We start from the raw sequence: 72089 nt of genomic DNA, 5'->3' as shown, positions 1-72089 counted from the left end.
ACGGTACTGAAGCAACACAGTTGCAGTTGACAATGAACCCATAGCTGGTAACATTTAGGTTGATTATTTTGAGAAGCTATACCAGTATCCTGATGCCCATTCCTCAGCTCCACATAATAGTAATCAGTAATGGTCATTAAACATTTCAGTTAAGAACATTTCCAGTCACATAAAGAAGGTTAGGGCTACAACCATCCCTGGTCCTAACAATCTTTCATATATTACAATAAAATACAATATAGCAATGTGGGCTGGTCTACTGCAATGCATGTTTAGTACTATTTTGAGTGAGAAGAAAATTCCTAAATCCTGGAAATTATGTTGACAGATGTTGAATCTAAGATATTCACAGCAATTGTTTTAGATGAACTAAATATATGGATAAAAGCCAACAATATATTAGACATAAGACAAATAGGACTCAGACAGGCTATGGGCACAGATATGGGCGGGTGAGTTGTAGCGAACCTACAAAGTAAGGCCAGAGTGAAAGACAAGCAACCCTTATATTTAGCTTCAGTGGACCTTTCCATGGCGTTCAATATGGTCGATAGGAAACTCCTATGGAGGACGTTACACGACCTTGGCATTGAAAAAATCTTATTAGAATTGATAATAGCCTTATATTCGAACACAGTAATGAGGATGCGACTCAAAACTAGTGGTTTACTGTCTGACCAAATTATGACTCATAACGGTTTAAAACAAGGCTGTAGATTGGCAGCCAAACTGTATAATCTTTATGTATCCAAGGTTGGGATGTTTCTGGATCCCAGTGGTTTAGCTTCACCAAAAATAGGTAAGATAATAATAAAATTGATCGCCTATGCAGATGATTTTCTTTTATTTGATGGAACTAAGGTTGGTCTGCAAAGAACAATTGTAGCATTTGAAGACTTTATACGAGATAGAAAACTGCTGATAAATCTTAACAAAACAGTAATATTTTACACAGGTACAAAACATATAAAACAAGACCCCTTTTCGGTTGTTTGTGGTGGTGTAATGCTAAAAAACAAACCTGTGTTGAAATACTTGGGTTATACTTATACCACTACTCATACATTTGGTTTTATAAAAAACAATCTCAGTATAAAAGCTTCTGCTATTGCTAACCAGATGACATTGGTGGAGAAAAGATATGGCAGATTTACTTTAATCCCATTTATTTTATTTTATCGCACAAAGGCAATTCCACGTTTGACATATGGATTTGAGTTTTGCTCAGAGGAATTGGTACCTTACTTGAAAATAATTGAAGCACAAGTGTGGTGAAAGGTTTTAAGACATATACCGAAATGCTTAACAATGGAACTTTTACGATATGAGTTGGGCTTGCCCTCTTTAAAGATTATCATGCACTAGAAGAAGTTATCATTATTACGCAAATGTCTTGTATCTGATGCAAATACGCTGTATTACTATTTGGGGATAGATCTGGAAGGGGTCTTTATGTGTGATCTTAAAAGAGATTGTGCTAAAATACTATGTGATCTGGGTTTATCTATGGAGATTCTCATAAGGAATCCGGGTAAAGAGAAAGAACTGTTAAAAGCTTCAGATTGGTTGAATAATAATGTGGTGATTCTAAATTCTCGGCTGTATTCGCAGGGAATATCTTTTTGGAAATGGAAACCTGCTCCCGAGAAATACTTAGAAAAATATCCATCCAGAGCCTATAGAAATCTGACCATGAAATTCCGTTTGAATGTTTTAAATACTTGTGAAATCCAGAATATTAGGAACAGAAATGCAGAAATCAAGTTTTGTAGACATTGCAATGAAAACGGGTTTAATGATCGTTAATGCATTTACTGCTGGTATGTCCAGTACTTCTGAAACAAAGAATTGAATATTTTGCAATGTTCGTAAATGATATTTCTAATGTAAACAGATCCAACCTGTGGTATGAAATGCTTTATAGCAACTGCACGGTTTTAAAAATACGCATTAATGAATTTTTGAGAATTATCTGTGACTTAGCATGATACTGTCTATGTTTTGATTGAGTGCTTTAATGTATTCAGCATGTTATTTTAATATTGGTATGCACAGTTTTGGCTTGTTAACACTTTTAAGGAAGCTCTGACTACATACTTTTAATCCGGTATTATTAACTCTTGTTTTATCTGGTACTTGGATTTAAGTGTATCGATATGTATAAGTATGTTTGCAGCTGTTTTAGACAAGAAACGTTTTGTATTTTGTAACCATTTAACTGCATTTTGTTTGAAAAACTTTTGTAAATGTTTATATAAACCAAAAACAATAAAGATAACAATACTAATAATAATAATTCTCTTGCCCTCATCTAGAGAGAATATTTCTTAACATAAAGTCTTACCTGTTATGCTTGTCAGAGTGTGGTGGTTGGTTGAGAGTAAGAACAGCATGCACCCTCGTGGTCAGTGCATTAAAAGTGCCAAGGACGAGTGTGCTCGTCCTTTTTGCATAGACTTGCATAATAGCCTGGCACTTAAGGGGTTAATGCCCTGTGCCTTGGGAGATCTGTTCTCATTACAAGTTGGGCGGTGCAGGTAAAATGCAGCAGTATTATTATATACAACTGCATTACCGCACCACCCAACTATGATTTGGGCGGAAAGTTGGAGGATGCACCTCCAGCTATGAGCTGGAGATAAATCGGCTGATTTTCCACTAAATTTCAGCAGAATTACCACAAGAGCAGTTCCACCAAAATCCCCTTGGAGTCCGTTGGTCTCCAATGCAATGGGGACTAACACCGCCTACCAGCACTTGTAATCAGACAAGGGGCAGTAATGGTAATGCAGTTTGGTGGTATCTCAGCGCATTTACCGCTGAGATACCACCAAACTCATAATGAGGCCCACTAGAGCACCATTGCCTTTGGCATGGACCCCGCCCTGGAGACAATGAAGATTAGCTTATCTTGTAAGTGTTGTGCATTCATGAACCTGTATGGGCATGGAAGGCTGGGGACATTTTAAAGTGGAGGAAAGTAAATATTTTCCACGAGTTCGTACGAGTGACTGAGTGTAGTGAGGGAGCCCACAGCACCTAGGGGATTGTGTGAGTGGGGGTTGTGGGTCAGGTTTCCACCCATCTGCCCATTATGGATGAGCTGCCCTTGTGTTTAGGACTTTTCGTGAAGTGCGTGTGGCTTCTTTCTGTCTCTGCCTCTGGCTTAATGTGAATGCGCAGATGTTTCCAAGAACAACGTGCCTGTTTCTTTAAGGTTTTGTGGACATCTTTTTGACTGATCACTGAATGAATGTGAGAGGTATGATGGGCGACACTGGGGCAGTGCACGATTAATACCGGCTTGTTAGAGGAGGCCATCACAGGTGATCATGACCTGGGTGGGAGAAGCTCAAAAATGTCTTCTGAGTGCCAATTAAAGGTGGCATGGGTTTGATAGGTGAATGGGATGGCCCCCCAGGACCCGAAAGGAAGGACGATTTCCTGGTGCCTGTGTTGTGTCAGAGGCCGGAAATCACACCGTTTGACAGAGAGTTATAGTTACATCAGCACGACTTAGATGAGCGTGCAAGTATTCTTCTGAAACGACATGTTTATTTGATGTTTATCTCTGTAAGAGAGGGAAGGCAAAGCGCACAGAGTTAGTACCATCTTGGAAGAGACACAGGCCCCCCCTCCTCACGGAAGTCTCATGCTTGAGCAAGGTTGCCTGACATGTGAGTGAGGGGGCTCACTAGGCCCCTGTTGGCAAGGGTTCCAAAAAGCACAGTGCTGGAGTACTGAGCGGATGAAGATGGTGGTTGTGTGACATGCAGGGCCAAAAGTCTAACTCAGATGGGACATTAGTTGAGGTGCAAAACTAGCCCTAAATGAGGAGAACCTGACATGGGTCTAGCCAGCCAATTGTGCAGTGGCTTCAGGGACTCACGGTTCGTGCCTGGATCTAGGACTAAAACGACACCACTCTCTATTAGCAGTGTGATCCATTTTGGTGGCCCCCCCAGGTGGAAACATAATTTTTCTACTGGGGAAACAGGCCATGTTCTTAATTGTCTCACTACATGGTGTCGTGGGGAAAGAAACGAGAGTTAAAGGAAACACTATACCATAGGGGCAAAACTCCCACCGAGAAGGAGGTTGCAGCGACAGGGACGCCACTCTGAACACTGGGATTTTGGGAGAGCGTCCCACATAGTCCCTTTGTCTAAGATTCATGTTCCCCAATGAGGGAGGGTGTGTGTGGGGGCGGGGGGTTGGAGGCTTGTCCCCAGATTTGGGAGCATAGACTGGTGGGTGGGTGAGAACATGCTGCAACGAGCAGGTGTGCTTGCCTGCAATCTCAACATGTTGATATTATTCGTCATTGTTTTGTACTCATGACAGGAGAGTTCTTGAAGCTTCTCGCAGCTTTCTTTATTGAGTCACTGACCCCCCCCCACCGATACCCAGGAGCAAATGTAAACCCACCCATGTTCTTCCTGAGATAAATGCACCCAAGATCACAAGCATAGCACCGCAACTGGGGGCACTATGGGATTTAAGAGACAGTGAATTAATGTCTGTGCCACCCATAAACCAATGGCAGCAAATTGGATGCTACCAACGGTAGGAATGTGAGGTACAAAGGGTGAAAACGTAAAGCAAAACTGTCCAACCATGGTTACAGAGACAATGCCAGGGGGTGCAGGGAGGTTGCAGGGAGTAGTTGTTAAGACCCTTGGCGATCCCCTGTTATCTATGGTCTCTCCATACCGCTTTAGCATGGGTGATGCCCCAAACTCACCAATGCCAGCATCACACACATGATTTTCCAGAAGAAGAGCCCTTCTGCAAGTCAGGTAATTGTTGCCTCTATCCGCAGGCATGGCTACAAGACCACCTTTATTTTTGGTAAGCATACGGGCAACTGCAACATTTCGATATAACACAGCATCGTTTTTTGGCATCCTCAAAACGATCCCATGTCATGGCACACATCACTGGCTTGGCAGTAATTCCGTGGTATTTCTGTGGCATTACTGCCAAACTCGATCATTGTTACCACCACTCGGTCCACAGGTATTACCCCCGATTATGAATTGCGGTAAAGCATTATTAGTCCCCATTTCCAGAAGGCATAGTACTCTAGGCGGTAATTCCACCTGCAGCAAGTTCAATTATTTTTTGCGTTAAAGTGATGGATGTTCCTTCGGTTGGGGGTAAATTCACCCCTTCAATGCCAACTTTCAGTTTGAGAGGGCAGCAAAAAGGGCTGCAAATCTGTTACCGCCAAAAATATGGCACTAACCGATATACCACCGCACGGAGCAACTCCTAAGGAGGTTGCATGCATTCCAAATAAGCAGTGTGTGTGTGATCTGTAAGATAGTTCCGCGGATTAAGCACCTGCTGTAGAGATATGAGGGTTCATGAAGGCTGAAGAAGAAAAGTTCACTCATGCAGGGCATCTCGGCCTTTGCCCATCCGGAGGCGGATAAAACAGGGTGGCATTCATTGGGGTAAATACAGACTTTGCTAATTACGCACAAGAGATGATTCAGTTTGTGGCACGTCCTCTATAAATAATCAATGTTATCATTTCAGGAGACTACCGTCCTCGTTCCCTACATGTGTCCGATTCTAAATAAAGCTTTCACCAGAGCATGCAGCTGGAGATTCATCGGTTATATAACATTGAAGCTTTAAAGCAAAGTCTGTCGGTTTAATTACTCGAAATGGGTCACAAAAGGATTGACTGCCGGGGCACAATGGCTGTGTTTGTTTAAGATGGTCTGGTTATTTTTAAGCACTGTCCCCTAGGTGGCCCTTTTCTAATTTAATATTGTCTGCTTTTCTGTGCCACTTCAATCATTGTATTAATAAGTGCTTCGAGGTGGCTGCTTCAGAGCAAATGCCCTACAAGGTAGACCACTGGGGTTATCACGTGGGTCTTCAGTTTTTAAAATGTCAGGGCAAGCGGCAGGAGCAATGAGTTCTAATGAAAAGCCCCTGATTTGGATCAGTGGACGAAGCCAAAGGAGATTCTAACGCTGATGCACTCATCGTGCCTGACCTTTATAAGAAGTATGTTAAAAATGGGAGAAGAGATACTCTGTGCACTATGCAAACTAACTGTAAAGAGAGTATCATAAACCGGGCGGGAGGATAGCTAAGGGGCAATGTATTTGTCTTGGAAGCAAGACAACACAGAGCAACACATCCGTTATTGCGCGCGGTATACAAGATTAATTAATTGTCTAGCACTCTTTCTGTGTCTTTCTCACTCTCTGAGCGAGAGTTCCTTTGTCAGGTGGGTGTTTGCTACAGCCACCCCAGCTGTTATGTTATGTTGATTTATACCGTGCACCGCTGCCATTTGTATGGTCTCCAGGCGCTCACGTGGCTCTGTAAGAAAAAGTGTGTAGGATTGGTTAGTGAGGGACAGAGCGATACGATAGAGTTTGTGCTCATCTGTTGATGTGTGCAGAACCAGGAGAAACTAGCGGCTGCGCGTGTGAGCTTTCTAGGTGCGCTTTATAATCTGAATCGGGCTTGTTGTTTCCATAAGAGTAGCATCCAGTGTCTGAGTTGTGTATTGTCTGCAGGTATTGAGTTTGTATTATGCTCATAGAGGGGTGAGGGGTGTGTTACTTTTTGGTGGGTTGTTTCCCAAGCCCGCTGTGCATATGTGGTAAATCAGAGGTGTGAGGGTGTGGAAAAGGGGAGGTGGTGGTTTATTGTCAGTTCTTTGTTCTGTATTGTCCCCTGATTTCTTTTGTCCTCGTGTATGGATTGCGGATGTCTAAACTGTATCTGATCTGAACTGAATCAGTGCAAATCAGTGCAAATCTAGTGTGGCTAAATTCAAAATAGCGTTAACAAACTGTCATGGCCCTTTTGGACCTCCTGGTCCCTGACCCATAGAGCTCTGAATGCAGTAACCCTCCCAACATGGCCGTCGTATACGAAACGTAGCTTGCCAGCCTTTACATTCCACGCTTCACACACTATTAAACAGACACACCCCCGCGGCACTGCGCTTCTCAACGCTGCTGTTCGCCGTAGCTGGACGTGTGCTGCCGGAGTTCGCTCGGGCTATCCTCTTGAATTTCCTCTTTTCCAGTTCCTTGATTCTTCCACTTTCCTTACATCCTCTAAACTTACCCAACTTCCTGGATTTTCACTGCGCTCGAGTCACGGCTGCCGTGCCTCCGTGCGCAGACATTGTTCCTTCCTGGTTCCATCCCGGACAGTCTGAACGAAGCACGCTGGAATCCGAGTACCCGCGCACAGCTCTATACAAATCCAGGACTGTGCGGAAGAAGTACGAAAGAAGGTAGCAAGCCAACAAGAGAGACAGGTGAGAAGGGGAAAGACTTGCGACACAAACTCAATATGGTTCTAGTGTTTTTCCTAAATTCAAAAGCACTGTTAACTAAATCATCAGAATTTTAGAGTGACTAAATTGAAAGTGGGGAGACCAAGTTAGTATTGTTCTAGTGTGGTAGGTTCGAAAGCAGTGTCAACTAAATCTGTACAATTCTAGTGTGGCTAAGTTAAAAAACAGAAGGAATCAAGTTAGTACATTTATAGTGTGGCTAACTTCAAAAGTGGCAGGCACCTAGTTGGTACATTCTAAGGCAGTGTTAACTAAATGAGTACAAATCTAGTGTGGCTAAATTCAAAGCAGTGGATGGCAAATCAGTAAAGTTCTAGTGTGGCTAAATTCAGAAGCAGCGTGAATCAGGTCAGTGCTGTTCTAGTGTGACTACATTCAAAACTGGATGGATTACAGCTCTGGTATGTTTAAATGCAAAGTAGCAGACAGCAAAGCAATACATTTCTGGTGTGGCTAAATTCAAAAGCAGTATTAACTAAGTAAGTAAATTCTAGTGTGGTTAAATTCAAAAGGAGTGGGAACCTGTTAAGCTCACCTGGACCCCACAGGGGTGTCGATCGGACCCGGACAGCTGCAGTCTCCTTCAAAGTGATGCGTAGTGCAGAGATGACTATCTGGACTGGCCCGCCTAGTCTTGTCTGCTGGACCCAAAGAAGTATTTTCCTGCAAGTGGAGACAAGGATTAACCACCTGTGGGTTTTAGTGATGGCCTCCCAACTGTTCTCGCTCTCCCCCACTAATCACCTCCGATATCCCCTTAGTAACCTCACCTTATGTTCGTAAAAGATGAGCTCATAGGGGCATGTAGATACCAGTTACTTCACTGGTTTGAAGGCGTTGGGAGAGTTCCGGTAAGTATTGACTCTGAAGTCCCTGGCGGGATTGGTAAGTATCAAGTTCAAAGAGTTCATTGTGCCCGATGTTCACTCTTGTCCCCTTCCTTCCTTAAATTGCAACTGAGTTCGTGAGAAGAAGGTCTCGTAGCTGCTGCTGGCGTTCAGGTAAGAGTCTGTGTTACCCAACGATGTCCGGTAACTATTGCATGTGTTAACGTGTTGTTTTTCTCCCTCTTTACAGATGCGGCATATGAAAATGTGGAGAGTTATGGAATAATACCGCCGGTGGTAAATCCGGTAAGTCTATGGTGGTAAGAGGTTGTATTTGTTGATTCCCTTGGCTCACCTTGTTTTTTCTTGTGTCCCCTAGGTGCTGGATTACGGCGAAGAAATGATGGAGACAGTGCCGGATCGAAAGATGTTGTGAGAACTGGTGAGTATGGCGCCGTGCTGGAGCTGGCGAAGCGACGTGTGCAGGACTGATGTACTTTCCAGGTCCGGAGATGAAATGGTTCTGGAATTTGGTGAGGAATTTGAAATAAGTTTGTTTCTAACTTGTCCTTTTCTTCTTCTTTATTCTAGGAGCTCTGGATTCGAGGCGGGCGTGGCAGAAGACTGGATGCTGGCTGCAGGCACGCGGGCGTGGCAGAAGACTGGATGCTGGCTGCAGGCACGTTGAGCGTCACGCTTCTGGATGCAGAATAACGCGAAACATGTGCTGCTGTTCGGGTGTGGTTTAAATAGCCTCCAAAGTAGTTCCAGGTAAGAAGTTCCCTAGAGCCACGCCCGAGTAAAAAATAGTCCCTATAACAAAATAGTCCCATCCAGGCATCATGTAGGCTTGGACTCTTTTGCAGCATGGTCTGCATCAGGTAAGTAAAGTCTATGAGCCTGGCGCCTATGGCTGCTGAGGTTTAAACAAATGTCTGGATGCCTGCTCCCAGAGCGGAGGGCCTTGGTCCTGATGCCCGAGGGTAGCCATCATGACAGCACTCTCCCCCAAGGCCCCTCCTAAAGTTGTTGTTCCCCCTGGCCCCGGTTTGTCTGGGAAGTTCCGATGGAATCTTTTCACCAACCGAGGTGCATGAACTTGGTCGCTAGGCTCCCATGATCTTTCTTGTGGTCCGTAGCCCTTCCAATCGATCAAATAAAAAAGTTTTTATTTAATCATCTTGGAGTCCAGGATATTTTTTACCTCGAATTCAGGTTCTCCATTTATCAAGATGGGGTCAGGTGGTTTAGTTAATCCTGTCCCTGGTTGAACTGGTTTTAGAAGTGAAACATGAAAGACAGGATGAATTTGCATATTAGAGGGTAATTCCAATTTGACGGCCACCGGGTTGATAATGGCCTTAATGGTGTAAGGTCCCAAATATCTGGGATTAAAAGTCTGAATTCCCTTCAGAGGTATATGTTTTGTAGCCAGCCAAACTTGATCCCAAATCTGGTATTGTGGAGTTTCACTTCTATGTTGATCAGCATTTTTCTTGTATTTCTCTTTTCTTGTTTCAAATGTTCTGTGGCTTCCTTAAAGGCTTGTGTAATAGTAGAGTGCAAATGACTAACTGCGGGCATTTCTAAGTGCTGAGGCGAATCGAGTTCTGAGGTTCGAGGGTGATGTCCATATATGGTATAAAAAGGGCTTTGTCCCGTTCCTGAATGTACAGAGTTATTGTATGCGTACTCGGAAATCCATAAAATACCTTTCCAATTGCTTTCGGTCTGGTGTAGCATGCAGCGTAGGTACTGTTCAAGGGTCTGGTTGGTCGTTTCCGTCTGACCATCGGTCTGGGGATGGTGACTTGTTGATAGCCTCACGTCGATTTGTGCCAGTTGACAACATTTCTTCCAAAAATGCCAGATAAATTGACTACCTCGGTCAGAAACCAATACGGAAGGGAATCCGTGTAATCAAACAATGTTTTCGAGGAACTCCTTGGCCAGAATCGAAGCAGAAGGTAACCCCTTTAAAGGAATAAAGTGGGCTATCTTGGAAAAAAGATCCACAATAACTAGGATGGTGTTAAATCCATTGCATGGAGGTAGATCTGTAATAAAGTCTAAAGACAAGGTGTGCCATGGTGTAGGTTGAATATCCAAAGGTTGTAAAAGGCCAGCAGGTTTTTTCTTCTGGCTTTTGTTTTGGGTGCAAATGCCACAAGACATCACAAATGACTTTACATCTTTTCGCCAAGTGGGCCACCAGAACTGTCTCTTAATTTTCGCTTCAGTTTTTGCGATACCTGGGTGCCCTTCAATCAGGGTGTCATGGTAAATGGAGATGACTAGTTCTTGTATTTCCTTGTGTGGTAGAAATAGTCGTCCTTGATAGTAAGGTAGGTTAATGACGAATGAGTAGTCCGGGCCTTTCTTTACCCAGTCCTGCAGGGTTGCTGGATCGAAGAGTTGTTGGATTTTTGAAGAATATCTTTTAGTGTCTTTAGAGTAGTTATGCCAAGAATTCTTTGCTCGGGAATTATTGGCACCGGTTCCGGGTTTGCATATGCTTCTCCCATCCCTATTCGGGATAAGGCATCTGCTTTGCCATTTTTGCAGCCTGGTCGATAAGTGATCACGAAATCGAATTTGGCAAAGAACAATGCCCATCGAAGTTGTTGCGATGATTGGGCTTTGGCTGTTTTTAAAAAGTTCATTGTCCAGGGCTTGACCCTGGGAGTGTCTGGCGAATAGTTTTTCCATGCTCCTTTGAAAACCCTGAAAATCCAGGAGAAGAGGATCATCTTGGTTGACTAATGGAATGGACCAATCCGCTGCGCTGCCACTAAGATATGACAATACAAAGGCTACTTTGGCTTGGTCATTTGGAAAGGCTCCCGGTCTGCATAAAAAGTGCAAGCGGCATTGGTTCATAAACACGGCGAACCTTTTGGGGTCCCCAGCAAAGCGTTCGGGTGGAGCTAACAGAATATTTGCTGGTAAAACCACTTGCACAGGATTGCTTGATGAAACGGGGGTTGGGTTTCCCCCATATCCAGGTAGGGGCGTTTGCCCAGCTTGGTTTTGCAGTAGTTGCCTAGCCAGATCATCCGTGCGCTCCTTTGAGACAATCAGTTCTCTCCTGATGGCATTAGTCTCTTGGCGAGCGGCATGTACTTCCGCCCTAAGTTCCCCCTATAATTGGGCCAGTTGGTCGGTTTCTGAGGTTTCCATAACACCCGGGTGGGTATTTGTAGAGAGGCTTCGCGTTCTGTTATGCTCACCTTGACCCCACAGGGGTGTCGATCGGACCCGGACAGCTGCGGTCTCCTTCAATGTGATGCGTAGTGCATAGATGCCTGCCTGACCCTGTCTCCATACTGTGCCTGACTCGCGCATGCCGGGCGCTGCGCGGCACGACAACGAGGCTGAACCTCGTTATCACTCGATTTGCTTCGCCGGTAGGCGGAGTCGCCGGTGGCCAGCCACGAAGGCCACACAAAAGCCCTGTTTGGCGCCCAAGTCCTCCACTCCATCCATCTTCCTAGAGGGGTGAGGGCAGGAGCCCCCCCATGCCAGAAGCGGATCCTGTGTAGCAAGGCAAGCTGCTGCCTCAACGGAGAAGGGCCTGCCTGACCCTGTCTCCATACTGTGCCTGACTCGCGCATGCCGGGCGCTGCGCGGCACGACAACGAGGCTGAACCTCGTTATCACTCGATTTGCTTCGCCGGTAGGCGGAGTCGCCGGTGGCCAGCCACGAAGGCCACACAAAGGCCCTGTTTGGCGCCCAAGTCCTCCACTCCATCCATCTTCCTAGAGGGGTGAGGGCAGGAGCCCCCCCATGCCAGAAGCGGATCCTGTGCAGCAAGGCAAGCTGCTGCCTCAACGGAGAAGGGCCTGCCTGACCCTGTCTCCATACTGTGCCTGACTCGCGCATGCCGGGCGCTGCGCGGCACGACAACGAGGCTGAACCTCGTTATCACTCGATTTGCTTCGCCGGTAGGCGGAGTCGCCGGTGGCCAGCCACGAAGGCCACACAAAGGCCCTGTTTGGCGCCTGTTCGGTGCATGTGAGGGAGGTGCGGTCTGCACCATTCTACCGCAGGAACTGTAACCTCTCCAATGATGGGCCTCCAACACTACGGTAAGCCTCTGGGCTCTACTAGGCAAGATTAACAGGAACATTCAAACGCAAAATGTCCTCATGTTGAACTCTGATTCGTCATTGCCACCACCATTGCTAACTAAGTGCCATTCTATAACCCCTGTCACTCTGTACTGAGCTGAGCATAATTAACCTTGCCTACTATCCCGTTGCTTATAAGCACAAGACTCACCTCTCAAAAATGGCCACTCTGCCTAGGTGCCCGTTTGCCAGCTGCCACCCAGGCCCTCCCATTAGGTGCCTCAGACTGCGTGCCCGCACGCTAGAGTCCACCCTCAGCACCCAGCCCACCCCCACTAGCACCCGAAATGAACGTCTATGCTCCCGTACTATGCCCCCCACTATAGGTGCAAACAGGGCCAGGATCATCCGCCCAACTGCCAAGCTCACAGCCACTATAGCTACCCACAATATAGTTGTCAATGAATCAGCTCACCCCATTCCAAATTATATTCATTCTATATCAAATGTGATCCCACATGTGTCCACCACTACCGAAAATGAGGTCCCCAGTGCAAAATCTGTGATATGCAATTCTTCTGCCCCCACCTTGAATGCTATTATGCTAAATGTGATTCCACATGTGTCCACCACTACCGAAAATGAGGTCCCCAGTGCAAAATCTGTGATATGCAATTCTTCTGACCCCACCTTGAATGCTATTGTGCCAAATGTGATTCCACATGTGTCCACCACCACGGAAAATCAGCACTGTGCAACTCTTCTACCACCCCAGGCGTAACCACGCCCACCCCTGCACCCACTCTCCCCGTGGACCCCCCCCTAGCCGTTACAGAACCCCATCTCAAATGCGCCATGATCAACGCTAGGTCAATCAATGCCCATGCTCTGGACATCCATGACCTCATCACCACCCATGACCTTGATCTACTCATGATCTCAGAAACCTGGCTTCACGAGGCCTCCGGCCCCGCGCTCTCCCTTGCACTGCCCTCTGGGTATTCCATCACTAGGCAGGATCGACTCTCTAAAGGGGGAGGTGTAGCAATCATTGCCAAAGACGCCCTCTCGATTAGAAAGGTAGAGAAATCCCTACAAAACAACAGCGACTACCTCCAAATCAAAATCAACATCTCTCCCCATTGTACCATTACCATTCACACTGTCTACCGCCCTCCAGGCCCAACAGGAGACTTTCAAGCCTCTCTCACCCACCTCCTCTCCGACAACCTCAAAAAACACACAAAAGCCATTCTCCTTGGGGACGTCAACCTAGGCCTCCTGGACAGCAAGGACTCAGCAGCCAAATCCCTTGACTCAGCCCTCAGGGCACTAGGATACAAAAACACCATCTTCTGCCCAACTCACACCCAGGGCAGAACTCTCGACTGGATTGCACAGCATAACTGCCCACTCATCATCACTGGAAACTCTCCCACCCCCTGGTCCGACCACCACATCATCACCTTTAGCATCCCTACCACCAGCCCCTCCACTCCCGCACCACAACCCCTGCCTCCTTGCCTCGCAAGAAGCTCCCGTCAGCTCACTAAGGAAAGGATACTGCCCTTCCTCCAAGGCCCAGCCTTCAGACCACCTTTTTCCATAGACCCAGAAACCCTCGCAACAGCCTATGATGTTGCCATCAAAGCAGCTATCAACTCCATTGCACCACTCAAACCCCGGAAATCCAAACCAACTACCCACTCTAACTCCTGGTTCACCCCGGACCTTCTCATACTCCGCAATGAGAAAAAGGCTGCACTTACGCAATGGCAAACATCCCACTCCGACGAAGATAAGCTGATCTTTAAAACCCGCTCCACCATATACAAAAAGGCAATCACCCTAGCAAAGTCCAAATCCTTTGAATCCAGAATCTCAGAAGCCCAATCTAGCTCAAAAGAAATCTTCGCCATCTTCAGGGAGCTGGAGACACCCACCCCCGCCTCCCAGAACTTCACCAAAGACAAAGCCTGGTGCGACAAAATACAAACGGCCATGCAGACCAAATTGAAGACTCTCCAAAGCAAAATACTGGCTACCAAACTAGCCCTACCTAATACACACATCCCTGTCCCACCACCAGCCTCGGACCCCCCCCAACCTTTTTCCTTCAAACCCATACAGGAAAAAGATATCATCAACATAATGAGGAATATCAAACCCTCTAACTGTAAAGGGGATGCTTGCCCAGCCACCATCATCAAGGACTGTACTGAAGCGCTTGCTCCCTTCCTGACAGCCTTTGTCAATGCGTCCTTTGCCACAGGGAAGGTCCCCGCTTCCCTCAAGGAAGCCTGGGTCCGCCCTCTCTTAAAAAAACCAACTCTTGACCCAACATCCCCTAACAACTACAGACCTATCACCACTGTCCCTTTCCTCCTCAAAATATTGGACAAAGCAGCCTACCTGCAGGTCCAGCACTTCATTGAAGAGACCAAACTCCTGGGACGCCGTCAATCTGGCTTCCGCCCCAGACACGGGACGGAAACCGCCTTACTTGACCTGAAAAACCAGATGGACGATGCCAGAGACATGGGCAAACCAACACTTCTCCTACTTCTTGACTTATCCGCGGCTTTCGATCTTGTTGATCACGACGTCCTTTGCCACCACCTCTCCTCCACTGCCAAGTTCTCCCCTGACGCCACTGCATGGATCACTTCCTTCCTACAAGACAGAACCATGCAAGTATTCTCTGACCTAGCCTCCGCCTCACCCTCCTTCATACTCTGCGGTGTGCCCCAAGGCTCCTGCCTTTCTCCCACCCTGTACAACATCTTCACACGGCCCCTCTTCCTCATCCTCGACGCTATGGGTATCTCATACACTAACTATGCTGACGATACCCAGATCCTCCTTACCCTCACTGGCAACTACGACACTGACTCCTTGACCCTTAACAACCTCTACAACACCATTCAAGCCTGGATGGCAGACAATGGACTATGCCTCAATTCCGATAAGACTGAACTCCTCCTGGTAGGCTCCACCGACACACTAAGAAATCTAGACTCCCAATTCAGTCACTTCACCATCGACACCATCAAAATACCTGTCTCTGACTCAGTCAAAACCCTTGGAGTCTATTTGGATTCCAACCTATCCATGGAGAGACAAGTCAATGCAATAGCCTCCTCAGCTGCATATCACGCTAAACTAATCAACGCAGTCAGGCCCTTTCTCTCCAAAGAGAACTGCACAAACATAGCCAGAGCCATCACTGGCTCCAGGCTAGACTACTGCAACGTACTCTTCCTAGGAACCTCCAACAAAAATCTGGAAAGGTTACAAGTCATACAGAACAGTGCTCTCCGTGCAGCCCAAGGCATTGCTAAAAGAGAACACATCTCGGAGGCCAGAAAACTAGCCCACTGGCTCCCAATTAAGGAAAGAATTGTCTTCAAAGCTCTTACACTGACCCACAAGTGCATTCACCTCACTGCTCCCGCTTACCTCTCCGAAAGGATCCACCCTGTCTCCTCCACAAGGCCAACCAGATCACCCTATACCAACATGCTCTATGTGCCACTAGTAAAAAGAGCCAGAGCGGGGGGTTCCAGCTTCCCATATCTTGCACCCACACACTGGAATGCCCTACCCCCCACTATCCGAGGTGAGGCCTCCCTCATCGCCTTCCGTAAAGCTATGAAAACCATCCTCTTCACATAAGGTCCCTCACATCAGCATGAATACTATACATTTTGACCCACTGCATAAGCTGGAATGTAATGACCAATCGCAGAAGCTGTAAGTATTGTATTATGTCTGTAATATTTATAATGTACCAACAACTGCTACCATTCCTGTACCTCTGTAACTAAGCTCTCACAAGTAACAGCGCCTCAATGCCCGTGGGCTGCTTGCGCGCTATATAAATCTAAATAAATAAATAAGTAAAGTCTATGAGCCTGGCGCCTATGGCGTCAGGACTGATTTCTATGATGAGCCTGGCGCCTATGGCGCCAGGACTGAACCCAGACAGCCCCTAGCCGGGGCTACTGAGGTTTAAACAAATGTCTGGATGCCTGCTCCCGGAGCTGAGGGCCTTGGTCCTGATGCCCAGGGGTAGGCATCATGACAGAACCAAGCTAGTACAATTCTAGCGCAGCTAAATTCAAAAGTAGTGTATACAAACGGGGTGTAGTCCTGTCCTCAAAAATTAGTTTCTGCAATAACTTCTTGCAATTGTTAGCCAAACAATAAAAAGGCAGCTGTAGGCTAATCTCAGTAGTTGGATGGTTCTTTGCCCATTGACACATATTTGTAAGTTGTTTTTCTGGATGATTAGAAAGGTTCAAATAACCACTGCAAGAAGTTATTGCAGAAACTAATTTTTGAGGACAGGACTACACCCCATTTGTATACACTATTTCTGCAGCCCACCCAGTCCTGTCCGCTCTAGGGCTGTCCCTCTTGTTACTAATGCTAAATTCAAAAGTAGCATTAACTAACTCAGGACAGTTCTAGTATGGCTAAAGTCAAAGCTGTGTTATCTAAATCATTTCAATTCTATTGTAGGTAAATTCAAAAGCAGTGTGTTATAATTCTAGTGTGGCTAAATTCAAAAACAGTGTTCACTAAATCTTTACATTTCTAGTGTTGCTCAATTCAAAACCAGAGGGTTACAATTCTAGTGTAGCTAAATTCAGAAAGCCGTGGTAACTGACTTACTACAATTCTAGTGTGGCTAAACTAAAAGCAGCATTAGCTAAATCATTACAATTATAGTGTGGCTAAATGCCAAAGCAGCGGGTTACAATTATAGTGTTGTTAAATTCAAATGCAGCATGTTACAATTCTAGTGTGGTTAAATTCAAAGCAATGTTCACCAAATCTTCACAATTCCATGTGGTTAAATTCAAAAGCAGCAGACGCCAACGTGGTACAGTTCTATTGTGGCTAAATTTAAAAGCAGTGGGTTACAATTCTAGCATGGTTGAATTCAAAGCAGTGTTCACTAAATCTTTACAATTATAGTGTTGCTAAATTCAAATGTGGTTAAATTCAAAAGCAGCAGATGCCAAATCAGTACAGTTCTGGTGTGGTTAGGTTCAAAGCGGCAGGATACAAATTGGTTCGAATTATATTCTGATGTCCCTTACCTGATTATCTGTAGTTCTCTGATAGGGTGGGGGGGTTGCTGGGCTGGGCGCCAGGAGATCAGACCAACAACAATCGCCCTTAGCCACTGCCCTTCGCTTGTTGTCTCAGGCAAGTCTGCCTATAGAAGGTCCAGTAAGAGTGCTACTTGGGTCATGTGACCCCAGCAGCACCAATCAGGGATGAGGGTGACGTTTGATCGAGGGTCGTTGGATGAGACAGAAAATGGGAGTGAGTCTTTTTTTCCTTTTTCTCATTTTATAAAAGTGCAAAAGTCAACAGAGTTATTGGTGGGGGTAGTTGATTAAAATTAAGTGGAGGGTGAGTAATAATTAAATTAAGGGATGGGGTTGGAATTAACTATCCTAATTTAGGGATTGGGTTGGATTTAATTAATTAGATTAAGGGCAGAGGGGTTGGATTTAATAAAAATTAAGATCAAGGGGTCGGGATAGTTAGAAATAATAGTGGTGGGGAAACATTCATTAAACCTAAGGGCAGGTTCGGGGTAAAGCTAACTTCAAAGGGAGGGGGATTTTGGGAGAGATACAAGCCTGAATGTCTATTGCTGACAACAGTGCAATCAGAGAAAAGATACATATATCTTGGGGGGGGGGGGGGGGGTGTTGTGTTTTTTAATGTTAAAAGTGAAATGAGGGAAGAGGTTACTGAGGTATTACCTGATGTGTGGACTGGCATTGTCTTGGTATTTGGAGTCATGCATTGTCATTTTGTGTATCCTGCAGGAATGTAGCAATCAGACTAAGGGAGAAAAAGTACATTACAGATTGACTACCCCTCTCTAGAGGTCTTGTATTTCACACAGGTTCGGGTGGAGAGCCCCGTTTAAATAGTTGACAGGGTGAACACCTTACTTGCTAATTGACAACGAATATAAGAGTAGATGTCAGGGCAATTAAAAGAACCCTGGTATAGTTAAACTGAGCATGAGTAAAATGAAAAATATGACAACTCTTTATGACGATTTCATCATGGGAGTGGGCCTGTCCGATCTTCTCCCCCCCCCTTCAAATTGGGAACTCACACTTATCTGTCTCGCTGTAATTATGCTAGATACATTGTAAAGAAGTGTAGCCACAGCGTTTAATATGGGCATTCAGGCAGAATGCAATGACGCATGACTATTACGCTCCATACGGTAATATATCTGAGCATAATCGGGAATGAACCTTATTTGGATTCTATCCCGAAATATAAGCTCTATATTTCTGGAGCTTTGCAATTTTGCTCTAACGGATGTTTTTTTTAAATCAGACACAGCACCATCAATAGTGCCTTACATGACTATCCAACAGGGATCACTAGGCACTATGCAACAATGCGCAGTAAGTACCAGTAATATGGTATTCTCTGCGTTACCAATGTATTTCAATACGGTCCACAAACTTACAAAATACATGCGGTTTAAAACAGTGGCAAATAACATACATTTCAACACCGCTATATAACTTTAAATAATCAGGGACGGCAAAAGTCACATGACGTTATTGAGTATCACGTGACTCTTTAAAAACAAACCAGTACGGAGTACGAGCGGTTGTCGGCAAGATTTACAACACGGTCTGACGGCAGAGCGTTTGAAGCATGAAATAGACGAAAGCAGGAAAGGCAAAAAGGTGAGCTTCACATTGCGCCCCGCGTTCTAAATAGAATGCTACATAACATTGTCAAGTAATATACATTAGAAGTGCAACAGTTACAGGCACGCTCTGCTCGATTACTAGATAATGCAAAGCTGGCTACATCAATGCATGGCGTGACTATGTGGTTTTATGCGAGCCCTGTCACCACCGTTGAGCACGTTTCATTTGTCATTCTGTTTTCCTAAAAGAGGACATAATATCGGTGCGCAACAGAAGCAATATGAAAAAGATGTTCGACATTCTACATCTTTTTTAAACAATACTTACTCAATATTGCAGAGTAGATGAATGCTTTTAGAGATGTATTAAAGAGCTTTTAAATTAATACAATACACAAAAACAGTTAAACCAAGATTGTTGCCTTTTTAACAGGCACCAATAAAGAAATCCCCATTGGTGTGACGTCTTGAATAGCTCACCTTTCCGTCGTTAATCCCTATTAGAGTGAGACCGGCGCAGAAGAGACAACTATAAATTCCGTAAATTTCCTTTCTGTTAATAAGACACACGTATGCAAATTATGGAATCACAAAGGGATAACTAATAAGTCCACTTTTCACATGCAGGTAGAACATTCCAAACTGGAGAACTTTCTACTGCAATTTTCAGCAGTTAAGCCATATCTCAGCCAATGGACGAATGCCTATCCCGAGAGGACTAAGACTGAACCAGGAGACACTACTATATACGTGCCTCTGTCGTAAGTTCTACGCCACTCAGATAACTTAATCTACTCGAAATGATGTAACCATATTTACTAGTTTATTCTCCTCATTTATGTAGGAAGCCGTGACACTGGTTGCCAAATCATTGCTACAGCCAGTAGTCCAAGCTCAGAAGTCCAAATCATAGTTTATGGACCACAGGTGGGTGCAGTGTTAATGTGCAGGATAGTATGCACTGGCCATCACCTTACAAACAGCCAAAATGGGGGAGCACAATCTCTTTGTAGACCAATATATGTATATTTATGTTCTTAGATTTGTCAATCAATGTTAATGGGGAACGAAAATGATCTTCTAGAAGTAACCACTGTCCTGAAGATGGCCCAATACCTATTTTACTGGCCACCGCTGACATAGGTGGTACACCCGTAAGGGCCGAAACACATGTCGACTAATAAAGGAAAACTAAATTCTTTTTCCTATGTCATGTATGCATATTCATAATACCTGTTATGCTGGAAGAAAATTTAAGCTATAGAACCCCGTTTTTGTAATAGGATCATGTTGGTTGAATGGTATGATTGATGATCATTAGAAGAAAATGTTTGTAATGTTTTTGTAATATGTTTTTACGACAAATTATTAAAGAGATTTATGATTTGCAAAATTGCATCTAGCTTCAATAATTGCCCCATTAAGGTGTTCACCCTGTCAACTATTTAAACGGGGCTCTCCACCCGAACCTGTGTGATCTACAGGACCTCTAGAGAGGGGTAGTCAATCTGTAATGTACTTTTTCTCCTTTAGACTCTCCCTTTAGACTCTCCCTTCCAACAGATTTGACCCCCCAAAACAAAAATTAGGGAGTACCCAATAATGTATTCCTTGCCATCACACTAAGGGCATAGTGGCCCACGGGAGAGCTGAAGGGGATGCTGGTAAGGTGAGAATGTTCTGACAAACCTTGTAAAGAAGGACCAGGCTGCAGTGTTCACAACTGTGCTTGTTATTTTCTATTTTTGTTAATTAGTGTTTGTGCCTAGTGTAACAAAAACATACTTTCAGCAGCACTACTAACCAAACAGTGTCCTGTACACAAAATTACAAAGAGAAGTGGGCACCGCCAGAAAAGATAAAATAATGAATTGGTATATATAGTTATAATTTATGTGTAAGCACACTACAGTAAGTGGCAGTTGCACAAAAGGTAAACAACTAAACTGAAAGGAAAGCCAAGGACCACTTTCTTGGTGCTGCGTGCTCACAAGATGGTGTATAAAACTATTGAACATTTTAATAGTGTCTTTGAAATATATAAATAAAGTTCCATTCCTTATAGACGCACATGGCGTCATCATACTACATTTCGAGACAAGCAGGGGAAATGGTCGCTCTATTCCCATCTTGATTGCTCAAACCTGGAACGAGATGCCAGAAAACATCTTGTTTTTAGGAAAAGTTTGAAAAGTAGACTATTTACATAGGCAGGGTCTCCCGTTTTTTTTTTTGTTTTTTTTTCTTCATCTCATGGTTCATGTTGTCTTTGTTTCTGTGTAGTGCCCGCATGCCTAAGGGCTTTGGCGCATAATAAACAAATAGAAATAGAAACGGGAAAATAGAGACTCATGCTCACTGAGAAAATACATCATTGATTTTAATACGAGTGAGACCACTTCACAGAAGGACAGACAGAGATGGAACAATGCATTCATTTTCAAAGTCCAACAGACTTTTCACCAGGTGGTACAGAGTGAAATGATTGCCGAAGATAAACCTACGTGATAGTTATTTCTTAAAGCAAAGAAAAGGAAAAAAAGAGAATTTTATTTTCAGTCGCTGAGGAACATTATGCATAGAAGGCCCACCTTAAGACTGTCTCTGCCTAACTCTGAAAACATATTACATTCAACAGTTACATGTGAAGAAGATTTGATTTCTTAAAAGGCAATTCTCAGCTACAAACGTGGACTGTTTTCAGCCCTTGTGTTCCCTGCTTCCCGGAGGTTTTGTAGTAATTGTAGATAAGATAGCAATTCCAGGCCTGCATTCCATGAATACTCTTCCTTGATATGATATATGATATGATGTAGTATGGCATTTATAACATGCCTACACACAAGTGTTTCAAGACGCGACAAGGCAAGGGAGGGGAAACAGAGGGAGGACAAGAACTGACGATCTTACTGGGCCTAGTGACATTCATATCGCGCAAGTGCAGGGGAGTGGGGAAGGGAGAAGTGCGCAAGGGTGTGGGAGTGTGGACAAGTGCAGTACAAGGAAAACAGGAAAAAAAAACAAGTAGTGCAGCCAACGGGTGGCAAGTGCGAGTGTTGGGAGGGCAGACAACAAGTGTCAGATAAGTGCCGAGAGGGGACTGTAGGGTTACAGATACAAACCAAAAGTGTGGGGGGTGGCGAGAGGCAGTGCGGGTATGCAGCTGGACATTCAGGGACCTTCAGCCAATAAAAGCTAAAGTGTTCCTTTTTTCTCCGCTTCGAGAATAAACTATCCTCGGGAGGGCTTGCTCTTCCCCCTTCAAACTAGCCTGCTAGGGTGAAGATCTCGGACAGTGTTAACAAGAGTGGCATCTCAGAATGTGTGACCAATCTTAGGCAGAAACCTGTGCAGTTCCCTCTGGGACCACTGCAAAAGATTTAGGACTACAGGTGTTTGGCAGTAAACCCACTTGGTAGCAGTCTGTACCACACAGATTCACTTGGTAGCTGTGGCTGAGCAGTCAGACTTCCCTCAAGAAGAGTTAGGCAGTATACAGAGTATTCACAATAGGTCAAGAGCACACAATAGAACAAGTAAACACTGACCAGGGCTTGGTGTAAAAGAGATATAATTATTTATTTAAAACCACATCTAGAAAAACACACAGGCACTAATAGTAAGCAATTCAAAAACACGGTCACTAAAAGATATACACTCCCTTAAAAGAATATTAGACAAGTCTTAAGTAAAGCCCCACTTATTTTCAGACAGCGGTGAGCGCTTAAAGTAGATGGCACTCTAATAGTTTGTTTTAAAAAGGGAGAGAAAAGCAGATAACAAATTGAAACAGATCCCAACACTTTTTCAAGAACACAACAAGGGAGGAAGGCAAAGTAAAACCGTGAAGTAGTTCAAGAGGCCGGATCCACTTTCAGAGGATCCAAACAAAATGTGTCCAAGGTCACACGGTTGCAGTGCACAACAGTCTTGTAAAGATTCAAAACGGAGTTGGACCACAGAAAGGGACCAGTTAGAGGGTCAAGGCAGCCAGCCCAATCCAGAAGGTTAAGGAGTTATTATTACCTTGTAGCAATCTTTAGAAAGGGAGGCCTGGCGGACACGGTACCTTAAAGTGGTGAGAACGCTCCAGCTGGGGCAGTTGTTCCTGGCAGCGGGTACAAGTCGGTGCTTCATCCGGGGGAAGAGAGGATCTCGTCGTGGAGGAAGACAGGAGTCCGTTGCACTGCCAGGGAAGAAACCAGCCGCAGAGTTTCTCAGGTACAAGGAGCGGTCCGGTGATTTGCAGTTCAGTGGTGAGTGGCTATCCGGCTGGCGGGGTGCTTGGCACAGGCAGTTTGACCACAAACCGGGCTGGGGTGCGAAGAAAGAAAGGAAAACTGGTTGTGCCCACCAGTCAGGGGAAGAAGCCTCTCCAGCCGGGAGATCTTCTCTGTCGTCGGGAAGTGGTGAGTCGGTTCTGCAGGGCTCCACTGGTGGTGTCGTTGTGGTAGGTCGGCTCAGCTTCTCCCTCGTCAGATTTTCAGGTCCTGTGGCGACTTCTGAAGTTCCAGTCCCCGAAGCCCTGCTTTTATGCAGAAAACCCCCATTCACTCAGCCTAGCTGTCACTCAAACATGCTAAGTGGTGAGCCGGCCGGCTCACCACTTGGGACAATCACAAAAGAGTGCGACCTGAGTTACCAGGGTAACTCGGTCCAGGGTGCCTAAACCCCCTCCCACACCACCTGTGGTACCCAGACAGAGTGGCACCACTTTTGGAGGCTGCTGTGGAGAAGCCCGCCAAAAAAGTGGAACAAAGGGCTCGACTTGGGTTGGAGTCACAGAAGAGAACACAAACGCCATTTTAGAATCGAGTCTTGGCAAAAAATACCAACCGGAGAATTAATATTAATTAAATAAACCGGCGGTATGTTCGAGGCTATGAGAATTAAATAATTAAAGTTGGTAGCCTCGAACAATGGGAAAATCCCATAGGAAAATATTTGCGGTCGAATATAAAAAGTAGTTTCCACTGCCACCAGCCAAAACTCGATCAGGGGGGACGTGCCCCCTCGACTAACAGACCCTGGGGCAATCGAATTGCCCTGACCAGTACGTCCACAATATGATGGTTTGTACTGGTTTCTGTTAATAATCTGGGACTAGTAAAGCCAAGACTTTACATGCCCTGGGAGACAGTAGTCAGTCCCAGGGTATGGAGTCTATGGTGGGGTGTCACTATGACACCCCTGTGTTACTGCACGGAGGGTGCTGTGTAACACACATAGGAAAAAACACATGAGACCCTATGGAGTAAAGGACCCCATAGCCCATAAAACACATTACCAGTCAAAGGAATACCATTAATCATGTCCAAGAGTGGGAGGAAAAGAGTCTCACTCTTGGCAGGAGGAAAAAACAAACTCCAGAAATCCAGCAAAGCTGCTGGGGGACTCACTAGGTTAGGAAATGCAGCCTAAAGAGAGAATTCTCCCTAACACTCGCCCCCCCCCCCCCAGACTAAGGGACAGGAGGATTTAATCCACTCCTGGATGAACCTCATACCTCTAGTCGATGACATACATCCTAGAGAGTCCTTCAGCATTTTGATGGTGACACCCTGACCTGTGCTCAATGGTGAAATCAAACCCTTGAAGGCAGATTGACCAGCTCAATAGTTTTGGATTTTCCCTTTTCATTTGCATTAACCATCTCAAGGGTTGGTGGTCAGTCTGAATGACAAAAGTAGATCCATACAAGTATGGTCTAAACTTCTTCAGTGCCCACACAATAGCAAAGCATTCTCTTTCGATTGTTGCCCACCTTGTCTCAGGATCCTCCCGCTTTCGGCTGATGAAGCAAATGGGGTGCTCCCTACCTTTCCCATCCAGTTGACTGAGGACTGCACCTATTCCTACATTGGAAGCATCTGTTTGCACAATTAAAGTTTGGTGGTAGTCAGGAGCTCTGAGTACTGGGGCTTGGCAAAGAGCCTTTTCCAGGGTTTCAAAGGCCTGATTGCATTCCTTATTCCATCTAACCTTTTTAGGGAATTTAGGAGAGGAGATGACATTCAGTGGAGAAGCTATGGACCCATAGTTCTCAATGAAATTCCTGTAATACCCAGTGAGACCTAAGAAGGCTCTCACCTGGGTCTGAGTAGTAGGTGTTGTCCAATTTTGCACAGCTTCATTCTTACTGGGCAAAGGCCTTATTTCTCCACCTCCTACCTCATGTCCAAGGTAGACCACTTTACTCTGTCCAATCTGGCATTTACTTGCCTTTATGGTCAGATTGGCCTTTCCAAGAGCCTGCAAAACATATCTTAGGTGGTCCACATGTTCCTCCCAGGAATTGCTGAACACTGCTATGTCATCCAAGTATGCCATGCAGAAGTCCTCCATCCCATTCAGAACCTGGTTTACCATCCTTTGAAACGTAGCAGGTGCATTTTTCAATCCAAAAGGCATAACCTTAAACTGGTATAAGCCAACTGGGGTAGAAAATGCAGTTTTCTCCTTGGCATGGTCTGTCAGGGTTATTTGCCAATAGCCTGAAGTCAAGTCAAATGTGCTGAGGAACTTGGCTGTACCAAGTCTATCCACCAACTCATCTGTCCTTGGCAAAGGGTGAGCATCAGTCTTGGTGACTGCATTAAGAGCTCTGTAGTCCACACAGAATCTGATTTATTTAGATCCTGCCTTTGGTACTAACACAACTGGGCTAGACCATGGACTAGTAGAGGGCTCTATTATCCCGAGATCAAGCATCTTGTTGACCTCACCTTTGATATGGGTTCTTACATTTTCTGACATTCGATATCCTCTGCTTTTGACTGGCAGACAGTCACCAGTGAGTATATCATGCTGTCCCCAAGGGGTCAAGCCTGGTGAAAGTGAGAACAGAGAGGCAAACTGATTCAACATAGATTTGCACTCTTCTTGTTGCTCAGGTGTCAGATTTGAAGAGAGATTTACTCCTTCAATCATTTCGTCCAAAGGTAAGCCTCTGAGGAGATCAAGAAGAGCTTCACTCTCTTCTTCTTCCTCTGATGATGCTAGAAGCAAAGCTCCTACATCAGGTCTGGAGACATACGCTTTTAGTCTGTTGGTGTGGAAGACTGTTGGAGCCTCCTTGGGGTTGCCCAAGTCCACCAGATAGTTGACCTCTCCAAGTTTACCCACAACTTTGAAGGGTCCCATCCATTTGTCTTGCAAGGCCCTCTGCCTTGTTGGAATCATAACGAGAACTAGCTGGTCTTGAGTAAACTCAACCATGTTAGCCTTTTGGTCATGCCAGTGCTTGACCAGTGCTTGTCCAGCTTTCAAGTTATCACTTGCTTCTGCCATCATTTGTGACATTCTCCTTCGGAGACCTATCACATAGTCACTCACTCTCACTGGCTTGGGGGAAGGAGCACTCTCCAGCCCCTCCTTGATCAGGGTCAATGGACCTCTGACCGGATGACCATAGAGAAGTTCAAAGGGAGAGTAACCTACTCCCTCCTGAGGATCTTCTCTATAAGCAAAGAGAAGGCATGCAGTAGAAGGTCCCACTTTCTTTTAAGGGAGTCCTCTAAAGCACCTATCATGCTCTTCATGGTTCTGTTGAACCTTTCAACCAGCCCATTTGTCTGAGGGTGGTATGCGGTTGAGAACTTGTAAGTAACTCTGCAGGTTTTCCACATGGCTTTCATGTAGTGGGAAATACAATTTGACCCCCTGTCAGAGATTACTTCCTTAGGAAACCCAACCCTGGTAAAAATACCAAGGAGGGCCTTCGCCACAGCCGGAGCGGTGACAGTCCTCATAGCAATTGCCTCAGGGTACCTAGTAGCATGGTCTAATACAACAAGTATAAACCTGTTGCCTGAGGAAGTTGGAGGATCAAGGGAACCAACAATGTCAATCCCTACTCTCTCAAATGGGACTCCCACAACTGGGAGAGGCACTAAAGGTGCCATATTCTTGGAGCCAACCTTACCAGAAGTCTGGCAGGTGTGGCAGCTCCTACAGTATTTATCTACTTCGGCCCCCATCTTTGGCCAATAGAAGTAGAGTGAGAGCCTTTCCTTAGTCTTCTTGAAACTCAAGTGACCAGCCAAAGGAATCTCATGGGCTAACTGCAAGAACTGTGGTCTGTTCTCTTGGGGTACTACAAGTCGTTTGGTACCGCAGCCCAGGAGAGAGACTTGCATTCAAGGAGTGAAACTCTTCGCTCACATGCAGGGGACTCACCCAGTCATCCACGCAAACTTTGGAGCCCTCATAAATGGGAGACAGAGACAGAGAGTTTGAATCCGGGAACATGGGTTGGAGAGATCTTAACAAAGACACTTTTGTGGGAAGACACCTGTAATGTTGCTGCTGGATGGCTAACAAGTTTGATTCTTGTTCCTACCTGTCAGTGATCATATCCAGTAAGCCATTTAATTTAGAAAGCCATGCTCTCTGCAGGCAGACCTAATGATAGGTGGGCATTCTTTTCACATAAACTAATGGTAGGCATTATATGCACAGAAAATGAAAGGCTGGCTTTGTGGGTCACAGTAACTGAGGCGGAGCGTTTTATGTACATTAATGAAGGGACAGGTCTTCTTTGTCACAGTTACTTATGTACGGGTATCCCATGTATATTAATCGAGTGCCAATCGTGCCTTACAAAGTAAATACTGAACAGACATTCAGTAATGTACGGGGAGGCATCATATGCATGGATATCAGTGGCCAGGCATTCTTTGGCACTGCAACATACGGTCAAGCATTGCATGCACAGTAACAGATGGGGAAGCATAGATGCCACTTTGCCAGATAATCAAACAAGTCATGAATGATAGCTGGCTGGCAGGCATTATGCACACCTAGGCCCTACACCCCTTCCTATCTGCCAGCCACTTTCATTCAAGCTGTCGCTAGCACCTACCTCCATGATTGGCATGCACATTGTTAACCGCCCTACTGGCCCACCCACCACATTTGAAGATGACGTCACACAACTACTCATGACTAACTTAAAAAACAACTCTAAAGTCATGGCATTAGGGGATTTCAACCTCAGCTACGCCGGCCCGCTCAACAAAGACACCACATCCTTGGACAGTACCACTGCTGCCCTTAACTTCACCCAAAAAATTGTGAAGCCTACGCACACCCATGGGCACATACTTCACTGGTCACTTGATCACAACTATAACATAACCATCCTCACCAACACTTCTTGTGTCTGGTCGGATCCCCATGTCATCACATTCACCATCACATCCCCTGACAAGGCCCCGCCCCCTCCCATCTGCCGCCCCACGTCTCCACTCACGGTACCTGCAATCTCACCAGAGATTCTATCCAGCCACCGCTTGAAAAAGCACCCACCCCCATCAGAATTCTTCGACTTTGACAGCCTAGTCAACCACTACAATGCCACCCTCAATACAGCCATTGGCAAACTGGCCTGCTCAAAGCACAAATCCCCAAGAGAGCCACACACACTAACTGCTCGTTCACCCCTGAGCTCCTCCCTCTGCAGGCTGAAAAACGCTCCAGCGAATGCACCTTGTGCCTATGCCAGACGGATGCCAACAAATCCTGCTTCCCCACATACGTCAGAACCTATAAACAAGCTATCTTAAAGGCCAAAGCATCTTTCTACAGCACCCAAATCACTAATCCTAAATCCAACTCCTGCAAACTATTTACCATCCTATGGGAACTTGAACTCCCCATCCTGCCCCCTTCTAAGGTCACCAAGAACAATACCTGGTACAATGAGGTCCAGAAAGCTCTCCTGGATATAAAAGCTAATTTACAAAATAAAATCCAGCTCAAATTAACCACCATCAACACCACCCCCAGACCACCATCAGCGCTCACCCAGACCAGCAGGCCTCTCCCCTCTTCAGGTTACACCCCTTCACGATGCCAGAAAGAGCCTTAAACCATTCAGGTGCAAAGCAGACATGTGCCCGGCACTCCTCATCAAAGAGTGCACTGAACTATGTGAGGAACCTGAGGAAGTATGCACTTCATTTCTCCCTGGATCCTCCTCTGTGGTGGTTAGGGAAAGGTCATCTCTTTTGGATCCCGTTCGGGGGGGTGGATATGCGAGGGAGGATCACTTGGGTGGAGTGAACTTGGGGAGTGGCGAAGAGGATGTCCTTGGGTGAGACATGGTATCCCCCATTCCCTTTTCAGAATGAAACTTTTATCCCTCAAGCTTTTGTAAGCTATTGTCAGCCCTTTCCCTATTCCTCCCTCCAAAATGTCCCCCAGAAATTCCACTTTAACGAGGAAGAGATCAACTAGGAGGACACATCCTCATTTGGGGGGTAAGATAAACACCTATCCCCCTTACATTGCTAATGCAGGCACATAGCAGTCAATTACCAAGACGAGGAGGAGACAACACAGAGTTATGCACAATTTCTTTAATTCAAACCTCCCCAAACACCACTCTGGTACTGAGACGAAGAAGGGGGCTATGGAGGATTTAAGAGGAAACAGCCAGGCATGTCCAGTTAATGAGTGTTACCATGGTCATGCAATTGGATGGAATGACCCACACCTGTGGTCATTTAACAATCCCAATGGAATAAAATGCGGGCTGCGCAGCACAAGGAGGAGAAAGAAGCGAGCTGGATCAAAACAGACTGGAGAGAGGCAGAAGGGAGATAGAGGAGCGGGAGACAAGGGTGTCGAGAGCTGTGTTGAGCAGGAGAGAAGGAAGCTGTTGCTGAGGCCGGCTTCAAGAGGGTCTGGGAGTGCTGCAAGACCTCCTTGTCGGGTGCACACAGCAGGAGCTGTTGGGCGCCAAAGCACTCCAGTCACTGCTGGCCTACACGAGAGCAAGCAGTACTCTCTATGGCCTCCACGAGAGAAGAGCAGAGTCATTGGAAGTCGGAAAGCAGAGCTGAGAACAAAATGAAGCTGACGGGAGCTGCTGTATATAACATGTGGGTGAAAACTGGGCAACACTTATACTGGGGCGCTCTGGGAACCTGAAGCAAGCAAAGCTGAAACAACTGCCTTTAAATATCAAACAAACTGAAAATTGTTACAAACGCTTTTGAATATTGAAGCAGGTGATTTTGAATACTCCACGAATTGAAAGACATGATAAGCATTTCTGAATGCTGCACAGAGCAAAAGCAAGTTATGAGCATTTCTGAATGGAAATAAAGCAAGCTGATGCAAGTGGCAGATACCACATAATGGATTGTTTGAGACACAAGTGTTGGCAAAGCCAAGAGAATCCAAAGAAGGGTATGGGAGGAGAAACAAGTACTGATAAAAGCTCAAAGTATTCAAGGAACTACTGGTTAAGAGGGAACCTGTATTGGCAAGAGCCAGAAGAATACAGAAAGTGCTGGCCAACCAAGCCATGGTAACGTGCTGGAAGAGTGTAATACGGATGAAAGGAACACACTTCACTGTCAAAGGAAAGCAGCAGACATTTGTTGATGGAAAGCAGACAAGAAAGGGTATTGGTTGTGTGACCTGTAATGGGTGGACAGTGTGCTCCAACAACAGCGCCTAGATCGAGTACCCCCTTTATGGAAAAAAACAATGAATGTATCCACAAAGAAGCTTGTGTTTTGCAACAGTCGCTTAATTGATGTTGAAGTCAAGAAACAGAACTATTTATGTGAAGCAATGAAAAGTAGTTATGACAAAAGAGAAGGGTAGTGTCCAAAGGAACTGTGTCCTTTTTTAAAAGCTGGAAGATTTGAACTCTCAGGGAAGGAAAACTGATACCTTGTGAACTGTTTTGAAATTGGGCAAGGGGAAACTGATTACAAGTCAAGAACTGGAAGAAGATCAGGACTTTATTCTGAACACTATTCATTTTGATGCTGACATCCCCACACACTATATGCAGTTCGTTATGAGGGCAAGTATGGGTTTTGGACACAGACTGAATTTTGATTTGCCCTTCCACACATTGACTATCCTTAGTTTTATTAAGGTAGGGAAATCCCACTTTAGCATAGGGCACGTTAGACCTTACTCCATCCTGACATTTAATTTAATCAAACTTAGTGAGTTAAAACTTGAACTTATTGTCTGTGTCTACTTTATTATTCCTTCACATCTCCTAGTGCCTCAAGTGACAGATATCATCAATGCATCATTTACATCTTGCTCCATCTCACATTTGCTGAAAGCATCATGCATCTCACCCCTCCTCAAGAAGCTTTCGCTTGACCCTTCCATCCCCACCAACAATCAGTCCATCACTACAGACCCTTTTCTCCTGAAGATCATAGATTGTGCCACCTACCTCCAAATGAAACAACTTCTTGAGCATCACCAAATCTTAAACCTGCGTCAATATGGCTTCCGGCCCAGCCACAGAACCGGGTCGGCACTCTTGGACCTCAAGAACGAGCTGGATGACACCAAAGACTCTGACAACCTCTCTCTTCTCATGCTTTTGGACCTGTCTGCAGATTTTGACTTGGTAGCCCACTCTATCCTCTGCCACCGTTTAACCACCACTGACCTCTGTAGAGGAGCATGTAGACACCTTCTCCCTGGTCTTTGCCCCTTAGCACCGTCCTATTGGAATGGCAGATGTAGAGCCACAATTGGGAACTCATGCACGAATACTTGCAACAATCCTGTACCACATCGAGTATATTATTGATTTATTTATTGAATATGTAAAGCGCACTACCACCCATGGGCATCGAGGCGCTGGTGCAAGAAGATATCTTAGTTACAGGAAATAGGCTTAGCTCATGGTTACAGGGAACGATTGCCTGACGGGTGCAGTAATGCATATACATAGGTGATTGTGTATGAGAGACGATATGCACTCGGGCAACCACGTAGAGTGTACCCAAAAGCTGACATAATGGAGGAAAGTTACCAAGAAGGATGCTCATTGCCGAGCTGTCGAAATGCAGCCATGAACCGAATGGATGTACGTTGAAGCAAAGTCTGACGACCGTGAAAGTATTTCATAAAGACCTATGCTGAAACGATATGAAAATACTTAAAGATGACGATGTAACTGAAGAACCAATAGAAACATGTATTAAATGCTACAGTAACCATGAACACGAAGAAGAATGACGTGACTCATTGGTCAATAACTGTAACTACAATGTAACGCAAGGTAGAAAGAACATAGAAGCCTGCTTATAAGAGGTATATATTCAATGTTTAGGATGACCATTAGAAGAAGATGTTGAAATTGACACATTTGTGGTCAAAGACAAAGAGCTCGCAAACAAGGGCTATTCATTAGGCTTGAAGCCAACTTAATTGTTTGCCTACACTCCCTTGAAGGTTCCGAAACAGTGCAGACTGGAAAGGTCAAACTTCAAACAGAGGGCATTGGCATGAGGCCTACCGATGTGAGAGGGGTGGACTAATTGGGAAAACTAGGGGAGAGCTGACTTATCTCCAAGCACATGGGTTTTGTTTCTATGCACGTGCTGCTAGCGAGCCGAATGTCCAAGGCTGGATGTGGGTTGTCAACCAATCAGAAAAGCCTGCCATGCACTTTTTCATACAATGTTGCAAGTATTATTCTGCTGCCATATTCATTGTTGTAATCAGTGTGCTATATACGTAGAAGGGGAAGCCAATGAGATATTAACCCATATATAATTTTATATGTAGACATGTTCCCCTAAAATAAACATATCCCTTGTTAGGTTTTTGTAATATGCCACGTAGTATGACATCATAGATGACACATCTAGCATTAAACTAAGTATAATCGAAAATACATTCCTGAATGAATCTAGTTGATGAATCCACCCTGCTTTCCTTCATTGAGATTAAAGCCGTATTTTAACATCTTCTTTGAGTGTGTCTGGTTATGTGGTCTAAGACATTTTATTGGTAATTCCATCTAGCACAAAGATGCTTCAAGGTTCTAGAACATGCCTCCTTCTCTGCAAATGCTACTAAATGGGTTGAATCCTTCCTGACCAACTGCACATCTTAAGTATTTGCAGACACTCATCCAACCCAACAGCCATCAACTGTGTAGTGCCCCAAGCATCCTGTTTCTCACCCACTCTATACAACATTTATAGGAAACCCCTTTTTGATCTCCTGAACTTGCTCAATATCAAATATACAAACTATGCCAACAACACACAGATTCTCAACCCCTCGTGGGAGACCATGGCTTGAACTTCCAAAACATCAATGCCATTGATGAAACTATCCAAGCATGGATGGCCACCCACTGGTTTTGTCATAATGATGAGAAAACCGAACTCCTTCTTGTTGGCAACCCATCTCCCCTCACCAAATTCAGCCCAAACTAAAAGCTGTTTACTATTGATAGTCACCCTATCCATGTTTTACCATCTGTCAAGATGATTGGATCCATGTCGATGCCACACTAACCCTATCCCGGCATGTCAACGCCATTGTCTCCTCGGCTGACTATGTGATCAAATGGATGAAGCATGCTGACCCTTCTTTTCAACCGACATCTGCATGAAAATTGCCAGAGCTATTATCAGTGCATAACTGGACTACTGTAATGCCCGCTTGGGAGGCACATCAGAGCAAAATTTAAACTAACTACAGAAAATTTAGAACAATTTTCTGCGAGTCGTGTTGGGGCTCAACAAACGTCATCACTTTAGCACAGCCATGAGAGCAGCGCACTGGCTCCCAGTCGGAGAACTGATCAAATTAAAGATCCTCACCATCGCCTACCTCTGCATTGACAACAACGTCTGTAAAGGCTGTCCATGCCAGCCACAACGAGACAAACTTGGTTATGTAAGGATAATGTAGGTGTAGGGACACTGTATATAGGGGCAGTAAGTGAGCCATGACATTACATTCAGGGGAGGCAGCAAACAGTGGCAAAGGAGATTCATGTGGGGAATACGGACACCGAATGGTTAGTGCACATTACAAAAGGAAATCCACATTCTTGCAGTAACCATGTGTTTAAAATGCTAAGAATTCACTGTAAACAGGTCAGCAGTCCGGTTTGCACTGCATACATACTAATCTAAACTAACCCATTAACACCCTTCCCATTAATTTATAACATGTATTTAACAAAGCAGTTCAAAGCAGACCCAGTTGACAGATTAAAATTGAAGTGGTGTTTGCAATGGAATTAAAATGTGCAGGCAGATTTTACTGGCTGCGTTTTCATTACCCAAACTGCGAGGAAGAAGCAATGTTGAAGACACTATTGTATGCTGCAGGAAGCAATTGTTACAAACATCTTTGGGAGGTTATTTTCTAAGGGAAGAAATGCTGACCAGCTTGGGTGATGTTTATACGTCAGGAAAAGAGGCAGGTTTTAGTGAGATTGCATAGCATCTAAATTCAGGAGACAGAAGGGGTGTGGGCCAGAATAGCAGACAGATGAGAAGAGTCGAGTTGTGCAGTGCAGAGGGAAAAAGGTTTTCCTGGCAGGAGTGCAGAGGCTCTCTGAAGACTGAGCTAATGGGCGGTAGACATGGGGGGGAAACTGAAGCTTTGACAGACGAGCTGTGTCCTTCGTGTGGACGGCTGGGCTTTGCAGAGTTTGTGATACTCCCGTGTGCTGATAATACAGTTCAGAGGGGTCCGGAGATAACAGTTCAAGAATCTCCTGGGAGTGAAAGATGAATATATTTGTGAAGTGAGGAGTATGTACGTATGAATGGGTTTATTTTTATGGTCAGTCAGGATCAACTGGTTATTTTTATGAAAAATGCCTTTTTAGCACTTGAAGGAGATACAGATTTGAAAGTGAAAAAGGAGGAAAAAAGACTTGGCTTGCTGTCGTGTTTTCCTTTTGTTTTCTCTCTTAGACTGTGTCTCCTGCCAATTGTGTCGGAACACACGTTCTGTGGTAAAATAAGTACTGTGGATATGTATTCATGAATACAAACTGGCTATGCAATCTAATGTAGAGGTTCTATTTTGTATTAATGCTTATAATGCACCATATGTTCTCTGAAATAGATTCAAATAATAGTTCATATAAAAAGAAACATTTTTAAAACTGAAACAGTGGGGTTGCATTTTCTGTGTATAAATGTATTCAATGACAAAGAGGGTGTGTGGTTACAGGGAAGAGCCCCAGTGTGTCAATGGAGTTGATACATTTTACCACAGGTGGTAAAACATGAGATACATTTTGGTGTTCATAGTAAGCAAGTTTAAAAGCGTATGATGCATGTGTGACTGGTGAATCTTTCACAATACAAAATGCTTTATGAATTGGCTAATAGAGCATAGCCCTGCATCGTAGATAAGTTGCTGGCGGACAAGTGTAATAAGTTCAGTGATTTCTGCTTTAGGGAGGACCCGAGGTGGAATACAGACATCAATGTATGTCTGAGGGGAGCATTGCCTCTCTAGGTAAGGCATTACCACTATAACAAAATACCACTACTTTACCACAGTAACACAATACCACTAAAATATGTGTATCCCCTCCAGACAAAGTCTCTAACATCTTTTGGTGTCTTGGCCTGTGGGAAGGAAGGAACCTTACAGCAGTCACTGGGTGTGGCAAGAGTGTTCGGCAGAGCCATTTGGTGCACTTAAAAAGGGGAACTAATTCTGGGAGATGGTAGTGTGGCGCTGCACGCAGTGTCATTATGTCCCAAATTGAAGCACATTTTTCTGAGCTGGTGAACTACCTGGAGGCAAATGCAGTTTTATGGCAGGACCGCATATCTGGAGAGGTGCAAAAAGAGTAATTGCATGATATTTTGGAAGACAGCAGCATGGTATAGGTCTGCCTATTAAGACCTTTCAGGGCATCAGACAAAAATGCTGAAAAAGATTGCATAATAAGATTGTGTGCAAAGCTTTGGTTTCTCTTAAATCGGTCTTTAAGGCTACAGGGGAATGCTTCTGAGGTGATTAATGAATTGCAGATCAGCTTGGATGAGGCAAGTGAGCAAATAAAGTGTTTAAAATCGGAATTAGAGCAAACTAACATAGAGATGCAGTATAAATCTAGCGAAATGGACAAACAGCTATCTCAGAAAAAAAGGCAGTTTGATGAGAGTGAACAGGAACTGATGCAACTAAAAGGGGTCATAGACACAATAAGGCAAGACAAGGATGACACCTAGGGAACAGTATAGGCAGTACTTTCACCTAACACTTGATTCTGCAACTGCTAGTGTCATTCAAAGCCTTAATGAACAAGAAAACCCGTCATGGGCAGACTTTGAGAAAGAGGTCAGACATCATTTCTAACGTTGCCAGTCAATGCAAGACGCCAATAAAGCAGCGTATACCATGACAGCAAAGCCAGATACGTCCCCTCGCCAGTTCCTCTAAGAATTACAAAGAGCATTTTCCTGTTTTGATGTATCTTTTAGCCCTAATTATGCAGAATTTAAGACTGCATACTTTTATGGTCTCCAAAAAACATTCTTTCACAGTTAATTTGTGAATTTGACAGAGAAAAATCCTTAGTGGATTGTTGAACAGGGAACTAAACTATATGAGATCATCTATTGTCAGAGGGAGGAAGGCCCTAGGAATAGGGAAGTAAAATCAAAATCTAAAAATTCTACACCATCGGTAATGGAGATAAAATCTGCAAAAAGGCCTCTTTGATCAGCCCAGACTCAGGCAAGGAACAATGTGACACCTAATTAAAGGGGCAGGCCACCCAAAACCCTGTATTTCAGTCACATGATGCATGCAATAGAGAGAATTACATTAGTCCCAGATATTGGGTGATAATCCTAGGGTAGGGTTCCAGCTGAAAATGTCAGGCATGACTAACAATCCAAATCAAAATCAAAGGGACAATGGCCCATATAAGAGACTGGGGGCACAGAGCAGGTTTGACCCTAATACAATGATATATGGCCATCAAGAAAGGTCACGATATGTGGATAGATCAATTGAAAATGGAAATCAGCACATGGGGCAGTGCCCCCAAATGAAAGACAAAATATGAATTATGTCCTGTGTCATTATAACCAATCACTACCACCAGTCGACCACAAAGAATGGTCATGCCGCATTCTCCACCACCTATGGCCCATGAATTCAGAAACAACCCAAATAGAAATCAATCTCCAGAGAGATACCAAAATAGGCCCAATCAGGGTGACTTCAACAAATATCAGCCTAGGCCGCAGAGAGAGGAATCCAGGCACATGGTCAGATTTCAAAGCCTTGAGGCCCAAGTTAAAATGTTGTCTGAGCAAATAGGAAAACTCTGTGCAGTCCAAAGACAGCAGCCAAGTGAAGGTGCAGAATGCCATAGGAGTGAGCTTGTGCGTTCTGACAACAAGTGACTATGTAATAGCCACTGCAATGATAAAAATACAAAAGCCCATGAATCATCTTTATGTAATGGTCCTGAATTGTTTGCTGATGCTGATAAAAAATGAAAATACCCAATAGTGAGGGTGAAACAAGTGGTACTCACACACAAAAAAAAGGAGTGTGGTTCAATTTAGAGTTGAATCAGACTATCGAAGTGTGTGCAGATGAAGAACAGAAAGAGGAATATAAACAAGAAAAGCCTAAAGAACAGAGAGACAGATATAAAAAGGACATTATATGTGAAGATAAAACACCTAATGAAGAGGTAGAGTCAGTTGTTAAAATATTCCCCCTTCTTAGTCAGAATACTTATGAAGTCCAGACAGGAAAAATGGTTGTTCAAAAGGAGGGTGCAGGCCAGTCACCTGAGGAGTATTTTGAGCCAAACATACTTCAGGAGACCGAAAACACAGGCACTATGCGAAATGCAAAAAGGTGTTCTGAGCCAGAAAATGACAGGCTACCACGTGATCTTTGTGAAAATGTTCAGTCACAAAACTGCAGTGTAAACACTGATAGTCCAAGGTCAGAGGGGCAGACAGTAGCTACACTCCAAATAGGTTCTGAACATGGAAAAATAGACAGATTCCCAAAATGGGGAAAAAAATCATTAGATGAGATTAGACTTGTGCTTGGCCAGTTGCAGAAGGCGGCAGCCAAGGTGTTTTTACAGAAAGCACAATGGTGTAAAAAGAAAGTGAACTTCTTACGTCCTGAGGTGACTGCAAATGGGTTGAATCCACAAAAGAAAAAGGTGGAGGCAATACAGAAGTTGAAAGATCCTACTAATTTGAAAGGATTGAAGAATTTATTAGGGATGACAGGCTATATCAGGAAGTTTATTGAAGATTATGCAGAGATTTCACAACCTTTAACCAGATTATTAAAGCAGGGTGTACCCTGGAAGTAGGAAAAGGGACAGTGTGAAGCGGTGGCTAGGCTGAAAGAATGCCTCATGAAGGCACCATGTTTGGCATATCCGATAAAGAACCAGGATTTCTTTGTAGGAATAGGGTTCACTGACCAGTGTATGTCAGCAGTGTTATCTCAAAGGCATGATTTCAATAACAAAACTATTGCATATGCTAGCAAGGCGTTATCTCATGTTGAAACTAAATTTGGTGAATGTGAAAAAGCATTCCTAACCACTGTTTGGGCATTGCAGCATTTCCATCCCATCATTCAAGGTGAAAGAGTAATTATTGAAACAAATCACCAACCCCTACAGTTTCTGCAAAGTAAAAGAATTGGGTCAGGGAATTTGGCACAGTCCAGAATTATTTCCTGGACGTTGGCATTGCAGGGGTTCCATGTGGAAGTAAAATATGGACAAAATAAGAAGAGCCCAATTGCCCAAGGGTTAGTGGGTCTGCATGATTGTGCAGGTGAATGTACACCCAATGAAGCAGAAATAGAATCCAATTTGAACACTCGCCACACAGCTTTCAATGAGGATGTATCTAGGGATTTACTGACTGTGTATGTAGATGGGTGTGCATACCATGCAGAAAATAACACAGAAAAAGAACTGGTAGCAGGAAGAGGAAATATCTGGTTTAAATGTGACAATATCCCGAGAGTGAGCATGAGGATTGGGTCTAGAAGTAGTCAAGTAGCAAAGTTAGCTGCCATTTACAAAGCAGTGGGTACCGCAGTTGAAAGTTGAATAGTTTTAGTGACTGATTCTGATTATTCGTGAAACAGTTTTGTAGAATATTTACCTAGTTGGAAGGCAAAAGGTATGCTCACATATAACAACAAACCTCTTAAACAATGGAAGATGATTCAAGCCATTGATAAACTTGTGTCAGAAAACGATTTAATAATACATTGCAGAAAAATCGGAGGCCTTTTAAATACGCCAGGTGAGGACAAGATGAGGAATGACAAAGTAGATCAGTTAGCCAAAATTGGAGCTGTAATGGGAGATTTGTTTCCCATTGAACACCTACTTTGTAAAATGCAGGTAGATGCGATCATGCGCTCCAGATATTCAAAAGAAGTTGAACAACCTGTAGTGCAATGGAGTTCTGATACCCCAGATCAGGGCCTTATCAAAGCGCAAAAGGAAGACCCAATTTTAGGCATATTTTATAATCACTCGGTAGTTCCAGAACAAAATCCTCTGACTGAAAATGATTGTAAAGGGAAAGAAGAATTGAGTACATTGCTGAAGAACAAAAAGAGAATTAGGTTACAAGATGGATTAATGATTAGAGAATCTGTGACAGGTCAAATCCAATGGGTGGTGCCCTTGTCATTTCGGGGACTGATGTTACATCATGCACATGATGCAATAACTGCAGGACACAGGGGTTCACAAAAAACTTTGAAAATATTAAAAGATTACTCTTATTGGCCATATATGTCCCAAGATGTTGAACTATACACCAGAGAGTGTCTAGTATGTGCGCCATTTCATCCTGCATCACCCATGCATAGAGCCCTATTAATGAAAAGAGGTTTGACCCTTCCATGGTCTGCTCTGCAAATCGACTATGTCAGGCCTGTAAAAAGATCAGCCGAGGAAATAAATATTTATTAACGGTGGTTTGTCTAATGTCCAAATGGGTGGAATGCATTCCCACACCGAATTGCAGTGCACAAACAGCAGCCACGCTACTGGTAAATCATATTTTTTTAGATTTGGGTTATCCCAAAGGAAAGAGTCAAACTGGAGAAGTCATTTCACTAGTGCATTCATGACCAAAGTTTGGCAAATATTGGATGTGAAAAGGAAACTACACATCTCATATTGGCCTTCTTCTTCCGGTGGGGTGGAGAGAAGCAACAGGTCTATTGTGGACATATTAAAGAAATTTGTGGCTGAGGAAGGTTCTAGTTGGGACCTTCGGCTACCCTTAGTATTGATGGCTATTAGAGACCCCCGCTAAATCAACAAATCTCCGTCCTCATGAAATACTGGCAAGGAGAAAGATGGTGTTGCCACAACATTTATTGTACAGGACCCATTAGCAAACACTTTTAAATGCCTCCACAATTCACAAATATGTGAAAGAGTTGAGGAAGCCTTTACAACATGCATTTGCGTTTGTGCAGCAGAATCTGGAGAAGGCTGCTAATAGTGCAAAAACATATTATGAAAGGAAAGCATGCGTAAGGGAATAAAAGGTGGGAGATCAAGTGTACAAGTTTAATTTTGGGAAGAGTAAGCATAAAAACTCTGTTTCTTGCAGCATGGCAAGGACCATTTAGAATAGTAGACAATATCTCCCCTGTAGTATATAGGATAGTTAAAAAGGGGGGTGAGGTGGCAGTGGAACAGTTTTATTTGTAAATAAAATCAAACCTTTCCACCCGAGACATGAGGTGAAAAGATTTGAGCAAGTTGAGGCCAGTTGAAAAAAAATAATGAGTATGGAGTGAGAATTGGGCTAACCGGAGAGTCAAGGTAAGCTTTGCTGTAAATGGGAAATGATAAGGGGTACTGATATAAAGAAATATGATTTGTTTAATGTACATTTCTGAAATTATTTTGAGTACATGATGAGAGATGCATGTTTTAAATTGTATAATGATAAATTCATTTTCAGGTGTTCCAGTGTGGCAAATTAATATCCAGGGAGCCACCATAGTAATAATGATAACTCAATTGTATTCAGATATTCCAGCATAAGAGGGATAGAAAAATGTGTTGTGATATGTACTTCATTTGTTTTTTTTGTTTTTTTTTACTTTAGATAACTAATTCCTTGCCCCGGCAGAGCGGATTCTTGGATCGCTGGTCACTTGGAGGATGCCATGGGATTGGAGGCCCCGGTAAAGCCCCCATACTGAGAGAAGAGGGTGAAGATAAGGAGCCCGAGATGCCATAAAGATGACGCCTTTGGACGAGATCCCATGGTGTGCTGGACTAGAGGAGTTCTGCTGATGACAGCGTTATGTGCAGTTGTAGTGCAAAACTAATGGACAGGACATTCCGGAGATGTGATCCATTATGTTCTGGCTACCGGGGATCAAAAAGATATAGGGGCTCATTACACGGAAGGCGGTATTGATTTAACGTTACCGGTAACAGAATACCGGTAACGTTAAATCCCCATGCGGATTACGACCCGGCTCACCGCCATTAGCGGCACCGTTAAGTACGGTGCCACTAATAGCGGGCAGGCCGCGTGCGCGCGACCCTCCATCCCGTAAATTACGCCATGCCGCTATTAGCACAGCATCACCAGGCTGGTGGACATGCCAATAGCGGCATGGTAAAGCCCCCCAAACACCTTACCGCCATGGTGCTAATACCGGCATCGCGAACCACCCGTTAAGTGAACTGAGAAGTGTTCCCACCTGCCACAGGTGGACACAATCAGCACAGGTGGAGGCAATGGAGACTGTGGCAGCTCAAAAGGAGCACACAACACCCCTTCCCACACCAAGATGGTTCCAATACTGGCAGCATTACATGGCCTGGAGGACCTGATTGCAGCGCAGCTGCTCCAACAACAGGCAGCACAAAGGAGACGCAGGAGGAGGAGGAGGGCAAGACAGGCACAGCAAGCACCACCAAGGCACTTAATCATACCACAGAGGCACCCACCAATCCCCAGGATCAGAGCCAGTCCATTCAAGCTAACCCCTGAGCAGATACACACCCTGTACCGTCTGGACCGGGATACCATCACCAGCATCGTGGACATGATACACGATGACATTGTGAGCCTCATAGACATCAGAACTGCCATCCCCCCGCTACTGAAGGTGGTGAGTGTGCTCCACTTCCTGGCCACAGGCACCTACCAGCATACAGTGGGACAGATGCATGGCATCTCACAACCAGTATTCTCCCGCACGCTGAACCAGGTACTCGATGCCCTCCTGAAGCATGCACCCGAACTGATAACCATGCCACGGACTGCGCAGGAGATTGCAAACACAAAAGTTGGATTCTATTCACTGGCAGGCATGCCAAGTTGCATCGGGGCCATCAACTGTACCCATGTGGAATTGGTGGTCGCACATCACAATGAAGTAGTCTACCGAAACAGGAAGCAATTCCACTCCATCAATGTCCAAAAGGTATGTGACGCCAACAAGATAATCACTCATTGCTGTGCCCGATTTCCTGGATCAACCCATGATTCTATGGTCCTGCGGAACTCAATTATCCCACGCTACATGGAGCGCACAACGTTCGTGGCTACTTGGTGAGTAGCAGGGCAAGCACATGGCAGTGTGATTGGGGGGGAGAGATACATACTCCAACTGGGTGTGCTTTGGGGGGGGGGAGAGATACATACTCCAACTGGGTGTGTTTTGGGTGGGGAGAGATAATACTCAAAATGGGTGTAGCTTGTCGTCCGCCGGACAAATGCACATACAGATGTACGCCAATGTCCATCTGGGAAGGCCGCAACGTACTTGAGATGAACCGACATGCAGGTATAAGCTACACAACATAGATAACAATCCAGGTCTAGAAACATTAAACATCCATCCACATACACATTGCACAACATTCCACGCCACAAAATATTACATTTTACACATGCCATCAAGAGAGCCATCCTGAATTAGTCCACCCCAACATCAAATATGCAATGTGCCCCATAATGCATGCAAATGGATCAACCCTAGCCATAGCATTTCACCACGCACCTATACCACCACTGAAGCGATGCCTCTCTGCATGGCAACATCAATGTTGGTATGGCAGTACACCAGCAGTGCAGAACTACATCTGCCTGGCCCCAGGGACACCAGAGACCTTGCCTCACCCAGGACATGTCAATTACTGCTGGAGGCATTGATGGGGCATGTCCACTTGCAGGGTGTAGCTCCCCCTTGCACATTGCTGTCACACAGACCATCTGCATGTATGCTGTCAATTGTGTACGTGAATCACAATGCAATGCCAATTTGTGTCATTTGAACAGGCCGTTCGTGAGGAGAACAGTGCAGGACCCTGTTCCCTCCCCCATACAGGTGATGCGTGCTATCCCCTGAAGAGCTGGCTCCTCACACCTGTGCCGAACCCACAGAACAGGCACAAGGAGGAATACAACCGTGCACATACCCGGACCCGCATCGTGATCGAGCAGACCTTTGGCCTTTTGAAGTCAGGTTTTAGGTGCATTAGCAGGTCTGGTGGCGCTCTCCTGTATGGACATGAGAAGGTGTCCAAGATCACCATGGCATGTGTCATGTTGCACAATATGTGTATCAGACGGAATGTGCCGCTGCCCCCTGACGTTGAAATAGAAGCACCTGATGAGGATGATGATGAGGACGGAGGTGAAGGGGATGCAGGTCTTGCAAGAGGGGATGGGCAGGAGGGACGTGCTGTGAGACAGCATCTGATCAACCAAATATTCTGAGGAATATGTTTTCATACTGTCACATGGATATTGTTAGTAATGCACTGGTGTATGTTTGTGAGCACGCAATGGACCCTGTTGCCAATAAAGTACACAGACACAATGAGGATGTCCAGGCCTGTGTTTTGAACATAAACCAGTGTATTGAGTAATGAAAAGGTGAAAAACTGCAAGTCCCCGAACATCCCAACACCCTTCCCCCCACCCCCCACAACACACCCATAACACCCTTCCCCCCACCCCCAACAACACACCCATAACACCCTTCCCCCCACCCCCCACAACACACCCATAACACCCTTCCCCCCACTTCCCACGACACACCCATAACACCCTTCCCCCCACCCCATGACACACCCATAACACCCTTCCCCCACAACACACCCATAACACCCTTCCCCCCACGACAAACCCATAACACCCTTCCCCCCACCCCCCACGACACACCCATAACACCCTTCACCCCACCCCCCACAACAGTTCCTCATGTGTCTGCCATGTATGCATTTGGCCATGCACGCAGTGGAATTTCCATCTACCCCCTATTTGTCATTGTCTGTGGCAGCATTTTTAGAATGGGCAGACGAGCGCCTGGTGGTGCGTGTTGAGCGCCGGAGGGGGCTTGTCTGTCTTGATCCTGAAGATGATGATGGGGCAGACTGTCCTTGTTGCAAGAAGTGGCGGTCCATGGCGTCAGCCATGCGAGATTGGACCTCCCTGAGCCTTGAAATCTCAGTACACAGCCTGTCAGTGTTTGCATCCATCCTGTCAGTGGAGTGCCTCGCCATCTCCGCAATGTTTTTCCTGAGATGGGCAACCTCCTCAACATGCTGCCCAACCAGCACAGTCAATTCTCGTTGACGCTCCGGGATGGTGGTCAGTTGGAGAGCAGTGCTTGGTGATTGTGCACTGGATGCAGTGCCCTCAGAAGCATCCACTGCAGCTGGTGAAGCCACCATGGGGGACATAATGGCAGGATTGTTCTCTTCAACAGTCACATCAGACCTTGGGGCGTGGAATGGTGCAGGCTCTGCGGTACTAGGGGGGCTTGGGGTGTGCATCCCCATTGGGTCAACTATGGTGTCCTCAGGATCAGACCGAGGGACAGTGGCAGCTGCCTCACCAGCGGAGCTTGCCGCAGCTGATGGTGGGCCCTCGGTGGCTGCTATTGGTACCTGTGGGATCTCCTCCAGTGGTGTGGATGCAGTTTGTGGTACAGCTACTGCTGCCCTGACAGTGGCACTTCGTCAGTGTTTCATGGTCATCAGGTGTGACCTTCCCCCCTTGCCCCTGGAAGTTGTGGGGGTGTCCTCCGATTCCTGGGCCCTTGGCCTCTTACTAGTCGCTGGTGCCAGGGATGCATTAGCGGCATCCTCGCCATCTGTGTGTGAGCCTGTCAGGGACAAGAAGGGGGATGGCATTGGTTGATTTTCAATATACATAATGCAGTTAACATCAATGATGCAGTTGTGGGCATTGGGACTTAGTAGTTGTGGTGCAGGTGATGTACCAGTTCAGTGCCTCATCCATGCATGGTTGTGTTTGGAACTTGTGACTGGTGATGTGCGCATGTGTGTGTGTTTGGGTCTGACACTGACATGGGGATGGATGGATGGATGCATGTGTGGATGTGTGTCCATGCATGAGAGGAGTCTGTGCTGACATATGGGTCAAACAGTACATTCACATTTCATTCTGTCATGTGTAAACTCGCCTGCATCCGAAGTGGTACCCACGCCGACCTCCATGCTGCCTACTCCCTCAATGGATTCAACTGCAATGAGGTTCCCACAGGTCTCCTCCCATTCTTTGAGTCGGATGGGTGAACCAGCCCCTTCTTCACTGGCAATCCAGTGGTTCTCCGCAAGGATGCCCCTCACCCGCAGCCTGAGGTCGTCCCACCTTTTCCGGCACTCACGCACTGTGCGGGTGCTGGTGCCGACTTCACTGACTTTTACTGCCACTTGGTCCCAGATGGCTTTCTTCTTCAGTATTGGGGGCCGCCGCATGTCATTAGCAAAAACGACATCAGCATTCTCAGCCAGGGTCTGTGTAAGCATATTCAATTCCTCAGGAGTGAATTTCTCCTTGCGCTGCCTGTCAGCGCTTTTTTTTGAAGGCCTTTGGCATGATGCAGGTGTACAGGATGATTTCCAACTCTGAACAACTCGTAACAGGTCCAGGGGGCAGAGGATGGCAATGGATTGTGTTTTTGAAGATGGCTGCCGTGCTATTTCCCGTTCCTGTGCGATGACGCTATTTCCGGTTCCGCAAAATAACAGTCACCGCTAATAGCGGTGACCGATATTTCCATGCAGCAGGAGGGCGGAGGTGCAATCAGCACATTGGTCGAGGGCAGTAGGTGACTTTATTGGGTCTTTAACGCCATGGCGGTAGGGGGTTTACCGGCATGGCGCTATGCTCGTGTCCGCGAACTCGTAATGGTACGCTATTGCTGCCCTCTTGTGAGGGTGTACACGTTAATAGCGCCATGCCGGTAAATTCCGTTTTTTACCGCGTACCTTGTAATGAGGCCCATAATCTTTACTATTGTTTTTATTTTTCATTTATTGTTTTGCATTTCATTGTATGTTGTCTGGAAATGGTAATGAGACATTATATATATATATATATATATATATATAAAATATATGCTATTTATTGATGTGTTGAAACATCATTAATGCATCTATGGTTGGAAATTTTGCTTGTTCCATGACGCTGGAGTATGTACATGATTAATGACGCCTGTGGTTTAATGTGTATGGTCGGTGTTTATTTCATATACGGACATTTCAATTGTGAGTACACATTTTTTTTATTTTGTATTTCTTTGAAAGATGGTTTTAGTGTCTCCTACAGTGATTTCCCAGGGGATCACAGCAGTAGAAAAATGAGGGAGATGTAGGGAAACTGTAGGTGCAGGGACACTGTATATAGGGGCAGTAAGTGAATTCATGTGGGTAATACGGACACCAAGTGGTTAGTGCACATTCTTGCAGTAAGCAAATGTTTAAAATGCTAAGAGTTCAGGGTAAACAGGTCAGCTGAACTCTTCAGTATGTATGCAGTTCTAGTATGAACTGCATACATACTAATTTAAACTAACCCATTAACACCCTTCCCATTAATTTATAACATGTATTTAACAAAGCAGGGCAAAGAAGACCCAGTTGACAGATTGTAATTCAAGTGCTGTTTGCAATGGAATTAAAATGTGCAGACAGAGTTTACTGGCTGTGATTTCATTACACAAACTGCGAGGAAGAAGCAGTGTTGAGAAGGCACTGTTGTATACAGGAAGCAATTGTTACAAACATCTTTGGTAGGTTATTCTCTAAGGGAAGAAATTCTGACCATCTTGGGTGATGTGTATATGTCAGGAAAAGAGGCAGAGTTTAGTGAGATTGACACAGACAGCATATAAAATCAGGAGACAGAAGGGTGTGGGTCAAAACAGCAGACAGATGGGAAGAGTTGAGTCATGCAGTGCAGAGGGAAAAAGGTTTTCCTGGCAGAACTGCAGAGGCTCTCTGGAGACTGAGCTAATGGGCGGTAGACACAGGGGAAACTGAAGCTTTGGCAGACAAGCTGTGTCCTTTGTGGGGCGGCTGGGCTTTGCAGAGTTCACAATACTCCTGTGTGCTGATAATCCAGTTCAGAGGGGTCCGGAGATAACAGTGCAAAAATCTCCTGGGAGTGAAAGGTGAATATATTTGTGAAGTGAGGAGTATGTACGGATGAATGGGTTTATTTTTATAGTCAGTCAGGATCAATTGGTTATTTTTATGAATAATGCCTTTTTAGCACTTGAAGGTGATACAGATTTGAAAGTGTAAAAGGAGAAAAAAAAACTTGGCTTTCTGTCGTGTTTTCCTTTTGTTTTCTCTCTTAGACTGTGTCTCCTGCCAATTGTATCGGAACGCACGTTCTGTGGTAAGATAAGAACCGTGGATGTTTATTCATGAATACAAACTGGTCATGTAATCTAATGTAGAGGTTCTATTTTGTATTAATGCTTATACCGCACAACATGTTCTCTGAATAGGTTCAAATAATAGTGTACATAAAAAGAAACATTTTTAAAACTGAAACAGTGGGGTTGTGTTTTCTGTGTATGAATGTATTCAATGACAAAGAGGGTGTGAAGTTACAGGGAAGAGCCCCAGTGTGCCAAAGGAGGTAATACATTTTAGCACAGGTGGTAAAACATGAGCTACATTTTGGTGTTCATAGTAAGCAAGTTTAAAAGCGTATGATATATGCGTGACTGGTGAATCATTCACAAAGGAACATGCTTTATGGATTGGCTGATAGAACATAGCCTCGCATCGTAGATAAGCTGTTGGGGGACAAGTGTAATAAATCTAGTGATTTCTACTTTAGGGAGGACCCGGGGTAGAATACAGACATTAATGTATGTCTGAGGGGAGCATTGCCACTCCAGATAATGCATTACCACTATAACAAAATACCACTACTTAACACACCACAACATTAGGTGAATCCCCTCCAGACAAAGGGTCTCATTACGACCCTGTAAGACAGGCACGGTTGCCGCCTGAGTCGTTTTTTTTCCAGCACCCAGGAATGGGCAATTACCGGGATATTACAACCCCAGCATACCCAGTATTTTCGCATTCCAGGTCACCAGAAAACATTCTTCCTCATTCCCATTTGAGCCCGTTGGGGCTCAATGGGAATGGGGAAGCCGGATGCACCAGCACCATCCATGAATGGTGCATCCGGTGTGTTGTGCTTGCGGGTGCCTGTGTGCCCGTCAGGTCTGACCTGGCAGGCACACATCACCTGCGAGTACAACTCATAGTCTGCCGGTCCGGGAACTATGGTACCGGCAAGCATACCAGTACCGTAGTTCCTGAACCGGCAGACTCGTAATGAGGCCTTAGTCTCTAACAGTCATCCTATGCCAACCTCCTCTCTATTCCGAGATTCAAGCGGACTAAAGCTGGAGGCTCAGCTTCCCCATCTCTGCTGCAACCCTGTGGAACGTTGTTCCACCCATATTGAGATTGGAGCCCTCCTACACTGTGTTCTGCAAGAAGCTGAAAACCCTCCTATTTCACTAGCACCACCCCTGCTGAGTGTCCACATTAGCAGCACTCTTCCTGCAAACTGTCTGTAATTTACTAAGATGCTACAAGCACCTAGAAGTCCAAGGCTAAAGCACGCTATACACATTTTAAAATAAATAAACAAAATAAATTAATTAGGCATTTTATAATCAAATAACTAAAAAGAGTCATGCCCTGTGCAGCACCATAATTGATGTGCAAGGCTAATGTGGCTCAACAGTTGCATAGTAACGTGTGAGTTATATGGCTCAACAAATGAAGTGCTAGCTTCACAAATCTGTGTTCTATCAAGGGTAAGGAGCCATGAAGGGCCAAGCTAGCCTTTTATGCTTCTGAGGACAATGTACTGAGTGGCATTAAATTTGGTAAGAATAATACCTATCATTAAAGTGTTTTCAAGCAGGAATAAAAGTAATCCGCATGCATTTTTCTCGACGCTATTAATGGGCAGGCATTCAGGGGTGCAATAGCAGATGGACATGCATTCTTTGGCCCATAATGGCCACGCCCTGTGTGGCATGAACTGAATGGCATTTACTTTGTGACACTCTATCTAATGGGCAGAGAGTATGTGACTGAATAACATATGTACATTTTTATTTAGACATGCATATTTACAAAACACATGAATCAAATGCACTTTTACCAGCAAGTTCTGTCTCAATAGTGTGTGTGTGTGTGTGTGCATAGCAGTGAATAAGCCTTCTGATTGTCATATTATTTATTTTATTTGATTGTTTATGTTTATAAAGCACGCAAAGCGGCCCTCTGGCATCGTGACACTGTTACAAGCAGGGCTTACTTAGTTACAGCAAACAGAAGAAGAGACAGAATGGCAAGACTGCCTGTCTGTGGTTCGTGTTTACAATTAACCTAATACCAGATAGGTGGTAGTTAAGCGTGACATTGTTACAAAATGGGGGGGCTCCGCGGTTCAAGGTTACAACTCATGCCTTCCTGGAACAGATATCTGGATGAACCTGGGGGGGTGGTGCAGATTAGTTAAGGAGACTCTGCTTTTGAGTGCTTTGTGGAAGGCTAGGTGGGAGGTCTCCTTCCTTAGAGTACTAGGGAGGGCATTCCATTGTTTTAGAGCCAAGAATGAGAAGCTGGAGCCAACCGCTTTGGCCCTTTTGAACGTGGGGATTTTTAACTGGTTGGAGTAGTGAGATCGTTTGGGCCTGGAGGAGCTGGCTCGGACTACTTTTTCTGAAAGGTAGGAGGGGGCTGTGAATGAGAGCCCTGTATGGGTTATAGCTAGGGTCTTGAATATGATGCGTTCTGTGATAGGGAGCCAGTGTGCATCACGCCTGGCATGGGAGACATCCTCCCTCGTGGGAATGTTCAGTCTGGCTCTGAGGGCATTATTTTGGATGATTTTTTAGACTGTTGAGATTTTTAGCTGAAGTGCCCGCCAAAAGAACATTGTAATAATCAGGTTTTGCCCCAATGATGGCTCTGGCAATTGAGAGAACGTTCTGAGGGGACAGGTAGGGTTTAACTGCATTGATCAGTTTCATGGTGAATGAGGCCAAGGAGGCAACGGCGCTGACACATGGCGTGTCATGGAGAGTGTGGAATCAAGGTACACCCCCAGAGTCTTTACTGATGATGAGACATTTTTGTGTTGTCTATGATGAAGGTGCTGTATTGGGGGCTCAAATGGGAATGGGGGATGACTTTTACAATGGGGACTTACCGGTCCTGCCAAGGTCAGACTGGACCGATAAGTCTCCATTGAACGAGGGCGGACAGGTCCCGTTACTGGTGCTAGTCATGGCGCTAATAGCGCCATGACTAGCACCAACCTCGTAATGAGGCCCAATGGCTTTTTTGTATTGGGTAGAAATGTTATTGTAGTCTTCTTTAGTGGAGTCTTGTGGATCAGTTTGCCACTTAATAAGCGTGATAGGTTAGAGGGTGCACAGTTCCTGAAGTTCTGATGTGCACCAGGAGTTGGTGTGCTTCGTCACTTTGGCTTTCTTTCTTTCTGGAGGAGCTATGGAGTCAACTGCTTTTTTGAGCGTCAGATTCTACAATTTAGCTAGTACCAGGGGGTCGTTGGAGAAAGGAGGCTTGAGGGCTGGAACCTCCAGAAGTGGTAAGGGCTTTACTTTGGTTGGTATATGGGCGTTCCTGGCTAGTGCTGGTGGTGAGGGAATTGGTTTAGTGGCTTTGGTGGAGGTAGGGATGGAGAAGTGGATCAAGTGGTGGTTGGTCCAGGGGCAAGGGGTATTGGAGCTGATGTCGGCAGCAAAGTTGTGGTCCGCCACCCAATCTAGGATGCGTCCTTTGGAGTGAGTGGGGTTATTGACTTGTTGCAGAAATCCCAAGCCTGGAGTGCCTTTGCAAGGGACTTGGCTTGCTTGTCTTTGGGGTCATTAAGACCAAGGTTTAAGTCACCCAGTAAGATGGACTTTGTAGTGGTTTTTAGGTTCTCACCTAGTAGATGGAGTAAGTTTTGCTGAAAGTCTAGTAGCGGGCCTGCAGCGTCGGTAGATAATGTGAATGGCAATAGTGCAGTTCAGGGAGAGGGAGAGTTTGACGGTCAGGGAGTCTGAGTTGCCTTCATGTGGAGTGTGTATTTGCCTGAGGAACAAGGATTCCTTGACTATGAGAGCTACTCCACCCCTTTCATGAGCAGTCTATCCTGCCGGAGTATCGTGAAGCCCGGTGGAACGGCTGGTGAGATGGCCGGTCCTGCGTTTCGTGAAGCCATGTTTCTGTTTCATATAATCTAGCACAGGAAGCTGATGTGCACATTCATTTTTTGGAAAAGGGTCTCTGATGGACATTATTTATACTGACCAGTGTTTCTGCCCCAGGCTCCATTACTGTAGTTTCTCCTGCAGTAGAACAGGACTTTCGGGGCAAACGAGTGTCAAGAACTCCATCAGATCTGTCTGAACTACTTATGGCTTATTTAGAAAAATGACTGGAAAATGTAATTTGTAATGCACCATTGACTGCATAGGTAAAAAAGACAATTCTGAGAGAGGAAAGGTGGATAGGGGCACTCCCACCTTCCCCCTGGAACTGCCCCCCCATGTATCCTATTAGTTGGGACCACGCCCTATAAAACATGGGCCTCATTACGAGTATGGTGGTAAGTGGTAAAATTGGTGATAACTCAGTTGCTGCCAACTTTACCTCTATGCCAAATTACGAGTGACCCAAAAATTGGTGGTAATTCCACTTTCAGAATTACCTCTGGTGGAATTACCTCCAGCAGTAAATTAATCAAGAATCAGCAGAATACAGCACTGGGGCTAATTACGCCGATGGAATTACTGCGAAATAAAAAAAGCTCCTTACCGCCAAATGACTAGTGGAAAAACAGCGGAATTACCTCAAAATTTCTGAAGTAATTACACCAAAAACACAGCACAATTACCTCCACGAAAAAGGTGGAGGTAAATGCATACAGGTTTCATAAATCAAGGCCCAGGTGCACTAGATCCACTTAGGTGGAGTATAAAAGACACCCCCCACCCCCAACACACATCCAAGCAACATGCAGCCACAAGCAGATGTAGATTACGGGCTCTACAACCTGCTACTCTAGATCAAACACAGGCGCCTTCCAACACAGAGTAGGAACACTGCATAGCATGTTAGCCCACATTCTCCAAGGTTCTGGACCAAGTCCTGGATGCCCTAATGATGCACGCACACCTGCACATCTCCATATCCATCACCCAGGAACAGGTGCCGTCAGCCAAGGCAAGGTTCTACAGCATGGCCCATTTCTCCAACACTGTTGCGCTATTGGACTGCACCCATGTGGCATTGGCACCACCACCTTCAGTGCAACAGAACAGGCACGCTGCAACCCGAAACAGTATCACTCAATGAGTGTGCAGATGACCTGCGATGCTGACCTCACCATCAGTCACTGTTGTGCACGATATCCTGGGGCCACAAATGATTCACTGATTCTGCGCACAAGCACCCTACCAGCTAACACGGGAGGCACAGAGAACAGCATACCTGGTTCATGGGTAAGTAATACCTGACTGCCAAAAGCACTGACACACACCTGGTGTAAGTAAGCAGTAGTGAAGGACCTAGTGAATGACCTACAAGTCCCATGATGCAACAGCACCAATACACAGAATAGGCCAAGAACCCTCACTGACCCACACCTGGACACAGACTTGAACCATCTGATGACACAGGGCATCTAGACATGCAAGGCAGCACCAGACAGTTATGGCCACGTACAACCCATGTAAGCATTGCCATGTACCCTACATGGCGTACTGACACACCATAGTTGACCAGTGCAATGCCCATACCACAGCAGTGACAGCCACCACATGACTGCCGACTCCCATAATGTTAATGACTGCAAGTGAGCCATGTAGCCCATGTCCCATTGACCTCGATGCACACGAGGTTCACCTTGCCCATCCACTGAGTCATGTACATAAGGGTATACACGTCAGGACCATTGACTTGTTCCCTAGACCACACACCTCCATGTCTCACACAGTCCATTCATGTTTTGCAGGTGATGATGGCTACCCTCAGTTGTCATGGCTAATGAGCTCTATGAGAAACCCTGCCACACCAGAGGAGACAGCCTATAATCAAGCACTGAGGAGAACAAGATCATGTATCAAGCTGACATTGGTCTTCTAAAATCCAGGTTCAGGTGCCTTCATCACACAGGCAGTGCACTGATGTGCAGCCCCGAGAACATTGGGAAAATCGTAGTGGTCTGCGCCATGCTGCATAACATGTGTATACGTAGGAATGTAGAAATGCCCACAGATAGGGACAACGACCCCCCCTAGCTCTGGGGAGGAAGAGGCTGGAGGAGGGAACAGGACACCACAGGACATATGCGGGAAGCATGGGAAGAATGAATGGCCCAACAGGAGCGCATGTAAACTTTTTCTGACTAGAGAGACATGACGCCCATACATGCAATTAATGCATATGTCTCAATTGCATGGAATGAAAACCGTAAAACTGATCACGATTCAAGTGTGTTTATTTCTTGCAACAAGGAACCCCCATACCCAACACCAACTCCCTACCCGCACCCCCATCCCCAACACCAATTACTACTCCCATTAGGGCTTGCGCTTATCCCCCCTGTCAGCATGCTTAGCAGCATTTGAGGCATGCCGTTGTGAGCGCCTGGGTGGGGTGTTCACAAATGACCCCTCAGTAGTGTTGACTGTGAGCTCCCCTGCACGCTCCACAGTATGATATGATATGGCATTTATAACGCACCTATACACAAGTGTTTCAAGGCGCGACGAGGCAAGGGAGGGGAACAAAGGGATGACGGACAGCGATCCTACTAAGCCAGGTGTCATTCAGATCGCCCAAGTGCATGGGGGGGGGCATGGACAGTGCAATACATGGGAATAATAATAACAATAAGGAAGTGCCAGCGTGTGGCAAGTGCATGGATAAGTGCAGACATCAGGTGTCAAGAGCTGGAAGGGGGACTGTAGGGATACAGAAACAGTCCCCAAGTGTGGGGGTTGCCAGGTGGGCAGTGCATGTGTGTGCCGCTTGGCGGGGCGGGACCTGGGCCCGCGATCGCAGGGTGTCTAGGTAGCCAGTGCAGTACTGGTTACAGCCAGAAGGTCAGCAGAGAAGAGTCAGAGAAAAAGCAGAAGCAAAGAGAAAGGTTTTGAGGTGCTTCCGGAACCAGAGATGGATCTCCTCAAGTTTAAGGGAGGCAGGGAGGCTGTTGCAGACGGAGGCCCCAGCCAAAGAAAGAGATCTACCACCAACTTGTTGCTTTGAAAAGCGACTGACAATTTAGATGGCCCATGCAGCAATGTATGGCTCTGTCCATGGACTCATTGAATGAGGACATTTGTTCAGCCAGCTCCCACAGCCTCTGGCTTGTGAGACACAGGCTTGCATTGCATATCACTGTGCTCCTGCAGAGATGGTTGATTGACCTCGACAACCGTTTCGAGGCCCCATGGGTGCAGTCACGCAGGGTCTCAGCATGCATCAAGTGTTCCTGTGCAATGGAGCGCATTTACGCCTGCCTCTGTTCCATCCGGTCCAGATGATCCCAGATGGCCTGGAGTGTGGGGACATGCACTGGCCGTGGTAATTATCCTCAGCCATGCTCCTCATGCTGACCTTGACGGTGAGCATTCCTGTTCTGCTTGTAAGATGAGTCCTCCACTTAGCGTAGGGCACGGCAGGAATCACAATAGGATGGTGGTGTGTGTAGTGGGGAGAGACTGCGCCAGTGGATGGAAATTGGTGGACGGGGTAATTTGGCAGGCTGGATGCAGGGGAAGCACCCTCATACTGCTCGTCTCCTGAGCCTGCAGTGGCCTGCTTTGACTGCAGGCTGTCATCCACACTGAGACCCACCTGTGTGCCTACTGTGGCCGTGCCCTGGCTTGTTTCCGGTGGCAAGGATTGCACAATTGGGGTCTGTAGTGGCTCCATGGGTGTATCCGTCTGGGTGGCCGGAGTGGCTGTCGGTGGTCGGATGGCTTGGTGCCTCTTTTTGGGTCACACACTCCAACTCCCCGAACTGCCTTGGCCTGGCTGCTTGCTGGCAGTGGTTGGTGCTGGTGTCGTGGAGGGGCTAGCCTCCTCAGTTGTTTCCTGGGTTTCTTGCATTCCTGTTAGGACAAATTGACATGTGCGTTACCACATTGGTGTTCAGGTGCTTGGCAAATCAAAATCCACTGTCACTTGTACTACGTTGTCACTAGGTGTTGGGCATCTGGGGTGTGGGGGGGCTGCATCATCTGTTTGTCACTGTGTACATGCTATGCATTGCGTCTGAACGACCAGGTGTGGGTTGCCCAGCTGAATTCAGTGGTGCATCCCTGGGATGTGTTGGGCCACAGGCTGTCCTGTCCAGTGGGGGGTCAGGACTGTTGGTGGCAGGTGTATGGTGGTGTAGTCAGGGGGTTGCAGTGCATTTGGTTGTGTGGGTCAGGTAGCCATATTATCAGATGTGTGCTCTTCAATGTGTATGTACATAGGGCATTGTAGTCGAGGGCCCAGAGGCTGTGTTTCAACTGTTCACTGTTGTGCATCCATGAGCATGGACAGGTTGTTTGATTGCATGATGGCTATGTTGACTGTGCATGGGTGTCATGTCGGGGGGGGGGGAGTCCTGTGACCACTGATTGCTGTCATTGTGGCCTGATCCCTCACATGGATGGTGATTGCTTGCTGGGGTTCATGTCAGTTGCTTTCACGGCCGTGTGGGTGTTTGTGGATGCCTGCAGGGTTGTCCATTCACGGGGGCATATGTCACTGTAGTAATCACAGGATTCTGCTTGGCTGCTGGCTCCTTAGTCAGCCGTTACCATGCCCTCCATCCCGACCATGTGCACGATGCCACTGACCATGTCCTCCCACGGTGTCAGTTACAAGGGTTCCACTGAACCACCTCCAGTGGCAGCTGTCTCCCGGCAATGGATGGAGAGGAGGCTCTCGACCCTGACCTTGAGGTCATTCCACCTCTTTTTCATGTCCTCCACCTCATATTGGACATGCCCTACAGCCACCACCTTGTCCCTGATTTTGGCCCATATATTGTTTTTAGCGCTGTTGGGTGGTCTTCCTGTGCGATGCCACCTGCAGCTCCTTAGAGTGAGCAACCACTTACTCTGCCAACACTGTGAGCTCCTGCTCTGTGAATTGAGACACCCTGCCTTTGCTGGGTTCCATGGACATGTTTGGCCTTTGCTGGGTGCCTGGATGGCACTCCTATCTCGAGATTTTCAATGGATTGTGATTTCCATAATGGGTGCTGCAGTGCTTCCTTTATGGTGATGCCAGCAATAATTTCACTGACTGTCATGGGGTAACAGTAATTCCACTAGTTTTGATGGAATTACGTCATATCACAGGTTGTTCGGCAGTAACTCCGCTGGGCCGAATTACAGTTGCCGCCGTTGGTGTGTGCACGCACCCTCCATGTTTTAATTTGGCAGTAACTTTGCTGAATCACACAGTGGTAATGCTAATTCCACCACGCCAGAGTTACCGTAAGATTACTGCCATACGAGTAATGAGGCCCTCTCGACTGAGGCCGTGATGTCACTTTATAAATCCCCAAAAATAAATAAATAAAGGATGTGACAAGTGCACATCCCAGCGAGGGAACAGAGTCTGGGGGCTCAGTATTACTACTGAACCTGTTGTAGGAAATACACATTCAAAGCAATCTCACCTGCAGTACTTAGAAAATGATGATGCAATGGATATATCAACGTTCAGACGCTATGGGGGCTCACAAAAGAAATACACAAACCATAAACTAAACAAAGAGAGCAATACATTTTTCTCAAACTCCAAACATTAACTTTTCTGTTTTCAGAACGGTAATCTACGGGTGGTATGTGGTATGTGTGCTTCCACAATCTTTAATGAGCTCAGAAATGCTCTTTTATGCTTTTGATTGAGAACTTGAATTTGTATCCTTATCAACGTGGATATTGCCCTTTCTCACCTTCCCACAGAGACCACACACAATCATCTCTCTCATCATATAAAGAATAGACTATGCCAACAGCATTTACCTTGGAATTCCCAACTACCTCACCAAAAAACTACATTGAATACGGAACACAGCAGCAAAACTCCTCTTCAAGCTCAGCAAGAGAGAACACTTCACACAAGCACCAAGATCCCTACCAGTCAAGTTAAGGATTGACTTTAAAAAAACTATGCATTTCATACAGACCAATTCACGGCCAAGGAGTACAATTCCTGCAAGAAAAAATATCTATATATAGACTAAAAAGAACCTTGAGATCCAACAATGATATATGTCCGGAACCCAAAGAATACTCGAAAATGAAATCTTGTCGATCAACCTTTTTCATAAATCTCAAAATACACACAATAGAGAAACACCTGACCTTCAGGATTGCACTATAAACATATCTCTTTGGTCTGCTGTCCTAAAAGGCCTAAACGTGGTCTAAGAGAAACACTCAACCTCACTGCAAAATTGAGTAAGGAATGCAAGACCTAACTTTACTAACCCCAGCACAATGGAAAGCAATATAAACAGGGCTCTTTGATCTGCTATCCTAAAAGGCCAAACCATGGTCTAAGCGAAGCACACAACCTCACTGCAAAACTAAGTTATGTATGAAAGACCTAACATTACTAACCCCAGCACAATGGATATCACTATAAACATGGCTCTTTGATCTGCTGTCCTAAAAGGCCAACCCGTGGACTAAGAGGAGCACACAACCTCCCTGAAAAACTAAACAAGGAATGGAAGACCTAACATTACAAATCCCAGCACAATCCTAGTCTGAAACACCCAAAAAATCAAAACAAGGATGGCACAAAGATCACACCTTCTTAACATCAACCCTATTAAAACTCTCCTCACTCCTGCAAGTACACCACTCACACACCGAATACAACACCCACACACCACCAAAACACCCACAATAGCAGTACAAAGCAGAAATCCATGTCTCCTCCAATAACTCACACAACTGCAACATGCTCAATCCAACGCCATGCACAGGCAGACAAAACCTCCCATACAGACTCAAACTCCTGAACACCCATCAACCCATACAACCTATAAGAAAACCCACACACAGTGACAATATAACTTGATTACCTGAAACCTGCAGTCAGATCCTCTTTTTAATTTGGCCACTTAAAGGGCACAATTCCACTTCTTCTGCAGGCCCGAAGACTGGCACAAGGAACACGAGAAAAATTGAAACAGTGCCTGTGAGGGGCTGTGAAGGCCGGGGACTGGAGTGAGGTGATTGTGGTGCTCAGATAAGGGGAGTGGCCAAGTGGCCAGGAGCGGAAACAATACACAAAGGGTCACTTCTTACGGAAAGATGAAATACCGAAACATGACCCCAAAGTAATCTTAGTTTTTAATGTCATATATACTCATGTTTCATTTTTTTTGTTGAAAATTGTGTTTCATTGAAGTTTGAGTCAGAACCAATCACATACAATAGCGATAAACAGTGTTGAGTTTCTGATTTCTCACAGTAAAAGGCAACACAAATCATAATTCAGGATGTCAATGTAACAGCTCTTGTTGGATCATCACTCAACCTGTAAACACTCCCACTCTCCCATCAACCCCCTTTACCACCCTCTCGGTGTCACCCTATTTACAGGGAAATAACAAGAAAAACCCTATGACCATATCGCAAGAGTATAATTCATCAGTGCCTACTCAGTTCTGGGTGTCTACACATCTGTACATTTTCTTAGTCCACATTGTTTTCCAAACTCTTGCATCACCTTTCTCTGGCCCCTCAGTCTTATAGAACTCTAAAAAGAGGAGCCACTCCATATCCACTTGTGTATGGGTTTCTAAAAAAGCTGTTGTAAGGCTTTCCATCTCATATATCTCGTGACCTTTATTTAACCGTTCAGGTTTTGTGGAGTGGAATCTCCTCTTAAAATACATTTTGGGACAAACATGTGCCTCTAATAATAGATTTCTTGCCATGTGTGACAATAATGCATAGCCATCACCACTGGTTTCTAGCCCCAAAACATCTGCAGGGTGTTTGTCTCTCTGTGAATCCCATCTATGGTGCAGTGTGTGGAGCAGTGTGTTTGGTGTGGCAGAGTCGGCAGGTACCACTGGAGATATGGAGCCATCCTTTGGTGTTTGCAGTCTTTCTACTCTTTTCATCGGATAAGGAAGGCTAACTGTTCATAGCCACCATGCCGGCGCAGAGCGCAACGCGTGGAGCAGTGTGTTCGGTGTTAGGTGGCCGGTACAAGGTGTCGAGGACCTCTCCTTTTAGTGAGCAAGCACTTTTTGATTTCCAGAGACTTATCAACTTCAGACTCAGACTCATTCAGAAAGATGAGAGCACACTTTTATCTCAGGCAATTTATCTTGCCGAGCGATTGAAACCTCTAATCCAACTTTAACAATGAATGCAGTTTCAGCTAAAATTGAGTCCCTATTGACTGTTCAACAATAGCGCAGGAACAACGTGAATTAAGATCCATACTGGCTAGGGTGGTCGATGTTATTCTGTTGTGTAGTGCTGATTAACATCCAGATTGTCAAGCTGAAAACATCAGTCGCAAATTTCACCACACCTGAGACCATCACCACACAGCCTGCCTTATCAAATTCTTTGGGCTGTGTGATTGTTGAGCAGCAGGATATTAATGCCATATCAAACCAAGTCTTGCCCTCTTCGTCGTGGGATTCAGGCCTTGGTTGTGTGATCTCCTTGCTTCTCTAGACCTCGCAGAAGGAAGAGTATTAAACGCACAACTTGTAAACTAGATAAGCCAATGAATTGTAAATTCTGTTCAGTTGGGTAACTCTGAGGACTTTGTTTTGATTTCCTCTTCTACCACTGTTGACAATAGAGCGAGGATTGCTAGAGAGCAGGGTGATGGTACTATAACACAAGTTTATTTGCAGGGGCCCCTTGATAAATGGCTATATCCGGGAGTGCAGTGTCTGGAGCAAACCCGCTCCCATCAGTCCAATTTAGCAGAACCATTTATCTCCCATATTGGTAATATGGTTCACAATCCTAATTCTGGTAACTGTCCTAATGTATTAGCCCCTATTCTTCACACTCAACAACTGAATATTAATGGGCAGAATCCTGCGGGTGTAGGGACTCTACGTTCAACGTCGAATACATTGGGGATCTCTGCACATAGTTTGGTTGCTCCTCAAGAAATGCATATAATTCAAAATCACCCAGTTCAGTCGCAATCTTTTTATCTACCCTGTCAGAATCTTGGTTACAATGTTCTGTGTCCTACATTAGTACCTAGTGTGGCCCTGGTGTAAGGTAGCTCGAATCCTGGGAAGTCTTTTCTGGAAGAATTGCCTGTGTTTGCTAGAAATCATGAAGCTAGAGTAAATATGCATGTTCCCAGACTTGGATAATTGTTTATATCGTGTTATTGGTGCCAACCATGTACATTTACTCAGCGATTCTGGCCCTAACCTTTCTGCCCCCCCCCCCCCTTTGCCTAATATACCTAATTCATCTGATTCAGATGGGGTACTTCCGTTTGGGAAATGGGTTACAATCGAAGAACTTAACACACATTCAGAAATTCTGTTTCTCAGTTGCACTTTCTTGCTTAATCTTTGTCACAAAATTCCTCATTTAATTAACATCATTACGAGGATATGATCCACATAGAACTGCCCACTGTCGACAGCTCCGCCAATTTGGCCTTGCACATGCACTTTTGAATTAAATATATTATGCTTTGAACTTACAGTTTGCTGGAAACCATACCACCACTGTAACAAATTTGCCCAAACATAATACCATGATACAGAAATCTGACCATGATGTACTCGTAAACAACTCGTCCACTGAAATAACTAGTTTTGAGAGGAATGATTGCCAAAAATAAGACCCCAGAGAGGGGACATAAGCACGTGGTACACTGGCTATCGGACACATTGACCATCAGTAAGAGCAACTAAATACTCATCTCAAGGAAAGCATTGATTGTTTGTGTTGGAATACCACATGTAACCATTCTTTATTATCTCATCCTGAGGGTTATTTTTATATGATAAGTAGCAAGATTTTTATATTGCAAGAAACCTGGCTTGTAAATGAATATAATATTGATGGCTATCAAGATCCTTGCCGTTTGGCTACTTCTAAAACTACAGACAGACTGATGGGGGTATTGCCCATTGGCGCAAAGGTCCAATTTAAGTTTACTTCCTTTGATGCTGGCCTTATCGCACCTCACGTTCTCTCTGCTGTAATCAGTGACCCAAGGGTCTTTCAGCACAAATGTTAATAATAAATATATATGATCCTCCCGATAGTACCAGCCTCCACAACGTTCAGAGTACTGTTGGCGGGATTCTATCCTCCTAGTTGGTGTTGTGCCCATATGGCAGGGGAATTCTTGCCGGGTATTTTAACTCATATGCCACCCATTTGAGACACAAAGGTGATTCGGGTTATAATTTTCCTCAAGTCGTTTCACATGGAAAGAAGTCTTGTAGAAGTACTGAGTGTGGTACCTTAATAGGATCATTTGATCATTATTGTTTAAATCGTGAGACTCAAACTGACACTATGTTTTGCAACACTTGGTCCAATGGATGCTTTTCATCTTGTCTACATTATGTTTTTGTCGATTATGTCACCAGCCTGAGATGAAGTGCACTGATGTTGGTACATACCAAGCTCAGTGATCATGTAATCTTAAAATGGTTGCTGAAGCTTGATGCCCCTCGCAGGTTAAGGTTTATCGATTCTAAAGTAACACCAAATGCACAGGGAAATCGCCTAATCTGGGCGGAGCAGAATCAGCATATTATCCAAATACATCTCCGTTGATGAGTCGACATTGCTGAAATGGCTGGATGAATATAACTGGGATTTTAAGTGGCTTTTGGAAGCACTGGGAAACTTGCTCTGCCTGAAGTGTAGGACATCTGGGAATGAAGGCTGAAGCAATGGTCCCTTTGACATTTTAATACAAAATTAAAAAAGGGAATGCGGTCGAGTCAGAGCAGAGATTCAATTAAATATATGGTTTTCAAATTTGGAGAAAGCGAAGCAGTAATCCAATATTACGAGGCGTTATAACAACTGGCTGAAAGTTCATAAATCTTCTGACCCCCATGTCAATTTATTGGTGCTTTTTAGCTTACTGCGAAGTAATTACAATAAGAAATTCTGGTCTTTAATTAGAAGTTGCATGGCTGATTATTCTTTGCAGGAAGATGACGCTATCTCTGAGATGGAATGGATTTCTGCAACAAAGGTATTGTATTATATTAGCGGTAGCATAACCTCATCTGAAGTACCTCCTTCTTCATTGTCTGAGGTAGTGACTTTTGATGAGGAAGAGATATTATTTATCATCAAAGGTCTAAAGAATTCCAGGGCTCCAGGGCTCCCGGCCCCGGTGGTTTCGCTTACGGAGTAATTAAAGCAAATCCCTTTTTTTGGGCAACTACCATGATGTATTTGCCCCGCAGAATTTTGATATCTGGAGAAATTCCTCCCAGCTGGCGGAAATCTATACTTATAACAGTATTAAAAAAGGGGATAAGAAAAATCACAATAACTACAGACTCCTACCTATGCTGGATAGTAGCCAAAAGATCTTTGCTGCGCTACTATTGAGAAAGTTAAACAAATGGGAAGAGGAGAAGGGATTGCTTTACAAGCTCCAAACAGGCTTCAGAAAGAACCACGCAACCACATTAAACATCTGTGCCCTCCATAGTTTAATGGTCGAGACGGAACACACTAAAGAAAAGAAACTATTCTTCTGTTTTGTAGATTTTACAAAAGCGTTTGACTCAGTGTCTTGAGATCGACTGAGGTGATTCGTATCTCTCGGGAGGGTCAAGCGACAGAATCAATTTCCACTAATCGTGGTTTAAAGCAGGGGTACGGTCTCACGCCCCTGTTTTTCAACTTATATATTTCAGATCTAGCCTTTGCAATTGGTGCAGTGCGTAACTTTCCTCCAGCTTTGGGGTGCGATCCTCTAGCATGGCTCAGCTATGCTGATAATATTGTACTGCTGGACCGCACCCCAATCGGCCTCCAGCCTTCCATTGATGCCTTATCCTCTTATGTCACGGTGAACACCCTAAAAATCAATGTTGACAAAACCAAAATAGTAATGATTGGCTCGGGTAATAGGGGAAAAAACCTTTCATCTGGCATTTACATAACACCTTTTGAAGTGGTGGATTGCTACTTGTATCTTGGGGTCCCTATCAAATCTCACCCTCATTGCACTTTTTACGGCGATTTCCTCATGTCAAAGGATCTCAGGAATTGGCTGACCTTGAGGAAATTCATCAGCAAAAGGGGGGCTTCAACATTAAAAGATTAATATCGATCTACAGGACTAGTATTGTGCCGGGTATTCTCTACGACACAATTGCGGTTTCCAGGTCAAAAATGAATTACCTGGAACTTTTGCAAGGAAATATTTTATGCTCCATTCTGGGTGTTACTTCCTCAATTACTGTCGAAGCCCTCAGGATAGAACTTGGCCTTTCTTCATTACGATTGCTTTGGTTGTGCCACCGTAGCGAATTTGATTTATCTTTACACTCTCGCAATTTACAAAACGCAATTGAGCAAGGTTATGGAACCCCAATGTACAATAGCTCCTGATTGTCAACAAAATCAAATGGTGACAATGACTGCTATTTGTTTGCAACATTTTATACACGAGAAGCATATGTCGTCAATACATGAAGAATTATAGGACACTCGAGCAATTTAAATATAACGTACACAACATGGTACAGAAAGTGTTCCCCCAAAACAAGTACTTTGGATCATGATTTACTACAAAAACATTCTCTATGGTTCCTTGTTCGAGAAAAACATGAGAAACAAAAGTGCATTTGTAATACAGGGTGCAGGTTACTGAACTGGATGGTGCACCAGTGAAATGCTAAGTTGGTGTAGCTGTAGTTTGATCGGCCTTCATTGTGAACAGTATCACATAATTTACCACATTCTGTCTTACACTGTATTGTTAGATATAATCAGAGAGGCAATACAGCAATCAGTTCTTTGTGTACAATGTTACATCGTTAAATGTAAGGACATAGTTTACCACATTATATTGTTAGATCCAGCAATCAGTTCTTTGTGTATAATGTTGCATCGTTAAATGTAGTGACCAGGCAGTGTGACAATCTGCCTAATTGCAGTCTAATTACAGAATTCAAATATGGACCTGACAGAGGGGCATTACACAAGACTGTGTGATGTGGCACAATGTCCCGTCTGATTGTCACTTTGTGTGCAGTATAACATAGTTTGCCACATTCTGTCTCACACTGTATTGTTAGATATAATTAGAGAGGCAATTCAAATTATATAGTTTGGCATTACAAAGCGGCAAAATGACAGATTGTAGTCGGCAGGCTAGTAGCTAAAGGCCCAGTGGTGTCCCAACAAGCCTCGCCTGGAAAGCACGTGCATCATTGTGCCTAGCTGAAACGAAACTTCTGGAGCCAATTGGTCTAGCTGACAAGTGTTACACTTAGCAAGACCAACAGAAAGCAATGATGAGGACTTACTGTTCTCTCCACCTACACAGTGACTGAAGGTGAGGAAACAAATGATTCCTTCAACCAAGAGGTTGAAGAATGATATGCAGGGGAATGATGGTGACTCCCGTTCCATCATAAACAATCATGCCGTAAATTACTCTTCATCTCCTCAATAGAACAGCTTAGAGAAAACCTGAAAACGGAGGCAAAATCAGCGAGACACCACCAACCATCTATACCCATTGGACTGATTAAGATGGGGCCTGGAGGGCACCCAAAGGGGATACCGAGAGACACCTCCTACAACCCTGACATGATCAGTAGTACTAGCTGCGCTAAGACAAATGAGATAAGAAGGTCTCAGTTCTCAGCCGAGAAAATCATCAAATTTAATGAGGCAGCAAATCAACTTAGGCTAGCTTGCGAAGAGGGAGAGAGCCAAGAAGAACGGGAAGAAAAAAAGACAATGAGACCAGGCGATAAAGCCCCAACGATCAGTCGGAGAGTCACCAAAAAGGAACCAAGAGCTGACAATATCCCTCATTTAAGACAATGGAAAAAAGGATAGAATTGCTCCAGGGAGGAGATAATCCATCTTCTACAATAAATGAAGCAAAAAGCAATCGGAGCTCGACCCAAATTTGTTTTACAAGACCCCAAGTTACTAACAGCTTGCAACTGGAGAGAATACTACATCTAAACAATGGCCTAATCTTGAATCGGCCTAACATCCTACGTTTGTTCCATCATGTTCCTAGCCTCAGACTGTTGACAAACAATGGCCTGGATATCATCGAGTTCCCGGAAGAAGCAAGGTTAGAGACGTAATCATCCACCTTTCTTCATCGATAGTGAAACAACTCACTTGTTACCAATGGGCTTGTACCTGACGATATGTAATAGTACTTCCATATAGACCCAGGAAGCCCAGGACCAAAGTCGTCTAACACTGGGGAACAGAGGCAATCATGAAAAGGGGGGAGATAAACACCTCACTATTGACACAGTCAACCCTCCGACAATGACAGAGTGGGCATGGAAAACTACCCTGACCCAAGGGACTAAGAAAGGCGAAGAAGAAAACTGGAAGTGGTAGCCTGCGATCCTGGCAGACAAAATTACAAAATCCTAATGCTATGACTCACCTCCCACCAATGACTTTTCGTTTGAAAGCTGAACACCAGAGGCTTCGCTCATCTCTTTCGTGAAGACAACGTAAATTGGGAAACCTTTGATATGATTAGCTTACAGGGAACTTGGCTGCAGAATAGACTAATACTAGCACGGTTCACTACTTACTTAAACCCAGCAACAAAAGACCCCAAAGGTTGGCCAATGTCAGGTTTACTAATTGCCCTAAAAGAATTGAATCATTCTCAAGCCACTGTCGATTGAGAATCCTAACCTCTTTGTCCAAGTGATAACGCTAGAACTTGGACAAGGTGATGCAGTAAATTCAAGAGTTGTGAGTGTATATAACATATACTGGAATGACAAAGCCCCGAAACACAGAAATTAACGGAAACCATAACTGATTTGCTTGATCATCAGTGGTGATTTGAACATCTATTGTTTCGATCAAAATCATTCTCTTATCCAGAGTGCAGACTACTTGACTTGACTCGCGGAAAGAAGAGGCCTCGAGTGGCATCCAATACCTTGCTCTAAGCAATGTCAACATCTTGAATGGACACACTGAGGGGAACATCCCAGCCCAAATAAGGCCAGGCAAAAGGAATGGTCAAATACATGACTACATCTTCATGTCCCAAAACATGACCTCATTAGTAAGATTGTTGAAAGTGGAGGATAGGATCTCGAGTGACCACAACACGTTGAGACTAACTTGCTCCCCGCTAAGTAATTATCATCGAACGTTCCACCCTGGAGTGCTGGGAGTAACTCCCGGAAGAAATAGGTTGATCATATACTAAGAATGAATTGACTATTTGGATCTGGCAAGCGGGGACCCAGGGGAGCATCCCATTGATTATATCATCATTCTGAAAGACTTTGTGGAAGTCAAATCTTTTAACAACAATAACATCATTGACTACAGCCATAAATATGACGTGAAATTTGCCACGAGGAAAAAGACCCTTAACTCCGAATTACACAGCCTTGAAAAGGACGGCACAGTTGTAAGTCAACTGCAAATGAAAAAACTTAAGCAGCTATATTGGAATTGGGTTTTTGCACATAGGAAGAGGAGGCTCCAACAAGATTCAGAGGCCATGTTGATTAAAATCACATAAAAAAACAATGCAGGCAATTGGAAGATAATAAACACGTTGTACGCTCTGCAAGACGCCCTAATTTTGAATGCAGTAGCAGCAAGTGCATGGGTAGACCATTTTGCCTCGCTCTTCAAGTGTAAAGAAGAGGACAAGACTCAAAGTGGTGCAATTAAACAGCATACCGTGGAGCTTTACCACGGGCTACGAAGATATCTTAGAACTGATCATAAAGACAAATAACTCAAGGGCACCTGGCCCTGATGGGAGGACCAACCCCATGTTAAAAAAAGACCCTGAGCTATGAGCTATTTTTCTTCACGATCTCTTCGCATACATCAAGAAGTCAAGATGGGTCCTGGAATCCTGGAAATTTGTATATGCTAAATGGTCAAACCTTGGGTGACATTCCAGGGAAAAAAACTTGGAGGAACAGTATGCAGTCGTCACAATTGACTACATATGGACATCAAAACACTATTTACACCAACTAAAGCTCCTAGATGTCATCTTGCAACAAATTTGTGATCATGAAATGTTGAGGTTGACTTGGAACACGAGAAGTGGACAAGCGCCAGTGCACAAGCTCCAGTCAACTGTAATAAACCAAGGTGGAAATCTATTAAAAATCACAAAGAATGATATTGATTTGCTAACTACAAAATACCTTGATTTGTTTTTGCATTTATTTTTACATTTTTTAAAACAAATACAAACTTAAGATCATTTCGTAATCGATTGCATAATCACAATTAACACCCTCCCTTCCAACTTGTCCAAGACCATACAGTTCTGTGCTGCAATCTCAGCGCATTGAGGGTTATCGTGGGCTGTCCGAGTCCTCATAGGAGGAGCTATCTTCCTTCATGCAAAACAGAGTCTCTGTGAGAGCCACCCATTGCATTAGGTCATCGGAAGTGTCTAGTTTTTGTTGTCGCTGTGCCAATTCCCATACCCCTGTTTCGGCTGCTGACCATCTTCGTAGGTCTTCCCACCACATTGAAACGTTGGGGGCTCTGGGGCATTTCCAAGCCATAGCGATTCATCTTTTTGCTAAAATGTACATTAGGTTCATAAGTCTATTCAAAGGCTTGATCTTTTTACCTTTTGGGTATATGCCCAGGGTGCATGCTTTGGGTGTATGCACGTCCAGTGTGATGTCTGCCTCAGCCACCTTTGCTTTGATTTGTGTCCAGAAGGCTTGTATTGCCGGGCATCCCCAGAACATATGGGTCATTCCTGCACGGGGTTCTTGGCATTTGGGACAAGTTGTGGCATCCGCTCTGCTGAATCTGGAAATTATGTCTGGAGTGAGGTATGCTCTATTGATGATGTAAAATTGTATGAGCTGCAGTCGGCCATTTCTAGATACTTTTTTGTGGTAGAGTGTTATGTCCTCCCACTCCTTGTCTTCGAACTGTGCGCCAAGCTCTAGCTCCCATTTTTCCCTGCTCTTGATGTCTTGCTGGGTGGTGCAGGTAAGCAGTGTTTCGCGCAGCCTCGAGGTTTCGTGCCCCCCCCTCTGCAGTGCTCAACAGGTTCTCGATGACCTTGTGTCCGGTGTCAAGAGTCTTCACTTCCGGCCAGCGTTTTGCAAGTCTTTTTACAACGGCACCTTGTAGGAGGAACTGTCCTGTTGGTATCCCAGAGGACTCCTGCAGCTCGGTGAATGTAAGGATACCCTGGTCGTTCACTAGATCTCCCAGGGTGGCGACACCGAGAGGCTCCCATGTGTTTCTTATCACCTTCCGGCCCTCTGCCCTGGTTGACATGATTGCACCTATCGGGATCTGCGGGGAGTAAGGGTCGGTTAGGTTGGCGGTTTTACAGGCACGCTTCCACATCTGGGTTTCGAGGTGAATTAAGTGTGGGTCTTGTTGCTCTGCTCCAGGCTCGCTCCAGGATCCAGAGCAAGTCCCTAAGTAGCTTTAGGGGGTCTGCAGGCTGTCGAAGGCGAGTGTCAGTTGATGTGTCATCAGCCATCCACTAGATCACATGCTTCAGTTGGCCCGCCAAGTAATAAAGTTCGAAATTGGGGACCTTGAGGCCTCTTTGTCGTACGGTCTCTGCGTTGTTTCTAGGGCTACTCTGTGTCTCCCTTCTTGCCACAGGAATTTCCTGCAGAGTTTATTTAGATCTCTGAAGAATAGCCGCGGGATATTGTACGGGACATTGGTAAAGAAATATAGGAGTCTTGGTAATGCTACCATTTTGAGAAGCCCCGCTCTGCCAGCCACTGAGAGTGGGAGCTTGCTCCAGAAGTCTATTGATTTGTTCAGGCCTTCCTTCGCTTTTAATTTATTTAATGTGTGTTCAGTTTTGGGGTCTCGGTGTATCGTGATGCCCAAGTATTTGAAGGAGATGGGTTCCCATTTGAGGCAAGAGTGGGGAGGTGTTCCTCTCTGGACTTACTTAAGGCCGCTAGTGGGTACAGGCACAATTTATCGTGGTTAATTTGGATCCTGGTGCATCTGTGAAACCCTTCCAATGTCTCTAGTATGTAAGGCAGTATTTTAAGGTGTTCAGGGTCTTTTAAGTAAAGGAGCATGTCATGAACATACATAGAGACTAAGTGGGTCACCCCGCCTATCACTATGGCCCCGTCTCCATATTCTTGCCTGATATACGCTGCCACTGGTTCAATAGCTAAGATATATAGCAAGGAGGATGGAGGGCATCCTTGCCGGGTGCCCCGGGAGAGGCTCCATTTGTCGGAGAAGGTGTTATTAGTGCGCACTCTGGCAGTGGGGTTAGTGTAGGTGAGCTTGATCCATTTTAGGAAGGCAGGCCGTATCCCCATTTTAGCCAAAGATAGCATATTTTTCCGGTGTGCTGTCAGTACTATATATGACATGGTGCAATTTTCGTAGGTTTTCTGTGATGGAACGGCCCTGCATGTACCCCGTCTGGTCATGGTGAATTAGGATCGGGATGGCATTTCATAGTCTCCTTGCTAGTGTTGCCGTCACTATCTTGTTATCCAAGTTGAGCATGGACAAGGGCCTGTACGAGCCTCATTCTGAGCTGTCTTTATTGGGTTTTAATAAGGCGATGATGACAGCTTCTCTCATGGTATCTGGGAGATGGCCCACCTCATATGCCTCATTATACACTTTGGATAGTAGTGGGGCTAGCGTATCTTCATAGGTCTTAAAGAATTCCCTTGGGAGTCCGTCTGGCCCTGGTTCTTTCCTGGAGTGTAACAATCTAATAGTAGCCTTGACCTCTTCAGGGGGGATGGGGCCGTCAATGGTCTTGGCTATTTGTTCACCGAGGTGTGGTAGCTTGATGATGTCAAGGACTACCTCAATTTCAGTGTCCGTGGGCGGTGAGGGGTCGGAGTAAAGGGTCTGGTAATACTCCTTCAACGTAAGGTTTATCCCTGTCTGTGTGTGGGTGTTCAGGCCATCTGTGCCTCGGACTAGGCAGATGGGTTTTCTGGGGATCTCACGTTTATAGAGCCACGCTAACAACTTCCCAGGTTTGTCGCTTAGGGCGTGGTTTCTTTCGGTATATTTTGCATAGCTTAGTTTCCCCAGTGTCTCCCAGTGTGTTAGGCATGCTTGTTTAAGTTCTATTGTTTTATTTATGTGAGCGATGTCTGGGGACGCTACTGTTTCCAACTCTTTCAGCTCCTCTTCAGTGCACGCTAGTAGGGACATGATGGATCTTTTGGCTCCTCCAGCGGCGGCAATAATTTCTCCCCTTATTACCACCTTGTAAGCCTCCCATGCTGTGCTTATGTGTTGGACACTGTCTATATTAGTTTGCCAATAGTTTGACGTGCCTTGTCTGATTTGTTCGCAGAAGGCTTTGTCCAACAACGCTTCGCTTCTGAGTCTCCATGTTGGAGCGGGGGGTCTGGGTGCGATTAATGTCCACGTGGTTATCAGGGGGTAGTGATCTGACAGCACTCTGGCCAGGTATTGTGTATCTTCGAACAAGCCTAGGTGTTCCTCGCTTACGAATATGCCATCAATTCTGGTGTGCATAGCATGTGGATGGGAGTAAAAGGAATACTCTCTGCTCTCGGGGTGCGGTTCTCTCCAGAGGTCTTTCAGAGTGAATTGGTGCATGAGGGCATTTAGTATTTTGGCGGGTGGGGATGGCGGACATGTTTTCTGTCCATACGGAGATCCTGGGTGCAATTATGGTCCCCCCCCATATTATTATGCTATCTCTGCAAGGGCTCAGACGGGTGTACAATGAGCGGAAGAAGATTGTAGCGTCGTGGTTAGGAGCATAGGTACTAATCAAGGAAAAATCCTTCCCCTCAATGGTGCCTTGTATCAGGGCCATTCTGCCTTCGTTATCTGTTTTGGTGTGAGTCAAATTGATGGGAATGGATGGTGCAATCCAAATTAAGACTCCCCTAGCATACATGAAATACGTGGTGCCTATTAGGGTTCCCCTCCAGACTTTGGCGAGCGCTGCTTACTTGGGTGCATTTAGGTGGGTCTCTTGCAGTAGAGCGACTCCGACTTTGTGCCGTTTCATGAAGGTGCAGATGCGATGTTGCTTGACATAGCTGTTCAAGCCTCTGACATTCCATGACATAATTCTGATTTTGTCAGCCATGATCTAGGTGTGAATGTAGGTTTATGGGTGGCTCACGAGGTGGCTCCAACGTGTGGTCTAGAAGATTGCGGTGTCTAGGGTGGACTTGGTTTGCATTGCAACAGTTTAGCTGTTGTTGGTCTTGGTCTTGGTCTTGGTACATTCCGCATACAACTTTAACTGGGTTCCCGGTTTTGGGGTTCCCTTCCCCTTGAACATTAAACGTTAACTTTCCCTTTAACAAAACAAGTCTAGCGAGGTTTCCCCCGTTCTGACTATCCGTTTCCGCTTCATTTGACCTAGGTCTCTTGGTGCCCTACGGGCGGGTAAACTACCCAAAATATTCCTGGGGGCAGGAGTGGGTTTGCTTCAGATGTTAGCAATTATGAAGCCATTCGTGTCTGGTGCGGCGCCTATTGAGTTGAGATTACCGCATTTCATAGCGTGGTATGGTGTAACGAGAGTACGCTGCCTGGGGACTTTAGGACATCTCATCACGGAGCTGTTTGCCATGGTTTGCGCTGTCGGTTCCAGGTCAGGATCTGCTCCCTGTTCATCCATTCATTGACTTTGGCAGGCGTATCAAATAAGTGAGCTTTGTTGTTGTGCAGGACTTTCAGTCTAGCTGGGTAGAGAAGCACGTAGCGCAGACCTGCGTTTTTCAGTCTGGCTTTGGTGTGGATGAAT

At 45.2% G+C, this 72089-nt stretch overlaps 1 protein-coding gene across 2 annotated transcripts; it reads left to right on the top strand.

The window, feature by feature from the left end:
• The first annotated feature begins 18874 nt into the window (after window positions 1-18874).
• On the top strand, window positions 18875-43600 carry LOC138472706 (putative nuclease HARBI1). 2 transcript variants are annotated; one of them, XM_069611014.1, is made up of 4 exons: window positions 18888-18980; window positions 19574-19707; window positions 40864-42327; window positions 43057-43600. In XM_069611014.1, the coding sequence occupies exons 3-4, from the start codon at window positions 41561-41563 to the stop codon at window positions 43124-43126; spliced, it is 837 nt and encodes a 278-aa protein (XP_069467115.1). In that variant the 5' UTR covers window positions 18888-18980; window positions 19574-19707; window positions 40864-41560; the 3' UTR covers window positions 43127-43600. The 2 variants fall into 2 exon arrangements, with proteins under 2 accessions (XP_069467114.1, XP_069467115.1); XM_069611013.1 differs by lacking the exon at window positions 19574-19707 and having other exon boundaries at window positions 18875-18980.
• The last annotated feature ends 28489 nt before the right edge of the window (window positions 43601-72089 follow it).

The sequence above is a fragment of the Ambystoma mexicanum genome, chromosome 8 (genome assembly GCF_040938575.1).
Source record: "Ambystoma mexicanum isolate Mex_15411 chromosome 8, UKY_AmexF1_1, whole genome shotgun sequence".
Lineage (NCBI taxonomy): Eukaryota > Metazoa > Chordata > Amphibia > Caudata > Ambystomatidae > Ambystoma > Ambystoma mexicanum.
Note: the sequence above shows the minus strand (reverse complement) of the source record. Positions and strands in the feature narration are given on the sequence as shown.

Bases quoted from the DNA above. Each gene is read 5' to 3' on its own strand.
- LOC138472706 (XM_069611013.1), top strand. From the start codon at position 41,561: ATGGTTCCAATACTGGCAGCATTACATGGCCTGGAGGACCTGATTGCA. The intron at 42,328-43,056 runs GTGAGTAGCAGG...TCATTTGAACAG, and splicing joins ACAACGTTCGTGGCTACTTG to GCCGTTCGTGAGGAGAACAG.